This window comes from Sciurus carolinensis, chromosome 12 (assembly GCF_902686445.1).
Source record: "Sciurus carolinensis chromosome 12, mSciCar1.2, whole genome shotgun sequence".
NCBI classification, from domain to species: Eukaryota; Metazoa; Chordata; class Mammalia; order Rodentia; family Sciuridae; genus Sciurus; species Sciurus carolinensis.
The window spans coordinates 63,122,975-63,195,063 of NC_062224.1; the positions used below are offsets into that span (position 1 = coordinate 63,122,975).

Sequence of the window (72,089 nt, forward strand, 5' to 3'; positions counted from 1 at the left end):
CAAGTTCATGTAACAGAAAATTCAAATCAGGGTTAAATTCCAAAATAAAGCTTGATTCAGTTCAAACCTTTCTCCTGAAAGAATTTTCCTGACTTCTCTTTCCCTCACATCTAAGCAATTTTAATCAAATTTAAAACTTTAAGGTTTTACCCAGGTTACCTTTATGTACCTATCTCAAGGGAACCACATTTCTGCCTATTCTATATCTCCTAATGGAAATACTTATCATCAGGCTAGGCAACATATCTCATGACTAGAATACACAGCTTACAATCTGGTGTTTAATTACCAAATGTATACAATATTTGCATATAACTGGCATTTAAAAAAATTCAGTAATGCCCATTACAAATAACTTATCTAGACTGACTCAAAAATAACTGGTTAACTTTAAAACAACCACCTGTTTAATAACATAAATATCTTGATAAGAATGAACCAGTGTGACCTGGGGGAATATAGAAATTCTTGGGTTAATTATAACAACATGGTGATAGGTTTCTTAAGGTACTTTTGAAACTCAGCAAGCCACTGGGCTCCAACTGCTCCATCCACAACTCAGTGATCACAACTGAGTGTAACAGACCTCATACTAGCCACATCAAATCCTTTTTCATTATCTGCTGGAACCAGCTTATCCTCTGAAGCACCAATTGCCAAAATACATGCCTGAGGTGGGTTAATAATAGCAGAGAAATTCTTAATTTCAAACATTCCTAAATTGGAGATTGTAAAAGTGCCACCCTGGAATTCTTGTGGTTGTAGTTTACCCTCTCTTGCTTTAGCTGCTAAAGAAACAACATCGTTAGCAATGGTTTCCAGTCCTTTTATATGTGCATTAAACACAATAGGTGTGATGAGTCCTGCAGGAGTGCTGACAGCAACACTGACATCTACAACATGGTTTTGTCTTATAACTGTGTCCATCCAAGAAGAATTTGCTTCAGGAACTTTTAAACAAGCCAGAGCAGATGCTTTTATGATGAAGTCATTAACAGAAATTTTGTTTCTTCCTTCTAACATCTTATTCAGTTCTTTCCGTACCAACAAAACTTCTCCCATATTTACATCAATAGATAGGTAATAGTGAGGTATGATTTGCTTTGATTGCATTAACCACTGTGCAATAACTCGACGAATGGTGCTGACTGGGATATCTGTGAAGACACCTGTAGGAATGGGTACCACTCCTGGACTCAGGGGAGGCACAGCAGCTGCTGGGGCAGGAGCAGCTTTAGTAGGCACAAAAGAGTCAATGTCCTTGATAATTCTGCCATCTGGTCCCATCCCTTTTACATGTGTAAGATCAATCCCTTTCTCTGTTGCCAACTTCTTTGCAAGAGGGCTAACACCCTTCCCTTTGGTCCAGCAGGAGCATCTGGAGAGGTGGCTGAGGGTGTAGGAGCTAAAGGTGGAAGAGTTGGAGCAACAGTGGCCACCGGGGGTGGGGTAGGTGGTGGTGCTTGTGGTTTTAAATCAGCTACTTCAGTTGGTCTATAGTCAGCAAATGCTGCTATATCTGCCTCTTTTTCTACAATGATACAAAGTGGGGTTCCTAAAGGGACATCTCTTGTGTCTTCAGGAATTAGGATTTTTGCCAGATAACCTTCTTCCTGTACTTCAAAACCTATAGTAGTAGCCTTGGTCAGTTACTATTTCTGCCAATAAGTCTCCTTCACTTAGCTTCTCACCCACTTTTTTTTTTCCCACCTCTGAACTGTGCCCACTGTCATGGTGGGAGAAAGGGCAGGAAGAAGTACCTGCATATGAGTGGGATATGAGCTGCCTGAGCAGGTGTGGATGGAGATGCAGCAGCAGTAGCAGCAGCCGGAGTTAGTGCTGGGGCTGCTTGTGGGGAAGGAGCCGCTGAGGAATCCAACGTATAATTTTTAAAGGCCTCAATATCTTCAGGCTTTCCAATTGTGATATAGATAATGGCTCCAACAGGAACATTGCTAGTACCTTCAGCAACAAGGATCTTTGCCATGTAACACTCCTCCATGCTCTCAAATCCAACAGTGACTTTATCGGTTTCAACTTCTGCAATTAGATCACCCTCATTGATTTTTTTCTCCTTCTTTTTTCTATTGTGCCTGCTATTGTGCCTGCCTGCATTGTGGGGGAAAGAGAAGGTAATGGAACCTTCTGATGCGGGGGGAGACTTAACAGCGGCGGCTAGACTATCCCAAAAGTGGTAGCAGTAAGCTGTTCCGCGGAGTGGCGCCGGAGTTGGGGCTCCAGCCGCCCAGTGCCCGGACCCCGCCATAACTTCTGGTTGTGCTACTGCAACGAGCCAGAGCTGGGCCAGACCGCCGGCTCACATACAGAGGTGCGGGTCCCTCCCGCGAGGTCATCCATTGAGCCCCGAGTCCCGTCTTCTGGGATGCATTCCAGGCCCGTCGCGCACAGACGCGCCACATAGTGCCACTGAGTCCCCACGCTCCAAAGCCTACTTACAGTTCACTTTTTAAGAAGTGAATATATAGAAGATTGCCCATTTAGGTTTAAGTAATTAAACTGCAAAATCCTGGACTGTTACAGCCAATATAGACAATTGACAAAGCAACAAAAATCTTGACAATCAATGCTTTCGTCACCAAGGAGACGTTTTTATATAGTGCCTACTCTGGGAACTCTTCTCACTGAAAGAAAGCAAGGCCAACAACATCCACCCAAGGTATGCTTGGAAGATCACAAGCACTTCCTGGAGGAGAACAGGGCAAATAGAAAAGGAGAAAATATGTTCTTCAGGATAACAGTCTAACAGAACATACATTGAAGCAAAGCAAACACTCCTGAATATCCAGCATTTCAATTGATACATGCAATATAAAATTAGAAACAGGACCATAAACACTCTTATGAAAGAGGGGACACTGAACAAATGTACATGGGAAAGGTAAGTTCTCTGCAATTAGCATGAAAGCTCCTTCCTATCCAAAACCACATGAAATGTGAAATGGTGTGGAATATGCAAGAGGATCAGTGAATGACGTCAAACCCAAATGATGAAATAGAGAATCTAAACATGATCTTTCTCTTATTTCTCACCAATTCCTTGGAACCACCAATAGAAATGTAATACTAGCTACACATGTGAATTAAATTTTCTAGAACTCACTTTAAAAAGTAACATTTTAATAATGCTTTACTTTACTCAATACATCCAAAATGTTGTCATTTTAACTTGTAATCAAAATAAAAACATTACTGATATTTTACATTCTTCATGAGTCTTTGAAATCTGATATGTGTTTTACACTCACAGCACATCTCAGTTCAAACTAGGCACATTTAAAGACAGACACAGCACAAGAAGGTGGAGATTGAGGGCTGCGGTTATAGTTCAGTGGTAGAGCGCTTGCCTTGTGTGTGTGAGGCACTGGGTTCGATCCTTAGCACCACATGAAAATAAGCAAATCAATAAAGATATTGTGTCCATCTACAACTAAGAATATTAAAGAAAGTAGGGATTGAGGATTAACACTAGGCCATACCATATATTTGCATTTTACTTTAAAGAAAAGCCAAGCCTAAAAGTATGTTTTAGGTTTTAAGATATTTTTAAATAATCCAACCTCTTTTGGAACTTATGCAGAAGTGAGAAAGAATGATTGAGGGTATCTCAATCATTCCAGGCCCGTCGCGCCTAGAACACACCCCTCTTTTTTTTTCTGTTAGATACTATTTCTGTTGAAATATCTGAGGATTTCATTGTCATTTCAGATGAATCGAAAGTCTGTAATCAAAACATGTAAGCGGTAAATCATCATTAGGCGCCTACACTTTTCATTCTTTTATTATTTTCCATTGTTATCTTAAATATATTTACTTCTTGACAAACAAAAAGTGTAAGGAACAAGGCTGTAGCTATTTCTCCCCTGATTCTGCTCCCTCTCCACACAGATTGTTAGATTGTTCATTTTCTTGTCAGTCATTGGTTCTAATCAGCCCCAGGGCTTTCACTATTTAAGGGTAATTCCCCTGCTATTTGCTCTTTTTTCCCCCCTCTCTCACTTTCACTCACTCTCCCACACTCATTCTCTCTCCCACTCTCTCACCCTCAAGGGCAGACACTGTCTGCTAATTAAAGTCTCTTGTGTGAGTTGCTGTGACCAGAGTGGTTTCTGGGTGCTTTCAAAAAGAAGTCAAGAATTATATTTAAATGGATAATAAAACAATTCGACTGCATAAAATCCCTTTTCTTTTTAGGCAGACTTATTGGTGCAAACAAATAATCTGCTCTGGTCTCTTACTTAACTGCAACTGTGTTTTCCTTGCAGTTAAGAGACCATGTCAGGTCTTCTTTGCACCTTTTTCTTTTTTTTTTTAGTTGTAGATAGACACAATACCTTTATTTTATTCATTTATTTTTATGTGGTGGTGAGGATCAAACCCAGTGCCTCATAACTGTTCTTGATAGAACTCTATTGGTACTTTGGTTTGGACTGTTCCTACTAGCTGCAGGTTATATAATATCCCTGGCCCTGGCCAAAAAATGTTAGTAGTTTCCTTAGTGATGGTGAAACAACAACAAAATGCCCCCAGGTATTTCCAAACTTCTCTTGATAAGAATGGTACTGTTTGAGAGGCATTGCTTGAAACGTTTGTTAAAGTTTGATCACTTAACAAAGCACCTTTGGTTGTAAGCATTCTACATTTTGTAGTTAGTATTTTATATTTTGTAGTTTCTCTTATCAGCTAAAAAGAAAAGATAAAACCAATATTTAATGCTAGGTTCCATAGTGCACAGTATGTGGCTCTGGAGGCTGAGACAGGAGAATCATGAGTTCAAAGTCATCCTCAGTACTTTAGCAAGGCCCTAAGTAATAGCAAAACCCTGTCTTAAAATAAAAATACATAAAAGGGTTGGTGATGTGGTTCAGTGTTTAAGCACCCTAGGTTCAATCCCCAATATCACCAACCCCAAATCAACACTTAAAAAACCAGAAGCACTAAAACCTAAAAGAAATTCAAAGGCCCTTGTAAACATAAGTGACTTTGCTTCAAAGATTTTTTACTTTTATTTTTTTCCACTTTAAGCTAACACCACCTTACAGAATATATCACATTTTTAAATTTATTTTTTCTCATCTCCAAGAGGGTTCTTATATTTTCCTACTTCCTTTTTCCAAGACTTATTCTCTCTTTTGTACTGTAAAATCTTAAGTTTAAATCTGAATGAATTACATTGATTTTTCTTTGTGATAATAGTCAAACTGTGATACAATTTGAATTATTGAAATGGATGTGGAGGGGTTTTTTATTTTTAATAAAACCTCATGTTTTTAAAATTAGCACCTAGGAGAATATAGGTTGAGACTTAGAATGTAGAGTCATCAGGATGGTAATTGTAATTAAATAAACACATCAGTTCATGATAGCTGATTTCACTTATCCCATTAAAATCAGCTTTCTCCACTATAGAACAGCAGAATTAGTTCTAACATTGACATTCACTAATTGCGTATTAGAGTTTTCAAGAAAAACAATGCAGTTAGTGACTATCATGACTGAGACATGTTTTGACATCAGTAATAATTATTATTTTTAAGATGGGGGTCTTGCTATGTTGCCTAGCCTGATCTCTAGCCTGATCTTCTGAACTCAAGCAATCATCCTGGCTCAGTCTTCTGTGTAGTTAGGACTACAGGTCACCAAACTAGTCCAGTAATTATTTTTTAGTAGCTCTCATTTTGGACACAAAATTCACCACTTATATGATTGTGTATGATTACAAATTATTTTTTATGAGCAATATACAGATTTGAAGCAGTTCCTATCAAAATACCCATGTCATTTTTCCAGAAATAAAAAAAGTAGTCCTAAAATCCATTTGGAAGAATAAAATATTCAGAATAACCAAAGCAATTCCAAGTCAAAAAAGCAAACTGGAGGCATCATAACAACACCTGATTTCAATTTATACTACAAACCTATTGAAATAACCACTGCATGGTACAGGCATAAAAACAGACCAACGGTAAAGAATAGAAGACACAGAAAAAAACCCAACACAGTCGCGGTCATCTGATCCTTCACAAAAGTGCCAAAAACATATCGGAGAAAAGACAGACTTTTTAAAAAACAGTGCTGGAGAAACTGGTTATCCATATGTAGGCAAATAAGACTAGATCCTTATCTCTCACCCTGCACTAACTTGAAATGGATCAAAAGCCCAGGGATTAGATGAGAAACGATGCAAATCCTAGAAGAAAATGTAGGTTCAACACTCTAGCATATAGGCACAGGCAATGACTTTCTCAGTAGGGAGCTCAGAAAATAATACTAAAAGTTAACAAATGGTATGGCATCAAATTAAAAGCTTCTGCACACACAATAAAGGTAACAATAAGGAATGGGAAGAAAGAACCTACAGAATGCAAGAAAATACTTGATAGCTACTCTCTGACAGGATTAATAACCAGACTATATGAGAAACTCAAAAAAACTTAACATCAAAACCTCAAATAACCCAATTAATAAATGGGCGAATGAATTAAACAGACACTTCTGAAAAGAAGAAATACAAATAGCCAAAAAATATATGAAAACATGTTCCAGCATCATTAGCAATTAGGGAAATGCAAATAAAAACTACACTGAGATTTCATCTCACTGTAGTCAGAATGGCAGCCATCAATAATACATACAATAATAAATGCTAGAGAGAATGTGGAGAAGAGGGAACACTTCTTCAATCCTTCAACAATCCTGTTGATGGGATTGTAAATTAGTACAACCACTAAGGAAATCAGTATGGAGGTTCCTCAAAAGACTAGGCATGGAACCACCATATGACCTAGCTATACCACTCCTAGATATTTATCCTAAAGAATTAAAGTCATCATACTACAGCAAAACATGCATACCCATATTTATAGCAGCACAATTTACAATTGGAAAACTATGGAACCAGATTAGGTGTCATCAATGGATGAATGAATGAAGAAAATGTGGTATATATGTTTTATTCAGCCATAAAGAAAAATGAATTATGTCATTTACTGGAAAATGGATGGAATTTGAGAACATTATGCTATACAAAATAAGTTGAACTCAGGAAGTCAAGGGTCATATGTGTTCTCTCAGATGTGGACACTAGAGAGGAAAAAAGAAAGATGAAAAGCAAAAGAAGATCAATAGAGTACAGGAAAGGGACCAGGGAGAGGGTCCAGAGTGAAGGGAGAAGGGAAAATACTGGGGAATGATATTGGCCAAATTGTATTGTTATATTGTGTATGTGTGAATATGTAACAATCAAAACTGTCATTATGTACAACTATAATGTACCCACAAAAGAAAATGGGAAAAAATACAAGAAAACGAAAAAAGAAACTGGAAAAAAAATTTATGTATATATGTATGTACATATACAGCCTAGCCAAACCTCTATTGTGAGCATAAACATTAATTGATACTGTAGAACAGTGGTCAACAAATCATGGTCCACAGGACAAATATAGCCTGACACTTTTTTTTATTCTTCTCTCATTCCCTTTCTTCCTTCCTTCCTTCCTTCCTTCCTTCCTTTCTTTTCTTTTATTTTATTTTTTTTAAAGAGATGGGGGTCTCACTATATTGAGACCAGGAGACCCAGGCTGGAGACCCAGGCTGGCCTGAACTCCTGGGCTCAAGTGATCTTCCTACCTCAGCTTTCCGAGTAGTTGCAACTCTTGGTGCACACTACTGTGTCCAATACTTCCTTAGCTTTCTGAGTAGTTGCAACTATAGGTGCACACTGTCCAACGATAACACCTGCTTTTGTAAACAAGTTTTATTAGAACACAGGCATGCTTATTTGTTTACACACAGTCTAGGTTGCTTTTGTGCAACACTGGCACTTGAGTAACAACAAAGGCTGGCCTGCAAAGTCTAAAATGTTTATTATCGGTCTCTTTACAGGAAAAGTTTGTTGATCCCTGATTAGATCACAGATTAAAGCCAGCAGAATAAATGCATAAACATTTCTTACGGCTAGAATTGGATATATGAAATGAGATCAATGATCTGTTAGTTGCCAAGACAAATATCTCTTCCATATAGGAGATGTGACATGGCACTGTCCCATGTCAAATGTGAAAAAAAAAAAAAGTTCATTTTGATGAGGTTTAAGAAATTTCCTTTCCAGGGCATTTTGAGGTGGATCTAAATTTCGACTATAGATAATCACACAGGGAAAAATATTTTCATCTGCAAATAGATTATGTTCATTATTGGTTTATAATAATTTCATAACTATCATCTAACATTAAAGCATCATAAGAGACTGCCTATTGGATTGTAATAGAAACTTATGACTCTAGTCATTGACTTATGCTTTTCTAGTTATTGTAGACTCATGTTTTTAAGCTAATGCTAAAAATATATGACTATTTATGGGAAAATATATGACTATTTAAGTCTGATTGCCTTGCAAATTTTGACCAGTTTATTTTTCAGATATCCATTTTGGGATTTACTCTTTCAGTTAATTTTGGGTTCTGGGGGCAATGAAATTGTTGAATATGTGAGATGTTACAGTTTCTATGTAAATTCACCTGAGTGTCTCTACCTCTATTGACAGGCAAGGATATAAGGAAGTTAGTACTTTTACTTGGAACTATTATAGAGCAATCGTACTGGATTTGTTTTCATAACATGAAAGGGTGTAAAACTAGAAAAACTACTTAAAATTTTTCAGACTGCAGGCCTGGAGCACAAAACACACAGGTGAACTCCATAATCAGGGAGGTGAAGCTCAAGTAAGATGGTGGTCATGCTGAATTGAAGAGGAAATTATCAAAGTTCAAGATCATCAAAGTGGCTGGAATTTTGTGGACAAGAATGCCTGAGCTATGTATGGTGTGCAATGTGAGTATGTGTATATGTGTGTGTGTGTGTGTGTGTGTGTGTGTGAGAGAGAGAGAGAGAGAGAGAGAGAGAGAGAGAGAGAGGGAGAATACTAAAAACCTGGAAGGAATTCACTTTTGTTAGGAATGTACCAGATGAGACTCTTCAAGGCTTAGCAGAGTTTGCTTGCTGTAAAGGAGACTGAAGAATGATGCTAAATGTGCAATGCTGGAAGAAATTTGGTTTCCAACACAGTCAGATTGCAACTTGACTAATATATTAGATACTTAACTGAGAGTTCAGAAATAAGCCTTAGGAAAAAGAACCATACACAAAATCGTAAATGAAAAATGGTAGAACTAAGTTTGAAACCAAAATTGACTCATGCTAAAAACGTATATGAAAGCCAGAGAAGAAAAAGGAAAAAAAGGTGTGGGGTGTGGGGAATCTTATGTAAATCAAAGGAAGATCAGTAGAAAAGAGGAAAGGGACCAGGGAATGGAGGAAAGGAGGGAAGGAGAAATGCTGGGAGAATCATATTGGCTAAGTTATGTCATTGTATTGTGTGCATGTACAGAAATGTAATAACAAATCCCACCATTATGTACAACTATAAGGCATTGATGAAAATAGGGGAAAAAAAGAATCATACCAAAGTTGACATGACCAAAACAATTCACCAGTAATTAGACCACATGATACATGAAATAGAATATCCTTTAGAGAAAGACAACATAATCTAGACTTTCTATGATGTATCATCTATAAATGTTCAGAATACAATTAAATTTTATCAGGTTGCAAAGAGATTGAAAAATGAGAACCATAAGAGAAAACATCACATATAAAAAAAGGTCTGTGAGATGACTCAGATGTTAGGATTAGCTGAAAAAAATTTAAATAGCTTTTATAACTGTTTCAAGGACTTAAAAGAAAGCACAATCATAATGAATAAACATATGGGGTGTCACCATATAAATGAACGTTTTCTTTTAAAAGAAATAAAAAGTATAGTGTTTGAAATGAAAAAATCAAGAAAGAAGTTCATCATCACATAGTATACTGCAAAAAAATCCAAAAAAGTTAACTTGGAGATAGAACAATAGAAGTTATCTGGTCTAAAAATCAGACAGAAAAAAATGGAGACTTAGTTATTATCAATATAAAGTGATCTAGCATACATATTATTAGACTTCTAGAAGAATAGAGGTATAAATTATACAGAAAAAAGTATTTGAGGCAATGATTCCTGAAATTATCACAAATTAACAAAGAAGTTAAAAGATTTAGAAAACTCAGTAAATACTAAGATTAATTACAAAGAAAATCACACCTAGATGTATCATAGTCAAACTGTAAATAATCAATTGGGAGTAAAATGGTCTTGAAGGCAATTAGAAAAAAGTGGTGTCTTATGCATTGGTAAAAATGATTAAAATGACAGTTTCTTATCAGAAATGAGAGGATAAAAGTTAGTGGAAAGGCTTAAGATGCTGGAAGACAAAAAATGCTAATCCAGGATAAATATTCTTCAAAACTGAAAGTAGAACAGACATTTTCATATAAATAAAAAGTAAGAAAATTCAATATCAATAGATCTCTACTACAAACAATGCTAAAAGAAACTCTTCAAGATAAAAGGAGATAACACACCTCTTTAGGGTAAAAGGTAGAAACAGATGTATTATGTGTTTTAGTTTACTATGTAATAAACTTAATGGTTTAAAATAATAATCATTTGTTATTTCTCCCTATCCTATGATTTGGCTAGACATAACTTGATGGGCCTCTGCTCTAGGTTATTAATTACTGGCTGGAGTTGCTCATATAGTTTCCTTCAGCAAGGGGTTTAGCCAAAGCTAGAACTGGCAAAATAGCTTCATTTACATGTCTGCTAGCTTAGCTAGTTGGGACAGACTTATCTCTCCAAATGCTTTTAGTCATTCAGTCATTTTAAAATTATTATTTGTTGGCTGGGTTCTTAAAGGATAAAAGTGAAAGATGTATACCTTCTCAGGCCTAGGTCTAGGAATGGTGTGGCATCCCTTTCACCATCTTTTGTTCCTTAAAACAAGATAAAAGACCAGCCCAGATTCAGGGAGTGGGAAAATAGATTTTACTTCTTTTCCTAAAAAAGTTTTTTTAGTGGTGGATGGAACTTTATTTTATTTATTTATTTGTGGTGCTGAGGATCAAACCCAGTGACTCACACATGCTAGGCAAGCACTCTACCACTGAGCCACAACCCTAGTCCTAGATTTTACTTCTTAATGAAAGAAGCAACATGCATATTCAGGAATGTAAAGAATTTGGGGTAGGTAAAGAATTTGGGGTAGTTTTAAAGACAATCCACCACAAACAGGAAGGAATGAAAAGTACTGGAAATAGCAAAATGTAGGTAGATATAAAAGGCAATATATATATGTATATGTATATATAATATGTATATGTATATTTATTCTTTTAATTTCTCAGAAACATGACTAAGGTAAAAAACATAAAGTACGTAGCTGTAATATATATGACAACAAAGCAGAAAGAACTTGGGGAGGTGTGGGGAAGTATCACAATTTAAAATATGAAGACTGCAATGTTTCTAGGAATTATGTATTTCATAATGCATTTCATAATTCCTAGAAACACTGCTAAAACAATAATGCAAAAAGATACAGCTAAAAGCTAACAGAGGAATTAAAACAGAATACTGAAACATTAACTCAAAAGCAGGAATAAGAAAATGTAGGAATAAACAAAACTGGAAACAAAACACTAAAACCAAATTCAACAATATCAATTACTACAATTAATATAAAGGAATTAAACATATCAGTTAAACAGATTGGGTTAAAAATAGAAAGCCCCAATATTTGTTGTCTATAAGGAAATTACATTAAATAAAATATGGGTAGGATGAAAGTAGAAAATAGGTAAAAATAAATCATGAATAGTAAGCCAAGAAGACTACTGTGGCTATACTAACATCAAATGAATTTAACTTCAAGAAAAGTAGTTTTATAAGAGATAAAGACATTTCCTAATACTCTGGTTAGTTTTTAAGTAACACATCAGAACCATGACACCATACAACCAAACGTTTTTATGCCCAAAATATGCGAAAGCTGACAAAACTAAAGAGGCAAATCCATAGTTTGAATTTTTAACAACCCTTGTTAATAACTGATAGTAACACTATACAAAAAAATCACTCATGGTACACAAGATCTGAACCAACCACCTTAACCTCATTGACATTGACAATGCCCAACAACTCCAGAATGTACTTTTTTCTAGTACTCCTGGAAATTTGCAAGATAGACTATATTCTTGGCAAAACAATCAGTCTCAAAAAATTTTAAAATATTGAATTTCACAGTTTTTTTTCTATTCACAGTAGAAATAAGTGGGTATTCTCTAACAAGACTGGTCATTTAAAAAAAAAAAACCTAGAAGATGCAAATCATCAGTATGAGTGTTTTAGTTATCTATTGCTATATAAAAAACCAGCAGTGGTGCACAACTGTAATCCCAGACTTGGGAGGCTGAGGCAGGAGGATCATCAGTTCAAAGTCAGCTTCAGCAAAAACAAGTTGCTAAGCAACTTGCTGAGACCCTGTATCTAAATAAAATACAAAATAGGGTTGGGGATGTGACTCAGTGGTTGAGTGCCCCTGAGTTCAATCCCCAGTACCAAAAAACAAAGCAAAAACAAAAACAAAAAGTGAAAACTAAACAAACCACCCATTCCAAAACTTAGTGACTTAAAAAGAAACAACCACTTTATTGCTCACAATTTTGAATAGGTCAAGAATCTGTGCAGGGTTCTGCTTACTTATGCTCTTTTGTCACCTAAACTCACTCATGCAGTTGCTTTCAGCAAATGCATGGTTTAGGCTACAAGGTCTGAGATAGCTTTGTATGTCTGGAACTAGGATGCTGACTGTTGGTTCCATGTGGCCTCCCTTTCCTTGTGGTCTTTTATACTTTAGGGGTTCTTTTATTAAAAATATTTTTTAGATGTTGATAGACCTTTATTTTATTCATTTATTTATATGTGGTGCTGAGTATCAAACCCAGTGCCTCACACATGCTAGGCAAGTGCTCTACCACTGAGCCACAACCCCAGCCCTAGGGGCTCTTTATTCATATGGACTCTCTCTGCAGCAAGATAGCCTGGGCTTCTTTACAGTGTGGCACAGGGTACCAAAGAGGGGAAAAACAAATTTATGCCTTTAAGGATACAGTCTTTCTTCAAGTCTGAGTCTTGGGTAGGATCTTGATCCATATATTTTGCGGAAATTTATAGTTGGATGATATTTTTATGTACATTACTATATGAAATGTCTGTTTTTATGCTTTCACTCTTGCTACATTGTTTTTTCCATAAAATTAACTATGATATAATCGATTAATGATAATGTCTCTTCAATTGGTTGTGTGTAGCTTGTTCTGTAATAACTTATATAGAAAAGACTCATGGGAATAATATTCTATAAATGACAATTTGCTGATTTAAAAAAATATAATTTGTAGTAAGGCACAGTAGTATATTCCTAGCTTCTCAGAAGGTTGAGGCAGGAGAACAGCCTGGGCAACTTGGTGACACTGTCTCAAAAAAAAAAAAAGAAAAAAAATAAAGGACTGGGGATGTAGCTCAATGGTAGAGCACTCCTCAGTTCAATGCCCAAGAGTGGGGGAGGGGAAGTTCATTCACCACCATGCTAAGAGGCTCCTTAGTGCAAAGTAAATGCAAGGACATTTTTCTCTCTTGGGCTATGTTTTCTTTTAGATTGGAGTCTAGAAAGCCTTCTGTGTGCATTGTGCTCATTATGGTCATGTGGTTTTTAAAAATCTTGTTCAAGCTATTGGATGTAATATCCATTTTTTTGGCTCTCTTCTCAACTCATTTTGTACCAGGATTTTACTATGGAAAAGTGGTATGTAGGGCATAAAACGATATTAGTTCCTAACTTCCCATTTTTATCTACTATTTAGGGGTGTTTGAGAACTTTAAAAAAACTAGAAACTCTCCCCTATTTTCAAGAGAGCATTAATTTTTAGCCATATAAAATCAGTTCTGATGGGTTACAGTTATACTTACACCCCATGAAAAGGGAAGAAAGGTTAGCCAGACCAAGCCTCAAGATTAGAAGTTAATGACCATGTGATCTTGTGTGATCTCTTCCATCACATCTTTATTTAGGTTTGAGTGAGGCCAAGAACTAATGACACAAAGAATAGCAGAAGGAACTTATTTTGTGATTGATGTATATTGTTTAAAGACAACATAGAATCAACTATTTGTAGCATTTTAAGAAATACACATACACACTTTACTAGACTTTCTAAATTTCTTCTGTGATACTCCGATTCTACTCAAATGGACCACTCTGAGGGGAAATTCAGAGTCCTGGGAGAGTTACTACTTGCGAAGCCTTAGTTATGAACAAAATTCTTTCTTGCAATGACTTTAAAACTATCCCTTTAGCTTTCACTCATTAGTGTTGGTTCTGTTACCTGAAGCTATTAAAAAAGAAGAAGAAGAAGAAGAGGAAGCAGATCCTTATTTCACAGATCATCTCACAAACGTTGTAGAAGCATATCGTGTTCCTAAGAATCTCTGATCAGTGTCCAGGGCCATCTTCCCTAGAATTTCTCAATTGTCCCTCATTTCACATGGTTTAATTATCCTCCTTTCAACCTATTTCACATTCGGTTATTAATACTCCTTATAAAAGCTGAGAGCACTTGGATCCCCAGAACAATACTTGTTAAGTACAAAAAAGAAATTCATGCCCAAATAGTAGAGAAGGCACTGAGTCAATTAAATCAAAAGCTAAAATTGTAATAAAGAGAAATGAAGGCTCAAGGGAGCAATTAAAATGCTATGCATGGATTTTTCTTGTAAGAACCATCAGTCATTCTTCCGTTTGCTCACTGCGTCGGAAAGAGGAGTAAAATCCTAGGGACTATCGGGTAAAGTGACATCTTACTCCCCTAGTCCAGCCGCCGTCCCCTCTCCACAATCTCTATTTGCAACGCGAATCTTCCATCTTCTGGCCGGGACAGACTGATGTAAATCTCAATCCAAAAAATTGGGAAGGCGGCAACCTACCGTCAATTCCCGGTTCACTTCCGGTAGTCACTTCCGGGTCGAAGGGAGGGCCACAACACTTCCACAACCGAAGGCGGAGTTGAGGCGGGGCTAAACGTGGGTACCGACTCCAAGGCAGGTTTTGCGCAGCTCACAGGAAGCGCACGCTAACGACTTCCGGTGAGCGTGTTCTTCAAGTTGTATTGGAAGTGGGAGGCGGTTTACCGCATTGTCCCGGCTGTAGATGGGTAAGTGTTGCGGGTATGATTCAGAGCTTTTGTTGTGCTTGAATTTACCTGTGTTTTCCTTCATAAAATTTCTCCTAATATTCTGAAACCCTGGGTTCTGGGAATGTGAGGAAGGTGGAGAAGCTTTGGTTACCGTGGCAACTACGTGACACCGATTCCGATTTTTGAGTATTCGAAAAGGGGATTTGTGTTCCGACTCCTCAAAATACATGTTGGACCTCATTCAGAGTCACATTATTTCAAACTCATGTGCTTAGCCACGGAATCTGACTTTAAAAGGTTTATTCTGGCAGTAATGTGGAGAAGCAGTATTTTAGGCAGGGCAACTACTTAGAAACCTAATGCAGTGATCTAACAGTTTGAAGGTGGCGTAGAATTCTAGAGAGGAGGGAAAATTGGAGAATTTCTAGGAGGTAGGATCAGAAGCTTTAATAGTTGGATTGATGTGGGAAATGAGGGAGCGGGGACCCTGAGTATCTTGAGGATTAAGTGCAAACTCAATTCGGCATTTGACTACCTTTCTAGTTTCTTTTGCCACGGTGAGTTATCACTGCCTCCTATTCCTTGTCCCAGTTGTAGTGTCTAGTAGTTTGGTGTTCTTTGAATTTCCTGGTCCTTATTTTGTGTATGTGTGAGACCCTGTACAAGTTACATAATTTCACTCCGTCAGTTTTTTCAACATTAATACGGAAGAAAATAATAGTACCCACTTTGGGGTTGTTATGGGGATTAGTAGTGCGTGTGTGTATGTGGTGTTGTGTGGGAGGGGTGAAATCCTGAGCCTCATGCACACTTTACCATTGAGTTGTATCCCTAGCCCCCAATTAGATAATAGACCAGGTATTTAAAGTTCCAGTAAATAGTAGCTACTGCTATATGTACTGTATTTGTTTTGTTGTTTGCATTTTGCTGTTTCTTTCTCTAGACTTGCTTTTTTAAAATTAAGAGGAAGTATCTTTGTGTGTTTGGAACATAGTAATAGTTGAGTAATGGATCATTCATTTTGACTGTTACTGACATAATTAAATTTATTCTTTTTTTTTTTTGGTACAAAGTGTTGAACCCAGGGGCACTTAACCACTGAGCCACGTTGTCAGCCCAGAGATAGGGTCTCACTGAGTTGCTTAGGGCCTCGCTAAGTTGCTGAGGCTACTTTGAACTTGAAATCCTCCTGGCTCAGCTGCTGGGAATACAGGCACATGCCACTGGGGCTGGCAAATTTCATTCTTTAAAAGAACTGCTAGGTGCATTGGGTCTTGCTGGTCAAATGTTATTTATTAGATGAAAAGATGGCTGTTTTTCTGTACAATGTAGAAACCTGTGGATTAAGATATACCAAAAATAACTGATATTCTCAGTTTGGAATAGATATGAGTGATTTCAGTGAAGAAGTGACCAAGCCCGTTTCAGAGGATGACCAGGTGGAAACATCTGTGCTCACTGGTACAGGAATGTATTTTCCTTGGCTTCAAAAGCATTTAGAAACTGTAGGTAAGTGGAATAACAACCATTTTAACTTGAGTATGCATACAAGATGAACCAAGCTGGTTCCGTTTTTAAGATAAGAATATGTAAGTTGTTTTCTTTTTTTGACTGTAAGCAGAAATGGAATCATCAAAAATAGATTCTTTTTTCTTTTGAATTAATATACAGTCTATATTATGTTGGAGCTACATTTTCAGCAATGCTTACTGAGCCCTAATATCTAGTGTTGGCTGAATTCTGTGAACTTATACATGAAGAAGATATAGTGTCTTCCTTTGAGAAGCACATAGCTTTCAAAAAAAGAATATTTTCCCTCATTTTTATTTAATGTAAATATAAGCAAAATTTTCTGTAGGATACGTTCCTTATAAGATATATAAAAGAAGCAGTTCTTTGTATGCTGGCATGTTGGGTACTATAACCCCAGGAATACATTTGAATCAATACTTTCCTTATTGCCTCCAAATGTATTTCTTAGTCCTGCCTTCTTTCCACTTTGGCTCCTAGAATTTAGCTCCCATTTTAAAAAATTTTACTATTTTTTCATTTGATGATCTCAGTTAATCCTCAATAAATTTGTGTGCAAGGCATTGTAATAGGTAGAAACTGAATTTCACAAATTTATACTCCTAAGTATTGCTATCAGGAGTCAGGTCTATCTGATTTTTAGAGCATACACTTTTTAAAAATATTGTTTTAACTCTAGAGGGACACCATGCCTTTATTTATTTATTTTTATGGGGTGCTGAGGATTGAACCCAGTGCCTCACATGTGCTAGAGGAGTTCATTACCACTGAGCCACAACCCCAGCTCCTAGAGCATATACTTTTAACCACTGAGATGAAGGGAACTTAGCCTAAGCATAGTATTCCTTTAGATGAATAAAGGATATTTCAAGGAAGAAGTGTTTTGTTCATTTTCTGGACTATTTGCCAGGGATTGTTGCTGATCTACACAGCTTGAGTGTAGATCTTGTTAAATGCAACCTCTGATTTCGAGAACTGGTTAGCATCTAGGTGATTCTAATGTTGCTAATTTCAGAACCACGCTGAGTATCAAAGTTAAGGATCCCAAGGTGATTTATATGTACCTTATTAATCACCTAATCTAGATCAGTAGTCTTTGAACTTTTTCACTATTGTATTTTTTAAAATTGTGTACTACTATGCAAGTTTTAAGGTACTAAGAATTTTCTTCTAAAAAGTTTGTTGCAAGAGATAAATTTCCAGCACATGGTATGATGTTTTAAATGAAATAATATTACTTTAAAAAGTAGATCTGGTAGAACCTAAATAGCAACTTTAAAATGTTTAATGAAAAAACTTTTTATAGATGGAAATTTTGTATTTGTTCTCTTTTTGTTGTACATTTTGCAATAAAAGTTTGTGTCTGTATTTATACTTATTTTTAATGTCCTTTTTTTATTTTTTAACTTATTGTAAACAAATGGGGTACAACTTGTTTCTCTGGTTGTACATGAAGTAGAGGCATATCATTTGTGTAATCATACATTTACATAGGGTAATGGTGTTCAATTCATTGGAGATTGGCTTATCTCACTTAGCATGATATTCTCCAATTTCATCCACTTGCCTGCAAATGCCATAATTTTATTATTCTTTATGGCTGAGTAATATTCCATTGTGTATATATATATATATATATATATATATATATATATATATATACACACACACACCACAGTTTCTTTATCTAATCATCAGTTGAAGGGCATCTAGGTTGGTTCCACAATCTGGCTATTGTGAATTGAGCAGCTATGAACATTGATGTGGTTGCATCACTGTAGTATGCTGATTTTAAGTCCTTTGGATATAGGCCTAGGAGTGAGATAACTGGGTCAAATGATGGTTCCATTCCAAGTTTTCTAAGGAATCTCCACACTGCTTTCCATAGTGGCTGCACTAATTTGCAACCCCACCAACAATGTATGAGTGTACCTTTTCCCCCACATCCTCTCCAGCACCTATTGTTGCTTGTATTCTTGATAATTGCCATTCTAATTGGGGTAAGATGGAATCTTAGGGTAGTTTCAATTTGCATTTCTCTTATTACTAGAGATGTTGAACATTTTTTCATATATCTGTTGATTGCTTGTAGATCTTCTGTGAAGTGTCTATTTATTTCCTTGTCCTGTAAGTTTTTAAGTTTTAAAATTTCTTGTGGGTTGAGATATACTTGTAAGTAAGATTTGTACACAGTTGATCAAAATAGCAGAAGTTTTGTTAAATTTTAAGTATTCAAAGTAAATTTTAATATTTTAATCTCAATAAAATAGTTATCACTTTCCTCCAATTATTTCATGTGTCTTTATGTCAGATATTTTTAGAATGAGAAAACTTCTCACATTAATTCCATATTATGTTAATGGATATAAACTGAGAAAATTTAGTTATATAAGGAAGTAGATGGCTTTGAGTGGAATTTAGTTAAATTATATGGTGTATTTAAAATTAGAACATTCTATAATTTTGATAAAAGAATTGGGAATCACTTGACTTGAAAAAGTAAATGTTAGAATCATTCAGTTTTCAGCTTGTGTTGAAATTTCCTTCATGTAATGTGTAATAATTTTGATCGTGAAGTCTTGATTATAGGCACAGTGCTCTAGGAGATAAATTTTAGAAAAGAATATACAAGTAAGTAGAAGATCTGCAAATTAATTGTTTTAAGAGATTCTTTGCAGGGTCCCTGTTGATCTGTGTGTACTTGCAGGGTTAAGGGTACCAGCTAGAAGACTGCTGGCCTAGAGGGGTCTGGTAGGAAGGAAAGCATAGCTAGCAGTGTAACCAGACACTCATATAATGAGGTTGTTAACTAAGTCCAGATATCCTTAAAGGAATTTCTAATACTTTAAGGATATAAATGGTAATGTCTGCAGATGTTTTAATTTCATTTGCACTTAATATCATTGTATTACTAGGAACTTGGCCCTAAAAAATAAAAGCCCAGGGGCTGGGGAGATAGCTCAGCTGGTAGAGTGCTTGCCTTGCAAGCACAAGGCCCTGAGTTCGATCCCCAGTACTGCAAAAAATAAAATAAAATAAAAAAATAAAAGCCCAGCCAGATAAGGTGGCACATGCCTGTATTCCCAGATACTTTGGAAGCTGAGGCAGGAGGATGGCAAGTTTGAGATTCAGCCTGGGCAACTAAATTAGCAAGACCTTGTCTTTAAAAAAAAAAAAAAAATACTGAGCAGGTAGCTCAGCAGTGGTACCCCCTGGATTCAATCCCCTAGTACTGTAAAAATAAACAAGTCTATTTGGAATTTTCAGAACATTGGTAGATAATAAAGACAATGCTTGCATAGGGTGTCTCAGGTGATTTCTACCCATTCTACCCATACCAGTGCCTGTACTTTTGGGATCTTGAGAGATTCTCCCAAAGTGCCTAATGCCAAGATGAAAGGATGAGTGAATGAGATTCAAAGGATCTGGTGATTCTAGTAGCCCAAGAATGTAATTTAGATTTTTAGTAATACTCTAAAAAACAGTATAGTGCGGAAGAGTTTGTTTCAAGTGAAGTTGGCTTTGATACTTGGGGATGGGCTGAGTCAAGTAATACCTACTGTTCCTACTTGTTAAAATTTGCTTATCAGAAATTAAGTTTTTGGAATAGTTGAATCAGAGTCGCTGGGTAAAGACCCTTGTCCTTTACCTTTATAGTGACTGGAGGGAAAAAGAAGAAGGATTTTGCTCAGACAACAAGTGCTTGTTTAAATTTTATCCAAGAAGCTCTGCTGAAGCACCAGTGGCAGCAAGCTGCAGAATACATGCACAGCTATTTGCAGATCTTGGAAGATTCAGACAGCTACAAAAGGCAGGCTGCACCTGAGGTAAACAGAGCGTGAGTCTGCTGAAATAAATAGCAAATTCCTGAAAGATTTTGCCTCCAGCTCCACTTACACACTGCTTTTGCCTATTACTATATTAAAGGAGACTAAAATAGTCTCAGCTGTGCATTCTCAAATTTTACAGGTTTCTCATTCATTCCCATAATGATTCCTTCTTTCTCTTGTTTTTTCCCCTTCTGTATCGGATGTTTTTCATCATAATACAAAGATGTTAATTCTTTTTTCTTAAAGTCATTTTAATCCCCACTTCCTCCACAGGTTGTGTACCTGTTTTCTACTCTTCCATTCAGTAAAACTTAAAAGTTTTTTTTTGTCCAACCAGAGCAATCTTTTTGTCGGTTTTTTAAATTTCAACAGCTTTATGAAGATATTAGCACACCATACAATTCACTGACTTATACAATTTAATATTTTAAATATTTTCAGAGTTGTGCAAACATTAATCACAATCTAAATTTAGGACATTTTCATCCTTCACAAAAAGAAACCCTGTACTCATTTGCAGTCTTTCCTTATTGCTTCTCCACTGACTCCTAGCACCTGGAAGCTGCTAATCAGCTCTTTTCTATCCTGGACATTTCATATAAATGGAATCCTATAATGTATAATCTTTTGTGAATGGTTTCTTTTACTTAGTATAATTTTTTCAGAGTTTATTTATGTTGTAGCAAAAGTATTAGTGCTTTTTCCTTTTTATTGGCAAATATCCTTTTATATGTATACACCACATTTTATATATCCTTTTATCAGTTCATTACATGTTTGGGTTGTTTATACCTTTTGGTTATTGTGAAAAATGCTTCTATAAACATTCACGTGCAAGTTTATGTGTGGATGTTTCTTTTGATTTTTTTTTTTTTTTTTTTTTTTTTTTTTTTTTTTGGTCATATACCTAGTATTAGAATTTTAGATCATGTACTACTTACTGTACTTCACTTCTCAAAAGTCTGGCAGACTGTTTTCTAAAGTGACTACACCATTATATATTTCCACCAGTAATATTTGAGGGTTCGAGTTTCTCTGTATCCTTGCCTTGTTATTGTTTCTTTTTGATTTTAGCCATCTAAGGGTTTTAAAGTGGTATCTTATCATGGTTATGTTTTCATTTTCCTAATGACTAATGGTGCAGAGTGAACTTTTTAAAACATTAAATCCTCATTCACTGCTCTGCTGAAAATGCTGTAATCAGGGTGATGTGCTCACCGATTCCCATTTGATCTTTTCTGTTTTTAATCTCATCTCCTGTAATTCTCTCACTTGTTCTTTCTTTTCCAGCCTCACTGGCCTTGCTCTTGTTAGAATGAGCCTCATTGTCTTTGACTTACTATTATTTTTTTTTTGGAAAGATCTTTCTTCAGCTATCACTGTTTGCCCTTCCATCAGACCCCTTTTCTGTGAGGTCTGTGAGGTCTACCTTGATTATTTAAAATTACAATAGCATTTCTCACTTCCTTATCCCTACATTTGTACTGGCACTCCTGATCTTCATGCCCTTCTCCATTCTTATAACATTTTCCAATATAATTATTATGTTTCTTGTTTATTGTGTGTCTCTCCACATCAAATGTACATTTCTGAGGGCAGGATAAAATAGTGCCTGGCATGTAATGCTAAATTTGTTGGGTAAAAGGCAGTTTATTCACAACTAATTTCCCTTGACTCTCAGGTGCTTTTACTAATACAGTAACCAGTGCATCAATTAGTTGTCTAATGGAGCCAAAACAAAAAGTATCAAATATATATGTGCTGCTTGGGGTGTGTGTGTGTGTGTGTGTGTGTGTGTGTGTAAATAAAATATAACTGTTGACAAGTTTTAATTTTGGTACTAAAGTTACATCAATCTGTGAATCATTAGTAATGATTTACATTACAGAGGGGCATTATAACCTCTCTTTTGTCCAGATTTTGTTTTGTAAAATGAAGAAATTAAATGGGTGGCTTCCAGATACTTGTTTTGCTCTGTTTGAACCACCTAGGGCTTGTCTTGAAAATATAGATTCTGTCAGGCACCATGGTGCACACCTGTAATCCCAGCAACTCAAGGCTGAGACAGGAGGATTGCTAGTTCAAGACCAACCTCAGCAATTTAGTGAAACCCTGTCTCAAAATAAAAAGGTCTGGGGACTTAACTCAGTGGTTAAGTGCCTCTGGGTTAGATCCCCAGTACTCCCTCAAAAAAATTCCAAATAATACAGAGTCTTCCACTTGAATACTTATAAAATATATGTATTTATATTTATTTATTTATTTTTGGTACCCCCCCATCCCACCCTTGGGGGGCACTTAGTCACTGAGCCATATCCCCAGCCATCTTTTCTTTTTATTTATTTATTTATTTTTTTTATGAGGTGCTAAGGATTGAACCCAGTGACTCACGTGCTAGGCAGGCGCTCTATCACTTGAGCTACAATCCAGCCCCATTTTTTTGTTTTATTTTGAGACAAGATCTTGCTAAGTCACTTAGGGCCTTGCTAAATTGCTGAGGCTGGGTTTGAATTCACAATTCTCCTGCCTCAGCCTCCTGAGCTTGGCTTAGAGTATTTATTTTTAGTAGGTGCCCCAAGTAATTCTTATGACTGGGTTTAAGAACAACTACAGATAATGGATAATCTTGAAGTTTTGTGTTTTTGTTTTGGTGCTGCTAGGGATGGAACCTACTGCCTTCCTTGCTAGGCAACACTTTAATACTTCATTACACCCCAGCCCTGTGCAAGTTTTTTAAAGCTCCCCAATGCTGTTTTTGGTATTCTATACATGAAGTCTTTATATTTTTTTTGAATTGGGAAAATGAAGTTATTATACCAAACAATCAGTGTGTGTTGTCTAGAAACAATTGACTTTGAGGTTCACTTTAAAGTTAATATTATTGAAGTACTTTAAATTGGGGTAATAGAAATAGACATCTGCTCCCAAGAAAAAAGAACACCAAGTTCTTTCACCAAGCTTGGTGATCTGAGGAGAAAATATTTTTAATTAAAATTTGTTCATATTTGATATGAACAAATTCTTAAATTTGTGTTGTAAATAGTAGAATAAATATACTCAGTATTGATAGAATCTTAGGAAACATGGCTATTGCCCTCACTTTGCTGAGAATAAAAATGAGGTTGAGACCAGTTAAGGAGCCAGTATTACCACAATCCTGTTTTCTGACTTATTCTTCCTATACTAATTAAAAGCTTTATATTTAGTGTGTATCTTAACTGCCTCTTCCTCTTTTAGACTACTAAAAATGACACTATTATACTTACCTAGAATTTAAAAATTAATATAAACAATTGAGATGATTTTATCACATAAGATCTAACATTAGTTTTACTGAGTAAAGTATAACATTGACAATTGTGATATCTAGGGAAAGTAATTTTAGATTTTTTTACATGTAATCAGAAAAACAAAACTTATAGGGGAAAAATAGGATAAAGGCAGGGTTGAATTTTACATTTTGGTAGTAATTTTTGCTTTGACAGGTTATTTGGAGGCTTGGAAGTGAAATTCTCTTTTATCACCCCAAAAGCAATGTGGAGACTTTCAGTGCCTTTGCTGATCGGATGAAAAATATTGGCGTCCTGAATTATTTGAAGGTAAGAATGTAGGCTTTGTGGAGTTACATTTTCAGTGTTCATTTTGCTTTCTGAATTGTTTGTGTTAGTGTAAACAATAATGAAGGAAGGGTAAGATACTGGGATAAATAAGAGAAATGAAAGAAAGCAGTGTTGTGCCAGTCATTCCTTAGTTTCTGGTCACCTTCCATGTTGTCTGATGGAAAACACCTCCTCTTTATTCATCTCTGGCTGCCAAAACCAATCCTTCAGGTGTTGAGTTGTGCTTCATAGTTATGACGGGCCAAATTCTAATGTTTGCCTAAGTTATTTGTGCTGAGTTGGTGTTTTTGGAAAAAGCAAAACAAGTGGGGAATTTGAATATGTAAAAATGTTTTAATACCTATGTGGGTGAACCTTCTCCAAATTTTTATATCTTTTACTAAAAGTATTATCAAAAGAACTGAGACATTTCCAAGATTATCCTTTTTTTTTTTATTTTTTAACTAAAAGCACTTTTTCAAAATTTTATAATTTTTAATTGTTTTTTCAAGACCATAAGGTATTTATATTGGAACACAGCCATACATGTTCATTTCCATATTGTCAATAACTGTTTTTTAATGAAAATGAGTAATTGCGAAGAGACCATGTGGCCTGCAAAACCTAAAATATTTACTTTCTAGCCAGTTTTAAATTTTGTTTTGTTTTTAATTTTTCCAAAATTTTAAATTGTGATTTTATATAATGAAACATGCTATCTTAACCAATTTAAGTATATAGTTCAGTAGTATTAACTATATTCACAGTGTTGTACACTATCACCACTATTTCTGAAATGTTTCCATTACTCCAAACAGAAGCTTTATATTTATTAAGCAATAACTCCCATTTTCTCCTCCTCCCATGCCACTGATAGACTCTAAGTCTGTCTTCTTTTTTTATAGATGTTTTATGTAAGTGAAATCATACACTTCTCTTTCCATTGAAATTGATGTTATTCTTCAACACTACTTGTTAAGATGTTTTCTTTGAGCTGATTCACATGTTTAAAATAGTTATATTATTGTCTACTGTAGCCCAAACTAGGAATTAATAGTATGCAAAAATTATGTTCCATTTAATCCTTAACCACACCCTTCTGAAGGGTTAAGGATTGTTTTTTGGCTCTAATTTATGTAGTGTTGTTTCATGTGTCTTTTTAATTTGTTAGGTTGAAGGTATTGGTGACAGGGACAGTATTATATCTTTTGTATTCTATTAAGGACTGAGTCCATCATGTTTTTACCATACTTTTTGACTAATGATTATCTTAATGACTTCAATGACAGTGATCTTTTTCTTATTTCTGGTACAGATCTCCTTACAACATGCATTGTACCTTCTGCATCATGGATTGCTTGAGGATGCAAACAGAAATCTAAGTCAGGCAGAGACATGGAGATATGGTGAAAAATCATCTTCCCAGGAAATATTAATCAATCTTGTTCAGGCCTACAAAGGACTTTTGCAGTATTATACATGGTGTAAAAAGAAAACGGAATTGTCAAAGCTTGGTGAGTGAATATGAATAAACTTTTTTCTTATGGTGAAGAGACTCAAGGACAGAAGGGATCTTAAGGAGTAATCTAGTAATCTACCTATTTACTTCATTCAGATAAATTCTTGATCATCCTTTATGATATTTCTGATATATCAAAAACTTTTCAATCATAAATTAGGTGATTCATTGTTAAATTCATGACCATTTTAGTGATTTTTTTTTTTTTTTGTCAAAGGTAAATAACTGGGTATCATTAGTGAAAACATATTTTATGCAGTAGGTTAAAGAGCTAAGCTCCATTGCAATTTGTATAGAGGTAATTCAGTATCTTAAATAGAAAAGAGGGGGATGACAGTGTCTTGAGTAAGAGAAGTGAAAAATTATAAAGCAGGGGAGGTAGGCCATGTGAAACCCATTTGTTTTCCTAACTATGGAAGTGAAGTATCTACTCTCCCACAGAGTTTGGGAGTCAGGGACCCTGTCTTCAAGAGTGTTGGCTAGTCTGGGGTTGTAGCTCAATGGTAGAGCGCTTGCCTAACATGTGTGAGGCACTGGGATCTATCCTCGGCACCACACAAAAAAATAAACAAAATGAAGGTATTGTGTCCATTTACAACTTTAAAAAAATAAATAAAAAAAGAGTGTTGGCTAGAACAAACTAAATTCTTTTGACAGCCTTGAGTTTTCTCAGGCATTCCTTTTAAGATCCCTAAAGTCATCCTAGGGATATAGTCTTGAGTTAGAAATTAAGTGTTAGTTCAAGTGTTTATAGGTAGGCCATGATTGGGGATAATCCTGAAGAGGGCTTAGGCTCAGAGGAGCCATTTGGAGTTTGCTCTAGGAAAGAGTTTTTGAATTTGTAAGAAAGGTTATAAATTTTCTTTGTCAACCATTACCGCATGTAATAAACCCTCTTCTTGTGTGTTTAGAGTGGAGTTTAGTTTGTTCCTTGTTATCGATCCCCAGAATAATGTTTAAAGAATAGAGCAAGATAAAAAGTCATTCCTGTACAAAGGTTATAATGAAGTTTTCTTGATTTACAGACCATACCAAAATTGAGCACTCAGAACTCAAACTGAGTTCCCTTTCTCTTAGCCTTTGGTGATATTATCCTCTCCTACTCCCAGATTTATATTCTTTGGAGCTCTATGATTATCTGCACTTTTCTGTCCCTTGTGTAGTTTTCCTCCTTAGCTTCTCAAGAATTAAGGCTTTTCTGTTTTCACATCCTTCATCCCAATTGTAGTCCTGGTATTTATCACCTTTTATGTGATAAACACTATTTCCTTATTATTCTTATGTAGTAAGTAATATTTCCTTTGTCCCTAGGCACATAGATCTCAATTCTCTTTTTTTCTTATGTTACCTCCTTTTGTCTCCCAAGGTGCTTCTGAAAGGCTGTTGTGTTAATCTTGTGAGCTCTTTGCAGTTTCCTCATCTATATTACCCTCTGCCCTTCAAGACTCATTGAACCTGCCCCAGCACCTGAGTTATAATACCTTAAACCTTCTGTATCAACTGCCTGTTCAACCTGTATCATTTGGCTTTTCATCTCTTGCTTTTTAATTTAAGTTTTTCCAGGTATACTTTATGCTGTGTCTTCTCATTTAGACTAAGCCACCTTTTGGTGTCACATATTTGTCCTTTCTTTCAACTTTGCTATCATTTCTGATATAATTTTCTTTTTTCCTTTATTTCTTTTAACTTTGCTTTTATTTCTGGTATAATTTTCTTTTTAAAAAGGCTTATTGATATTAATTGATTAGGTGAGTTTTAAAGGCACTATTTACTTTTCTTGTTACACATGATAGGAAGAACTTAAGCAAATATTTGACTAAAGCAATTGGAATATGACATTTAGACTCACTCCCACGGATAGATTCAGTACTTTTGGGTAGCTGATATTTTGTTCTCTAGCAACAAGAGGTAAAGATGAGATACTATATGGAGCTTTTAATATGATCTTTAAACTCAAATGTCTGTTTAATGAGACAAAAAGATGGGACTAGTTCTTCATAACCAAACTCATAAGAACTTAACATGTGAACTTGTGCCTAGAATTTTTCCTTGCTGCTCTGACTGTTGTTGTGTTTGATGTATTTGGTGAATGAAATCTCTTCATACCCAGTTTATATTTAGGGATCTGACTTTATTTTTTTCCTTAAAATTTTTTTTCAGCATCATTTCTTACCTACTTTCTTTGTCATCTCATTTCTAAGTGCATATTGGCCACTTGGAAAAGAATATCAATGCCTATTTTTGTTTTGTGGTGTTATGTTGTGCTTCTACTACTTGTTGCTGTTTGAACCTTAAGATTACAAAGTATAATATAGGCAGGAAAAGTATATGAAATAAATGATTGATGTAATGCATAAGTTTAAAGTTGCCATCCCTCTAACTACTACCCAGATTAAGGAGCATAGCATTGCTGTCACCATAATCTAAAAGTTTCCCATGTGTGCTTTCCTGATCATACTTCATCCTGCTCTGTATCAAGAAAATCACTGTAAGGACTTGTATGTTTCTCATTCTCTTGCTTTTCTTTATATTCTATCCACTTGGGTATGCATCTGTAAACAGTGTAATTTAGTTTTGCTTATATATGTATTTCTTGCCTATATATAACTTTTTACTGTGTTTATGTTTTGGGCCTTGCATATTTTATTCAGCATTGATTTTTAAGACACTTTTATATTGTTGAATGTAACTCTAGTTTATTTTTACTGCTATAAAACGTTATTCACACTAATTATTTCTTCTGTTGTTGATGGCCCTTAGAGTATTATAGTTTTGGGGTATCACAAATGTTACTTTGAAATTAACCCCTTTTGATTTCTGCATCACAGGTACACATAAGCATGCTTTAATAGAAGTAGAGTTGTCATAGAGTATATGCATCTTCAGCTTCAGAATTACTCAGCATTTTGTTACTATAATGAAATACCTGAGGAAGCTAACTTTACAAAGAGAAAAGGTTTATTTAGCTCACAGTTTTGGAGACTTGGTATCCAAGATTGGGTGACCCTGCTGCAGGTAGGAGCAAGTAGTCACTTCTTGAATATGAATGCCAAGGAAAGAGGGTAGATCCAGGCTTGTTTCTGTTCTAACAGTCCTCTTACTGGAACACAAAAGGGTACGTGAGAATTAGCTCATGCCTCCTATGACATGAGTACCTCTCTCTAGGCCCCATCTCCCACTGTTTCCATCTCCCAACAGTACCACACCATAGCCCAAACTAGTAATCATAGTGTATCTTTGGGGAACAAAAACCATAGCAATATATAATATACTAAACTCTTTCCAAAGTAGTACTAATTTATACTCCACTGGTAGTCTGATTAGGGTTTTCTTTTGCCAGTATTTTCCTCAACGTTTGTTAATTTTAGAATTTTTATATCTGCCTGTTTATTGGGTACAATGGTCTCATTTAAAAAAAAAATAATAGCTTTATTGAAAATTGAGGTATAGTTCACATACCACATAAATATACCCTCTTAAAGCATATAGTTTTTAGTAGTTTCACAGAGTTGCACCATCATGACCACAATCAATCTTGGAACATTTTCATCACCCCTAAAAGAAACCCCAAACCCTTCATTTCTTTGCAAGCCCCTAGCCAACCACAAATCTACTTTCTGTCTTTATAGATATTTGTGTATTCTGGAAATTTCATGCAAGTGGAACTATGTATACAATATGTGGTCTCTGTCACTTAGCACAATGATTTTAAGGTTGCAAGTAACCGTACTTCATTCCTTTTTGTTGTTGATTAGCATACCTTTGTATGAGATACCACATTTATTCCATATTTGTCAATTGATAGACATTTGGGTGGTTTCCACTTTTTGGTTTTGATTGTTTTGAATAATGTTACTGTGAATATTCATGTACAAATTTTATTTTTCTTGAATATGTTCCTAAGAGTGAAATTACTGGGTTATATAACTATGTTTAACCTTTTGAAGGAGCACTGGATTTTTTCCAAAGTAGCTGCACCATTTTAAATTCCCACCATTAGGTATGTAAGGGTAGTAACCCATATAACCTCACCAGCACTTGTCATTATCTTTTTCATTGTAGCCATTCTTGTGGGTGTGAATTGGTATCTCATGGTTTTGATTTGCATTTCTATAGGAAATAATTATGCTGAGCTTTTTTTGTATGCCCATGGGCCATTTGTATGTTTTGGAGAAATTTATGTTTATGTCTTTTGCATATACTTTGATTGGATCACTTTTTTTTTTTTTTTTTTTTTTTTTTTTTTTTTTAAGTTTTTGGGTCATGAGTTCTTTATATATCCTAGACAGAAGTCTCCCTTTTTTGGCAGGGGTGGGTACTAGGTATTGAACTCAGGGGCACTTGACCACTGAGCCACATCCCCAGCCCTATATTTTGCATTTTATTTCAAGATAGGTTATCACTGAGTTCCTTAGCACCTCCATTTTGCTGAGGCTGGCTTTGAACTTGTGATCCTCCTGCTTCTACCTCCTGAGCTGCTGTGATTACAGCTGTGGGCCACCACACCTGGCTAGATAGAAGTCTCTTAATGGATGTACCAGATGCACACAGATACAGGATTAGCAAATACTTTCTTCTATTCTGTGGGTTGTCTTTTTACTCTTTTGATGATGTCCTTTGAAACACAAAAGTTTTTTTACTCTGATGAAGTTCAAATTATGTGTTTTGCTTTTGTTGCTTGTGTTGTTGTCATCATATCCAAGAAACCATTGCCCACTTCAAGGTCACAAAGATTTCCACTTAGAAGAGTTTTGTAATTTTAACTTTAGCATTTAGGTCTTTAATCTATTTCAAGTTAATTCTTGTGTGTGATATGAGGTAAGCAATAATTCAACTTCATTATTATACATGTGAGTATCAGGTGTTCCAACATAGTTATTGAAAACAATTATTTCTCATTGACTTGTCTTGGTATCCTTCTTGAAAATCAGAAGCCATAAACGTGAAAGTGTTATTTCTGTACTCTAAATTTTCTCTTATTGATCTATGTATGTCTATCCTTACACCTGTATCATACTGTTTTGATGATTGTAGCTTTGTAATAAATTTGAGATTATGGTATAAATCTCCCAATTTTGTTCTTTTTAAAAATTGTTTTTACTATTCTCAGTCCCTGAGTTTTTCATATAAATTATAGTATACCTTGTCCATTTGTGCAAAAAGATTACCTGGGGTTTTGATAGGAATTATATGAATCTATAGACTAACAATAGTAATCTTCCAACCTAGGTGCCTGAGGTATCTTTATTTAGATCTTTTAAAATTTCTTTCAACAGTATCACTTTTCAGAATGTAATTTATCTCTTTTGTAAAATTTATTCCTTTTATAAAACAGTGCTTTTACAAATGGCATTATTTTCCTAATTTAATTTTCTGCTTGTTCATTGCAAGTTTATAGATACAAGATTCAATTTTATGTATTTATCTTGTACCCTGCAACCTTGATGAACTCATTTATTAATTCTAATAAGTTTTTGATGGAGTCTTAGGATTTTCTACATAGAAAATATAGTTTTACATCTTCCTTTTCAATCTAGATGTGTTTTCTATTATTTGCTTTAAGCCCTAGCTAAAACCTTCAGTATAATGAATAAAAGTAGTGAGAGAGGACACTTTGTCTTGTTCCATATTTTAGGAAAAAGCATGCAATCTTTCATTATTAAATTTCATCTTTACTATGGGTTTTTCATAGGTCCTGTTTATCATATTGAGGAAATTCCTAGATTGTTGATGATCACAAGATGATCATGTAGTTTTTGTCCTTTATCCCATTGATTGGTTTATATCAATAGATCTTTATTTATTTTAATAGATTTTCAGTTGTTAAGCCAACCTTGCATTCCTAGAATAGATCCCACTTGAGCATGATGTATTATTATTTTTATATGTGACTCAGTTTACTGTCGTCTTGTTGAGGAGCTTTGCATCTATGTTCATAAAAGATCTCTAGTTTTCTTGTGTTATCTTTGTCTGCTTTTGGTATTAAGATGACAACTGGTCTCATAGAATAAGTTTGGGGTGTTTCCTTTTTTTTGAAGAATTAGTTTATTTCTTAAAATGTTTGTTAGAGTTTGGTAAGCCATCAGGACCTGAAATTTTCTTGAGGATTTTCTGAGTATTAATTTAATAGAAGTTCTTAATACCAAATGTCTATCTGTGCATCTGTCTGTCTGTCTGTCTCTCTCTCTCTTTTTTGTGATGTTGGGGATTGAACCTGGGGCCTTCCCCAAATGATTTTTAAAAACCTTTTATCTTTGCACAGATGAGGATGATTATGCATACAGCACAGCAACCCAAAATATGCTCAGTGAGAGCTGGAAGACATCTGTAAATATTTGTGCATTGATTAAAACTCCTGGAGTTTGGGACCCTTTTGTGAAAAGTTATGTAGAGGTAAGTAGACTTTCATAAAATTTATTAATTTCATTTTTGTCCTAAGCGTATGCAAAGATTGCATGCCTAATTATTTTTATTGATCAGAAGGATATTTAATAGAGAAAATTGGAAACCTAACTAAATAAATAGAAAAAGCAAAAATAATATGGTATATTTCTGTTTTGGTCTAAATAATTTACTTATTAATATGCTGTTAATGTTACTCTTTTTTATTTTCATCACTAGAAAAGTTGTCATAGTCAAATATCTGTACAATAAATAGCAATATAATTTTAAGTGTCCATTTTGTATTATTCTTGTTGAGCTTAAAAGGAAAACTGAAAGATCTTTTATGATTTGGTAGGATATAGAAAGTAAGTGAACAAAAATCTGAAACTAGGTCACAATATATGGGATGAAGAATAATGACTTAGAAAGTTTATGAAGATACTCCATTATCTCAGAGTCATTGTAAAAAGGCCATCTGTGGGCAGTGGTTGTAGCTCAATGCTAGAGTGCTTGCCTAGCACATGTGAGGCACTTAGTTTGATCCTTAGCACCACATTGTTTAAAAAAGTAAATAAAAAAAGGTAGTGTGTGTACAACTAAAAATAATTTAAAAAACATTTGCCAGAGAGCTTTGGTACTAAACACTAGAAGTTAAATCTTCAAAATAAATTGCTCTGTGAATTTTTGAGTAAGAAAGTGGTAATTATTATAATCGCCAGAACCATATCCTAGTTAATCTATGAAATACTGTGTAAAGATAGAAACAAAATGGAAGGAGCTATAATTGTCATGCTCTCTTTTGTAATTGAAGTTATATATGGGGCACCGAGGTTAGTTGGCATCATATTTTACATTAATATTCTCACTCTGAGGACATTAATTTCTTATAAGAACAGTTTTTATGTTGAAATTACTGTATTTTTTCAGTAGCAATAGCATAAGGAAAAGTGAGAACCCATGTAGGCCTCTGTTTTTGTTTTAATTGTTGATGAACATTTATTTATTAGTATGCAGTGCTGAGAATCGAACCCAGTTCTCACACACGCTAGGCAAATGCTCTACCCCTGAGCCAGAATCCCAGCCCATAGGCCTCTGTTTTAAAGTGTTTTTTTTCATAGATGATGTAACATATGCTAGTGGAAGCAAAAATTATTATTGTTCCTTATATAGTACTATTTGTCAGTTTTGTTCTCCTTAGTAAAGATGTGTGATTCAACTATGATATTATGACTTATTTTATATAGATGCTGGAATTCTGTGGTGATCAAGATGAGGCCCGAAAGATACTCACTAATTATGCTTATGATGAAAAGTTCCCATCAAATCCGAATGCCCATATATACTTATACAATTTTCTAAAGAGAGAAAAGGCACCTAGAGCGAAACTGTTAAACGTGCTTAAGGTATAGACTTTTTTATTTCAGTATTTGAACAGTATTGGAGATTTACATTCAGACATTTCTTAGGTTATTGTTTTCCAACTTTTTGTACTATAGCACTCATAGAAAATGACATTGTATGAATGATATGCTGAGGTAAACAGAGAAAACTGCTCCATCTGCAGGCTTCTAGGAAGATACCCTACTTCTACTGAGAAGAGAGGATCAGTGCTTTAGAAACCCTTTGCCACTCTGGTTGGAGAATTCTGTATTTTTTTTTTAATCAGTGATTGAAATTTAACTTACATATAGTAAATGCACTTATTTCAGGTGTATGCTTGGATATGTTTTAACATATATCCATGTCACTTTCATGATATAAAGCATTACTGTCACTTCCAAAAGTTCTTCAATTCAAAGCCCATCTACCCACATATTCCTGCCTCCAGTCAGTCACTGCTCTGCTTTTTGAAACCATGGATTAATTTTACCTTTTGTGGATTTTCATTTTTTTTTTGGTCTGGCTTCTCTTGCTCAGAGTTTTCGTCATGTTAGTACTTCATTTTTGGGGGGGTGGTGTGGGTGAGAAGGTACCAGGGATTGAACTCAGAGGCACTCAAACACTGAGCCACATCCCCAGCCCTATTTTATATTTTATTTAGAGACAGGGTCTTACTGAGTTGTTTAACTTCTCGCTGTTGCTGAGACTGACTTTGAACTCAAAATCATCTTGTCTCAGCCTCCTGAGCTGCTGGGATTATAGTACCTGATAGTACTTCATTTGTGTATGATAGCTTTTTGAACATTTGGCTTTTTTTTTTTTCCTAAGTTCTGTTTTTGGGGATGTTCTAATTAGTTATACATGACAGTAGAATGCATTTTGACACATCATACATAAATGGAGTATAGCTTCTCATTTGTCTGGTTATACTTGATGTAGAGTTATACAGGTCATGGAATCATACATACATATAAGGTAATGGTGTCTGATTCATTCTGTTATTCCTACTCCCATGCCCCCTCCCTTCCCTTCACTCCCCTCTGTCTAGTCCAAAATACCTCTATTCTCCCCCAACCCTTATTGTGAATTAGTATCCACATATCACAGAAAACTTTTAGTCTTTGGTTGTTTCAGTTTGGTTTATTTCACTTAGCATAATATTCTCCAGTTCTATCCATTTACCGGCAAATGCTATAATTTCATTCTTCTTTAAGGTTGAGTAATGTTCCATTGTGTACACATACCACAGTTTCTTTATCCATTCATCTGTAGAAGGGCACCTAGGTTGGTTTCATAGTTTATTTATTGTGAATTGAGCTGCTATAAATATTTATGTGACTGTGTCACTGTAGTATACTGATTTTAAGTCCTTTGACTGGGTCAAATGGTGGTTCCATTCCAAGATTTCTGAGGAATCTCTGTACTACTTTCCATAATGGTTGCACCATTATGCAGTCCCACCAGCAATGTATTTGAGTGTACCTTTTTCCACACATCCTTGCCAACATTTATTGTTGCTTGTATTCTTGATGATTGCCATTCTGTCTGGAGTGAGATGGAATCTCAGTATAGTTTTGATTTGCATTTCTATAATTGCTAGAGATGTAAAACATTTTTTCATATATTTGTTGATTGATTGTATTTCTTCTTTTGTGAATTATCAAACATGTGGCTTTTTGACTGTTACGAATAATGTTGCTAAGAACATTCATGTATGTCTCTGTGTGCACATATATTTTCATTTTTCTTGGGTAGCTACATCATTGCTGAGTAAGGAAAGGTATATCTTTAACTTCCTAAGAAACCACCCAACTGTTTTCTGAAGTGATTGTACCATTAACATTCCCACCATCTATGTGTGAAAGTTCAGTTTCTCTACATCCTCTCCAACATTTGATATTGTAAATTTTGGGGGGTTATAGCCATTTTAGCTATGTCTGCTTTACATTTATACCAGCAAAGCATGCAGTTTCGGTTTTTCCACATTATTGCCAACTCTTACTTTTTTTCATTTTGATAGTAGCTATTCTAGTAATATTATATCCCAGTAGTAGTGAGGTATCTCGGTTTTGATTTATGTTTCCATAATGGCTCCTGATGCTAGAGCATCTTTTTGTGACCATTTATCGTCTTTGCAGAAATGTCTGTTCCAAGAATTCAACTCCTTTGCCCTTTTAAAATTGGATTGTTTGGTTTTGGAATATTGAATTGTAGAAATTTGTGTGTTGGATTAAACCTTGGGCCTCAGGTATCCTACACCCCCACCTGGTATAGCAGTCCTTTATATATTTAGTGGTTAGTTTTTAATCTATTTTAGCGGAGAAAGAAGAAAGGTTATTTTTTCAACCTAAATAGATGACTAACAGAAATTCTTACTAGTCTTCTTTTCAAAGTCAGTCAGTTTCAATTTTGTACTTTAGTTGTTCACCAAAATTGACATTAAATCTTAATATGTGGAAGTTACATTTGATAAAATTTTCAGTAGGCTTTGTTTTACTAAACATAGTACTTTTAAAATTACTTTTTAAATTTTATTCTCCTAGATTTCCTTTTACCCATTTTACAACAAAATATTAAGGATAGTTAAAAGCAAGGCACTCAGGTTTGCCAATCACTGAATGGTATTTTTGAGAGAGTTTTTTTGAAATGTTACAGGTAATCACTATGGTAAACATTTATTCTTAAGACATTATAGACTTAGGGAGAAATGCTTTTTTTCCTTTTGAGAAGTCAAGAGCTTAATAGTTGTGTTTAATAGCAGATTGGGTACAGTAAAAGAGAGGATTAATGTCATGCATAGAAAAAGCAGCCTAAAGCACAGAGAGTAAAAAGGGTGGAAGGTGCAGAAAAGATTGTATTTGGGTACTTGGTGAAAAGATCTGATACCTGTAATTGGAGTCTTGGAGAAGACAGAAAGTGGGACAAAAATAAATGATAATGGTAATAAAAACAATATTTGAAGAGCTAATGACTAAGAATAAACTGAAGAAATTTTATAGGTCTGGTGGTCTTTTATTTGATCTGGGTACTGGTCACCTGAGTGTGTTAAACTTCATGAAAGTTTATTGAATGTCACAGGACTTATAACTTTCTAGTATATATATTTCAATAAAAAGTTAAAACTAAGTGAATTAAACCATATAAAAAATTCCATGAATGACAAAAATGTGATTTTGGTAGGAACCAAGTTTTAATAATATTCTCTGTATGTTGATCTTTATTATTGCACTTGGTTGATTGACCTTTTACAAACTATTAAGAGAAGTTTAACAAACTTTTTATATTTTTGGAAATTATTTCATTGTAAGTTCAGAGTACCCCCTGGAAAGTAGTTAGTGAATTTATGTTCAGTATTATGTGTGTTGAAATGAGAAATACTATAAAATTTTGTTTTTTGCATATTCATAAAAATAGTCCTTTTTTTTTTTAAAGAGAAATTTCTCCCTATTGTGTAAAGGAATTGTTAAATTGTTTACCCATCTAATCTTGGTGTACTGTGTTCCTGAGTATAATCTTCAAAATTGATACCCCTGTCTTTTTGAATTTTTGTTTTATATAATATGGTATATAAAGATATTATATTTAATCTGTATATAACACTTTATAATCTGTGATCTGGCCTGATCAGTATTTTCTGTGATTTTTTTTCCCCTCAGCCCTGGCTTCTGAAAATAAATTATTTTAAGTGTGGTAAAAATCATATATGTGTGTAAGATGCAAATAAGAATTCTCCTCATCTGTTTCCTTCAATAATCTTGTCTATCATGTTAATAGGATTTTTTTTTTAATTCTTTACAGAGAATACTTTCTATACCCAAATTAAAATTGGGTAAAAGCAAAGTATCTTTTAAATCCTTGATTAACTTACCAAGAGCATATTTAACCAATGAGAACTTTATTTGAAATTAAGTTAAAATTTGAGAAATATCTTTGTATAAATTACAAGATTTTCTTTTTTTTTTCAGATTTTGTATCAGATTGTACCCTCTCATAAACTGATGCTAGAATTCCATTTGTTACTTAGAAAATCAGGTAAACAAGTTTTTGTTTTATGCCTCTTTGGATAGATAAGCTATAGTCAAAGGAATCAACCACCTATGACCCAGTGGCCAAATCTTCCTCTTGCCTGTATTTATAAATCAAGTTCCATTAGAGCTTATTCATTTATGTATTTTCTGTGACTGCTTTTGCACTACAATGGCAGAACTGTGGTTGTAAGAGAGACTTGTATAGCTAAAATATTTATTATCTGGCCCTTAACAGAAGTAGTTTGCCTACACCTGCTATAGAACATCAGTTACATATTGTAAAAAGAGAAATGGTTCAATTTATGTAATTTCACTTTGTTTTAATGCCTCCTGAACTGTAGGATAGAAAAGAACATGCTTCTTAGAAGAAAATCAGTCCACTAATCCAAATCGGTGCAAGACTGCATCAGTCCTCTAGCTAAGGGGAATGTACCAAAGATGCCAAAATAGGGCAGGTACTTTAACCCATGTTCTCAGTAGTATATAAATCAATGCATATAACCAATATGGGGATCATACTCAACACTTTGACCTCATTAGCTTGTTTGATATTATTAAGAGTTCTTCTAATTGGGGAATATGAGCATAATGAAATGTTTTAAACCATTAACCAAACTAGATGGCCTATCATTCAGTTTTATCTGCTGTACATATCTTTTTAGCTTTATGCAGTTCTTTACTACCTTATGTAAACTTTAACTGTTATAATGTTTCAGAAAAAGAAGAGCACCGTAAATTGGGGTTGGAAGTATTATTTGGAGTCTTGGATTTTGCTGGATGCACGAAGAACATAACTGCATGGAAATACTTGGCTAAATATTTGAGACAGCTCTTAATGGAGTAAGAAACCGATTTATTATGGATCATCATAGATATTTCCCCCATGTTGCAGCTAATATCTATTGATTTTGAAAGTGTTATGCTTATATATTTGGATTTCTTCGGCTTTTTTCTTATGAGTGTGTCAGAAGCTAGAAAATACAAAATTGCAAACTTAATATACAACCCTTCTCTCCAGATACTTTGTACTATCAAAATAAGTACTATATTTTGTAAGTCCATTGTGAGCTGGGTATGTAAAACTGTACTTATTTGTACTTTGTGTCAGAATAAAGGATACTACAAAATTGTTTTATTTATATATTATACCCGTTTTAATTGTATAGGGTATCTAGGGTAAGTGGAAAGTTGTTTCAGATCTCAAAACTGACTTGACCCTGGAAAAAAGAGTACTGATTATAAGTTGTTGGTGTGTATGTGTCTTAGTTTATTTGGGTTTCTGTAACAGAATATCATAATTTGGCTATTATATAAGAGAAATTTATTTTTACAAGTTCTGGAAGGTAGGAAGTCCAAAATGAAGGCACCAGCAGATTCATTATCTGATGAGGAACAAATCTCAGTTGATAAAGGGTGCCTTCTGCCTCTTCCTTTAGCTAAATTCAAATTATGATGTACATATTTGTCCCCATGAATTTTGTGGGAATGGGGTTGGGGAAAAGCATTTGGATCATAGCAGTGAGTGTGATTTATTGGCACACTCACTGTAAACTACTTTTATAAAGTACTCTTTAAACCCCTGCTAGACCATAGGACTTTTGAAAGTCAAGAAATGTAATGTTTGCTTTATAAAATTCTAGACATATAGGTGCTAAGTATTTACTCAAATTATTGATGAACATTTATCATCGCCTTGATTCAGCTGTCAGATCCATGTATTCATGCTTTACAATAATGACATTTTAATTAAATTTTGGTAGCATATAATTTAACATAAGGCTTAAATTAACTTTTAAATAATTATAGTAGTATTCTGTGTACCAGATACTGTGCAAGGAGCTTTATGTGAAACCTGCTCTATTACTGGACTAATTTAGTCCTAATAACAATTCCATGAAATAAGTATCATTTTTATCCTCAAGGAAATTGAGGCTCAGAGAGCTTAAGCAACTTGCTCAAGATCATATAGTAAATGGAAGATCTGAAATTTAAATCCAGGATTTTTACTTCAGAGTCTATGCTGTTAATCACTTTGCTGTAATGAACTGGCTCTTTAGTTAAGTGGAAATTAGAATGTGGAGATCAAAGAGAAACAGAAAATATTTGCTTTTATGCTATTGATGATGTTAAGTCTGGAAACATCTTCCTTTAGCTAAATTCAAATTATGATGTACAGATTTGTCCCCATCACTGACTTTCCCTTTTGACATTTTTGTTTTTTAGGAATCATCTTGTGTGGGTTCAAGAAGAGTGGAACTCCAGGAAAAACTGGTGGCCAACTTTTCACTTCAGCTACTTTTGGGCAAAAAGTGATTGGAAGGAAGATACAGATTTGGCTTGTGAGAAAGCTTTTGTAGCTGGAATACTGTTAGGAAAAGGTATATTTTTGTTTTCTTTCAATTTTATCTTTTGGATGGTTTTGAAATTACAAAATATGATCATTTATTCACTGTAGAGCTTATCCAGTGTGATCCCAAAGGATTCTGAATACTTGAGAAATAACTGTTGAATGAAAGAGTGGATCCTGAGTTGGGACCTGGTGATGTGCTTATAAGAATCCCCTTGGGTTAGAAACTGATTTCATGTTGTTGATTGTGATTATTTTTCATGCCCTGACTTGGGAGTTGTTGGGGGCATTAAGATACACCATGCAGATTGTTTCACAATCACTGTTTGGCTTTGCTGTATAGATTTACTGAGACCTTCCACTAACCAAGAATGTTCTTTCATGACCTCATTGTTCTTTATTAGGTCTATATTATATTTAGTTAAATGTTCCCATTAGGAGAAAACGTTTTTGTCCCCTTAAGAGAAAGAATACTGACTGGGTGTGGTGGTGCATGCCTGTAATTGCAGTGACTTGGGAGAGTGAGACAGGTGGATCTTGAGTTCAAAGCCAGCCTTAGCAACAGTGAGCTACTAAGTAAGACCCTCCTGTCTCTAAATAAAATATAAAATAGGGTTGGGGATGTTACTCAGTGGTCGAGTGCCCTGAGTTCAATGTTCAGTACTCAAAAAACAACAAACAAACAAACAAAAACCTCTCCTATTAACTTATCAACTATTTCTCTTAAAAGGAAAGATAAATTGATCTTTTCTTTATGGAATATTTTGACCAATAAAACTCCTACATGCTTTGTATCACTGAAATATTAAAGGTGTCCAGTGCTGAAATGAAACTGCCACAGAATGTCCAGAAATGAAGAAAGTAAATCTTGACAATGACCACTAGTAAGATATATTTTGCTAGGGAGTTTAAAGTGTCCTAAAGAGATTCTTCAGTTCATTTTGTATTATGGTTTGTATTATTTTCAAATTCGTATCAGTATATGTTTCAAATGGTTACTAAAATTAATAAAATACTAGTTTTGTGGGAAGAAAGGGTTTAAGAAAGTAATTTTAAAGTGGCTTTTTAATACATTGATGACAAGGAACATCAGTGTTATTTGGATTGTTATTTTCTTCTACTTTATGAATATGGAGTCCAAAGATCAGGACGAACTTTCTCATTCTCACACTTGTCATTTGACTTAGGTCAAGCAATTAACCTTTGGAATTTTCCTCTGTGAAACAGACTTTGTAACATCAGACCATATTTGTGTACAGGATTGTTGTAAATACCATGTGGATATCACATCAAAGTGCTTTATTGTAGGAATATCAGGCATTGTTAAAATGGGCACATCTCCTCTATTTGGCTGTTAGTGTGCAGTGAGTGAATCTCTTCAAAAACTGAGCTATATTTTCTTCTTGTTCTGTTTATCATCATTATACCATCATACTCAAAGTCTGCTTTTGCTTTGTGCTTAGAGTGGGGTGTAGTAGCTTTCCTTCTTCCCATGCTGTATGAGAAGCAAAACAGGCCCCTTTCTCTGGAGGGACCTTTTCTTGTTGGAATTCAGTTATTTGTTTGCCTTGCTACTTCAGCTCTCAAATGTGTTTACAAAGAGGTAATATTTTGTAGTTTATTTACCTTTTTCTGTTCTTGCTGGGAAAGGAGAGAAGCTCTTTCAGTTTTCTATGTAGGTGGGACCAGAAATCTGGACCTAAAATAGTTTGTGTTTACTAAAGTGGTATGATATATTTTTTTTTAATTTGTAATTTTTTTGTATTTTTGAAAGATTATTTGGAAACAATTTTATATTTATGGAAAAGTTACAAAGAACTTATACAGAGTTCCCACAAACCCTTCACTCACATTCCCTAATGTTAATATCTTACATATGCACAGTACTTTTTTCAAAACTAAGAAATTAACATTGGTACAATGTGATATGTTTTGAAACACATATTAGCATGAAAGTCTTAGCTACCTAGGAGACTAAGGCAGGAGGATCACTTGAGTCCAGGAATTTCTAACTGTGATAGATCCACTTATGCTGATTTAGAAGCTAACTTTGAGAGGGAAGCAGTGCTAATTTGCTCTTGGAGAAGGTTCCTTTAATGTATGAATATACATAATATATAATGTGTATATCACTGTAGGATTTGGGGGAAGAGAAGGGAAAAAGCTAAAATATGTCTTATAATGGATCAAAGATTTTTATGACGTAATACATTTCATTGGTGGCAGCTTTTAGAATATGTGTAGGCTATACTGATATAGATAATACAAATAAGTCTATTTTCATAATCATTAGTATGCCAGAGTTGAATCAAAAATTTAAAAATACAGATGTTTACTTTAAAAATTTTGATGATAAATATTGAAACCTTTTGCTCTTTTTTTTTTTTAAAGGTTGTAGGTATTTTCGATATATTTTAAAACAAGATCATCAAGTGTTACGGAAGAAAATTAAGCGAATGAAGAAATCAGTGAAAAAATACAGTATTGTAAATCCAAGAGTCTGATATTAAATTTTAGTTATTTCACAGTTGTAGCTACACAGTATAGCAGTAGATTGTTATTAAATGTATTTATTTGATAGTTTAAGAAGGTAGTTTATATGACTATAAAAAGTATTTTTGTATTTTTTTGTATTTCCTTTTACTGTAAGTTATAACTAGAAAAATAATGCCACTGCCTTTGTTCCTTGTAAATATATATATATACACATACATATTTTCTTTTTTGGAATGTTAAATGGAACTTTTTTTATATTTTATGGAATATTTTTTTCATTTCTTCTATAAATGAAAAAACATGTTTAATTAGAGAATGTAACTCTGTAGCAATTATTACTTGAAGATAACTTGCCTCTGACTGTTATGTAATAAAATACAACTAGTGGTACAAAATAAATTTCTGTTCTTTCAGACTGTAAATTTACCCATGTTAGATTTACCACCATGAGAAAATAGTGATGAGTTCTGTTGAGAAATTTTGGAAAGAGAGATGAATTTAGGAAATGACTTTTTTCTTTTTTTTTAAGACATGGAAATTTAGGGTTGAGACTTTTTTTCTACCAGATAGAAAAAGACCTTCGACTACAGAGGAGTATCTGGATCAGAGAGGTAGTGGGAACTGGCTGTTTCAGCTGGCACTGGCCTAATTTAAAAAGGCTGTTAGGTTTGTAATTGCCTGGCACAGCAATCTTAAGATGCTTTAGAACACACATGTCTTCTTGGCTTTCTTGGAAACTAGAATGCAGCAGTAAGCAGTTGCCTGAAGGAGGAAACCTTACCAGTGAAATAGTAATCCAGCATCACACAGTAAGCCCAGTGGGACGGTTTTTTGAGAACACAAGCTGGGCTTGATAGCTTGTTGTGATTACTGAGTGTTAAAGTAAGTGCTTCAAAAATGCCTGCCTTTTATTCATTTCATGTTCAGATAACTAGTAATTGAGTTCTATGAAGGCTCACTAACTTTACAGTAAGCCTAACTTTAAAGCAGCTGCAAGAAAATTGGGGGATAAATTATGCTTTGTCAATTTATATTTCAGTGTTATTTTGTACTTGCTAAAACCAGTTCTATCAATAAATATCTAACCTTACAATGTACACATAAAACAAGTAGGTATTCCAACAGAGCCAGAGGGAACCAAGCTAAAGCCACTGCATAAATAGGTCTAACTTTATTGCTGGGAGTGGAAGATTGGGTTGTGTAGGAGTTCTGTATAAGATAGACCACCACTCAAGGAATGAAATTCCCAGATAATGTGGACAAAATCTCAAAGTGTAGGCCAAGTAAACCAGGGCATCTATTCCCTGAAACCTTTGTCAAAAAGCTATAAAATAGCTAGAGAATGGAGGTAAGAATGAGAGTAGATATGGTTCTTGGTTTCTATACAAAACTTACTTTCCTAGAATTTTTATAACATGTTCATATCTGACTTTCAATAAAAGCAGTGTGAGTCAACATTTGTGGACATTATTTCAGATCCACTGAAGTTAAAGTCAGTTCCATGAATAATAACAGGGGCCAAAATTTATGAAGCACTATGGACTTTATATTTCATCATATCGCCACCACATTTCTGTGAATTATTCCTGTCTTACCAAGTTATTGCTCCTTGGAGATGCCAGTAACTTGCTAAGGTCACAGCTAGTAGGTGTTGGCACAAGGTTCCTAACCCAACAAGTATGATTCTGAAGCTCGCACACTTGGGTGCTAACCGATTGCCTCCCAGTCAAGTCACTTTTTGCTACCTGCACAGCACCGAGCTAGGTAGCCAGAAAAAGAATAGAAGGGATTCATAACCCAGAGGCCATTGGCTCAAGCAAAAACTGTTCTCACTCTCCCAAGCTATTGGTAGGCTTCCCACTTTGTGTCCCCACATGCCCCTATATCAAATAGCCTCGTACCTCAGAATGTGACCTTATTTGGAGATAGTCTTTACAGGAATAATGAAGTTATGGCAGGCCCTAATCCAATATGACTGGTATCCTTATCAAAAGGGAAAAATTGGGGCTAGGGTTGTAGCTCAGTGGTAGAACACTTTGCCTAGCACCTGTGAGGCAATGGGTTAGATCCTCAGTACCACATTAAAATAAAGGTATTGTGTCCATCTCTAACTAAAAAAAAAAAAAAAAAAAACAAAGGAAAAATTGACATTGATATGCACACAGGGAGAATACTGTCCCAACATGAAGCCAAAGATTGGGTATCTCCAAGTCATGAGATGCAACGCAGACCATCCAAAGCTTGGAGAGAGGCCTAGAACCAACCCTGCTGACACCTTCATTTCAAGACAGAGTCTCCAGAACTGAGAGAGACAATATCTATTCTTTAAGTCATCCAGTTTGAGATTCTTTGTTAAGGCAGCCCTAGCAAACTAAAAAAAAAAAAAAAAAAAAAGTTGGTTTCAAAGTGAGATCTAAGGTGATTTCAGTTTGGTTCTAGTTTTTAGTTCTAGACTGACTGACTAAGGTCACCTAACTCTCAAGTTAAAAACGTGTTTTCTGTTCTACCTGTCTCCATCTAAAAACTCTTCAATCTTCATTAAGATTTCTTGGTCCCTTCCAGCCTGATGCCATCTCTCTTTTCTTGATCAGTTGTTCCTTACTGTTACCTTAATATAGTATGCTTTTATTTTGGGGCCACTTTTATCCTTTCTTAGCATAAACTCCTTGAGAAAGTTATCAGTTTTCCATTAAACATTCCTCTTCTAGTATAATACTTTGCACACAATAATATATTTATTAAGTTGACAGCATCTACTGCAAAATTATTGTATAATTATGATACACTCATATATGCATTATGTAATTCTGAAATGTAGCTCCATCTGAAACATGACGTTTTAGTCAGAAGCTCATGCCATCACTACGTCTCATGAGCTCCTGCCAGCTGATCTTCCCCTACTATCTTGCAAGGACTTTTTGCCCCAATGTGATATCCATATTTTCATGTTAGAAGAAAACTGACATAAATGTCAATAAAAGATCAACAATCTCAGGTCATACATGGAACAAGAGAATGCATTCATTCTTACTTTATTCAGGGTCAGGTGGTTGCCTTCTTAGAAGGCCATGGTGGCTGTGAACTCACTTGTCTTAGTCCAAGTTACTCTTCATGCCCAAGGTTTACAGAGCAATGAATTATCTGACCTTTGGGCAAACAACCCAATGGGAACTGCACAGTCACACAGTGAATCATGGATACCTTATTATATTTTAAAAAGTGGGGACTTGGGAGTGCTTAGAGTTAAAACACTTGCCTAGCATGTGTGAGACCCTGAGTTTTGTCCTTAGCACCACAAATTAAATAAAAAGGAATGCTCAATAAGGTATACTGAACATTACATTACTTTTTTTTTTTTTTTTGACAGTGCTGGGGATTGAACCCAGGGCCTTGTACTTGCAAGGCAGGCACTCTACCAACTGAGCTATATACCCAGCCCCTGAACATTACAAATAGGAGAACAGAGTTGTATTGACAATCATTCTGACCACGCCCTTCTGACTTTTTCCTTGGTTATAAAGATTTGGATTTTGAATGCTGTTTAGGCCTTCCTAATTGAGAGCATTGTTAGTACAGACTTGGATAGTTTGAGGCTCATGCTTTCCTCTTGACATCCTTGTGAATGGGAGCGAAACATTGGAACCAAGAAAACACTTGCCTTTCACTTGGATTTCAAAGGGAAACTTTTGCCAGTAAGGAAATTGCAGGGTGAACAGAAACCATGGAAAATAAGAGTAAGCTCAGGGACCAGATGTCCCCATGGACCTGTGTCCTGTTTGTGCCTGTTTGGTTTTGTGGCTGTTCTTCATCTACTCATTCAAGATGTATTTATCAAAGGCCTGTTACGTGTAAGGGACATGTATAGAGCAAAACACATTCTTAACTAGCGTTGGAACTTCCACTAAATGAGTGGGAGTGCCACTAAAGCAGGTATAGACTTGGTAAAAGTAACCCAAACATCCTATGCTTCCTGGTAAAGTTATCCCAAACAGTTTTTTTTTTTTTTTTTTTTTTTTTGGGTGCTGGGGATCGAACCCAGGGCCTTGTGCTTGCAAGCACTCTACCGACTGAGCTATCTCCCCAGCCCCCCAAACAGTTCTTGTTGACTTCTTGTTTTCCGTGGGTCACACTCATTATGTCTTAATGTGTCTCTCAAAATTAATATACTGAAACTAATTTACCAATATATTGGTATTCAGAGGTGGGGCCTTGGGCTGGTTTGTTATTCAGCTGTTACTGTAACAAACACTTGAGGTAATCAGTTGAATAAGAGGAAAGGTTTATTTTGGTTCATAGATACAGAAGTTTCAATCCATGGTTGGTTGGAGAGCCTGGGTCCCACTATCCCTTTCACGAGCACATTCTTAGTGTCCTAACTTCCTCGTTTCCACCAACTTTTGGAGGTAGAACCTAGTAGAACCATGAGCTAAGGACCAAGACTTTAACAATGGGCCTTATGGGGACATTCAGGGTCTAAACTAAGGTGGACTTGGTAATCCACACCTATAATCCCAGCAGTATTTGGGAGGCTGAAGCAGGAGAATGGAAATTTTGAGGTCAGCCTTGGCAACAAAGGTTGACCGTCTCAAAAGATGGGGAGGGCAGAGGTATTGGGGATGTAGCTCTGATAGAGCACCCCTGGGTTTTATCTCTGGTACCTGGGAGGAAAAATAACAAACTACAGCTGCCGAGGGTGTAACTCAGTGTTAGAGTGAGTGCTTAGCATGCATGAGGCCTTGGACTCAATCTCCAACCCCCCCCCCCCAAAAAAAAGGGTGATCTGTTAGGATTCAATTAGGGCTTTTGTAAAGGGACTTGAAAGAGTGGGTTTGTTTCACCCTGACCCTTCATGTCATGTGAGGATGCAGCAACGAGGCGCCATCAATGAGGAACAGGCCCCTCACCAAACACTAAACCTGTACTCCATCTTGAACTTCCTAGTCTCTTGAACCATGAAATAAAAATTTCAATTATTTATAAATTATCCCATCTGTGATATTTATTACAGCAGCTTGATTGACTAAGACACCTTCCTCTTTCTTTACTGTCTCCTCTTTCCTCGCTCCTTGCTATGGATGTAAGACTGATGACATGTCCTTCCTTCTTCCCATCCACATACACACCTTGTCATATCACAGGGACCCTAAGGCACCCTGGCTTCCACCAAGCTCCCCTCCATCTTCCCAGACCCACACTGAGTCTCCACAGTGCCCTTCAGCACTGCAGGAGCCCTGGAAGCTTGCCCTCCAGAATCTGCTGTCTGGGACTCAGTAATGTGGTGTTCTCACAGCGACTCTGGGCCACTCGGCCTGTGAAGAAACAGTAAACAAGTGTGAATTTCCTGGCCTGCTCCGCAGAATTCTGTGCAGTTTTCAGGAATCAGGCACCTCTGCTGTTGACACTGTTGCACCTTTTGGCTAAGAAATCATGTGCTCCAACAATTCAGCACTGGCATTGAGAGTAGCACCAGTTTCACATTTAGATGAGACCGAGGAGGTAGGGACACTTTCTTTTCCTTCCACAAGGGACACTTGGCCACCAGCCTACAGGAGGGACACTGCTCAGAAACCACTTCTGTGAATTAGGGGCGGGGATGGGGGAAGAAGCAAGAAGAGAAAGAGGGTTGAGGAGCGGGGAGAGGAGAGGGAGGGAACGTGGGCAGAGCAGGGAAGCCAACCTGAGCAAACAGCAGCCTGAGTGTTCCCAAGGCCAAAATGCGGAGAAAATCCACGCCTGGTCTGTGTGGTGGTCGGCGTTACTGGGTTCCCAGGCTCTCTCCCAGCGCTGTCTGCCTCTGTCTCACATTCTTGGACCAGATGGGCTTGCTGCAGGGACACCCCCAGTGCCTGGATTATGGGCCTCCCTTTCGACCTCCCTTGCACCTTGAGTTCTGCTCTGACTATGAGTCCTTTGGCTGTTGTGACCAGGGCAAGGACAACCGCATTGCCGCTCGGTACTGGGACATCATGAACTATTTCGATCTGAGGGGCCACGAGCTGTGTGGAGGTTACATTAAGGACATCCTTTGCCAGGTAGGCTTGAGTGTAACCCCGAGGGGAAGAGATGGAGCCAGCATGGCAAAGTGTCTTCCATCCCCAGTGGTAGAGGGTGCTGAACTGCTGGTGAGTCCTGCGGGGAGGGTGCTTTGGACACTCAGCCTTTTAGAACTTGCCTGCCAGGTGCCTCACCCGAGAGCTATACGCTCTGCACACTGAAGCAAGGGTGGGCTGAGTTTGGTTTGCACAGGTTCCCCAGAGCTCTCCCTCTGGGGCTCTTCCCCAGGAGCCAGAAGAATAAGAGGTATTTTTCATGGAGCTCTCAGAGCAGGTTCTGTCCATGTCCTCTGCAGGGATCAGAGAGCTGGGCACAGCACACCTGTGGTACTCCGGGAGTGTGTGAGGGAGGGAAGCAATGATATCTGCTGGGGTCCAGTCATTGATCAGTTGAGTACTTTGTGCCAGGGGGTCTCTGGTGTGATGGTGATGGTGGCAGGGACTGTGGGGCTCTCCCTGGGGTACTGTCTGCCTAACACTCCAGAGCTGGTCTGACAGAGCTTCAAGTGGCTGAGAAGCGATGACTCAGAGTTTCTGCTTCTCCAGACTCAGCAATGGCCAAAATCCACATTTCTGGGAGGCATTGCCTTAGTTGAGCCTGAGCCTGGAAACCTGATGTGCACAGGCTGCACACAGACTTTATGGGAAGAGGGTGTTTAGGGGTGCAGGAACAGAGTCGATGGAAGATAACAATGTGACAGAAGTCCAGGCAGGCCTTTGATCTGAAATGCTGCTGGGCATTCATGACCCCTGCTGATGCCACTCTGCTACCACTATTCAGAAGTGCACTGGCCACCCCAACTCCTTGCATGCTGCAAAGAGAGATTATCTGAGCCCCTCAGAGTCCAGGCAGGAATTACCATGGAGCCTGGCACAGAACTCAGCCACTTGGGTGGCACTGCCCCAGGGCTGTACTCTTTCACCTAGAGCACCATCTGTCATTGTTTCCTGGAGAATTAACTTGAATTAACTCTGGGATAGCCATGTAGTCAGAAGCTGGGCTTTTTAAATGTTTGTACCAGGGATTGAACCCAGAGGTTCTTAACCCCTGAGCCACGTCCCCAGCCCTTTTTATTTTTTATTTTGAGACAGGGTCTCACCTAGTTCTTAGAGCCTTGCCAAATTGCTAAGGCTGGCTTTGAACTTGCAATCCTCTTGCCTCAGCCTCCCAGCTGCTGGGATTATAGGTGTGTGCCGTGGTACCCTACAGAAGTTGGGCTTTTATGAGCAGTACTCAGGCTGTTTCTGAGTTCTCCCCTGGTGGAAATGTCTCTTCCTTCCAACTTCCTTCTTTGGTGAGGTTTTAGAAAGTCATATGTAACATCTCTTTTGTTTTAGAGATTTGAGGAATAAGAGTAATTTTAGCCAAACAACCCTACTTGTGTCTATTAAAATTTACAAGGCACTCTTTCTTCTCCCGCACATGTAGTGTGTTCTCAGCAATGATTCTGTAGTTATTATGAGCTCCATTTTACCAGAATCATTTGTCTAAGGTCAAACAGTCCTGAGGCACAAATCTAGATGTTCAGACTGCAGATCTTGTGACCTTTTGATCACATCACACCAAAGTACAGCACTGGCCAACTTAATTGCTTTTCTGAGCTCCAGGAAGCGTGAGCTTCCTTAGAACAGAGAATTTGTGCACTTCACTTACTGCTGCTGCCTAGTGCAGAAAGCAGGGCCTGGCATGCAGAGGAGACTCAGTTAAGGCATGTAGTAGAGACGCTGGGCCTGAGTTTTCTTACCCATAAATGAGAGAAATGTTTGTTTAGTTATTAAACAGCTGCATAAGAGTGTGCCATGTGGGTGGTTATATTTCTATCATCCCTTCTGTTCCTTTGTATTTTGTTCTTATTTTTGTGTCCCTTGTTCCTTTTTCCCACCTCCCAGAGTTGGAAGAAGTCAGGGAGATGACATTCAGGAGCAGGTCATTTTGCTTTTTGTGACTCTGACAATTATTCTTAGCTGACCCAGACAGCCCAAGGAGAGACACTGTGAGTCTCTGGTCTCTTTCCCTTTGCCCAATAAGTAAGAACTTGTTCTGTGATCTATAGTCAAGGGGAAAAAAAGAAGATGGGGAATCAAACATGCATGAAAAATGTTGCTGCTTCTTTTGTGAAGTAACGACATAGTGTAGGCAACTGAGTCAGGGCTGTATAGGTGGGCTTGGGAGAGAGGTTAGTGGGGTTTGGCTGATGGATTGTCCTCTGCTCTGCCACTCTAAACTGTGTGGTTAATCTGCTTTTCTTACATTCCAAATTTCAGTTGCTTCTCTGTTTTTCATCACCATTGGGAGCTGATTGTCCACAAAATTGTGTTTTCACCCAAAAATTTCTGTAAGTCTAGGGAGGTACAAGTAGCAGATACTTTTGTAGACACACTGTCCAAATGTAGTTTTGTAAAGAATAGTCATATTGCCCAAACATCAAAGTTCAATTATGTATAGCTCCCAGCTCAGGGCTTTGCACACATCAGATGCAAATATTTTTAACAAATACATGAAGAAATTACTAGACACCTGATCTCTGGGAATGATATAGCAAGTCCATTTTGATCATTTACCTTTTAATTATAAAATATTTCAAACATGGAGAACCAGAAAATGAAATAACAACCAACATCCAACATCCAGATTTAATAAATGTGAAACTTTTGCCAAATTGCTTAAGAATTGATAAATAAGATCTTGCAGATATAACACTTATAAGAAAGGGAAAAACTGAAAAATTTGATACCATCTTCTGTTTTAAATATTCATCATCTAATAATCTCAAGTGTTAAGAACTAAACTGAAGTGCTAAAGATAGTGAGTACAGAGTCCCTCCCTCCCTCCCTTCCTCCCCCCTCTCTTTCTCTCTCTCCTTCCTTCCTTCCTCCCTCCCTCCCTCCCTCCCTCCCTCCCTCCCTTCCTCCTTTTTCTTTCTTTCTTTCTTTCTTTCTTTCTTTCTTTCTTTCTTTCTTTCTTTCTTTCTTTCTTTCTTTCTTTTTCTTTTCAGTCTTTTTTCCTCCTCTCCTCTCCTCTCCTTTTCTTTTTTTTCTTTCACCAGGGTTTAAACCCAGGGGCACTTAACCATTGGGCCACATCCCCAGCCCTTTTTTATATTTTATTTACAGACAGGGTCTCAGTGAGTTGCTGAGGCTGGCTTTGAAGTGGAGGTCCTCCTACCTCAGCTTCCCGAACCACTGGGATTACTGACGTTCACCACCACATCAGGCTTCCCTTTCCTTTCTGCCTTCCAGGATCATTAACAGATAGAAAATATAGGTCCAAGAGGTGATTTACTAGTTGTTGGCAATAAAAACTCTAGAATCCAGCCAGGGTGGTGCACATCTATAATTCTAGTGGGAAGTTTGAAGCCAGCCTGGGCAGTTTAGTGAAAGCTTGTCTCAAAAACAAAAAACAAACAACAACAACAACAACAACAAAATGGCTTGGGATGTAGCTCAGTGGTAGTCCACCCCTGGATTAAATCCCCAGTACCACAAAACAAAACAAAATAAATAAATCCCCTCCAGAATATTTTTTTAAAAAATTTTAAACCCAGGGGCACGTAACCACTGAGCCACATTACCAGGCCTTTTATTTTTTATTTTGAAACAGGGTCTCTTTAAATTGGTTAGGGCTTCACTAAAATGCTGAGGCTGGCTTTGAACTTGCAATCACCCTGCCTCAGTCTCCTTAGTCGCTGGGATTACAGGCATGCACCACTGTGCCCGACCAGAATTCTATTTTTTTCCCTGGCCATTTCTCCTTTCTTCTTGCTCAAACTGTGACTCACTCAAACTGTGGCTATCTTCCAGGAGTGCTCGCCCTATGCAGCCCACCTCTACGATGCCGAGAACCCTCACACGCCCCTCAGGAACCTTCCTGGGCTCTGCTCTGATTACTGCTCCGCATTCCATTCTAATTGTCACTCTGCCATCTCCCTGCTAACCAATGACCGCGGTCTCCGAGAGTCCCACGAAAAGGACAGTGCCCACTTCTGCCACCTCCTCAATCTTCCGGACAAGGACTACTGCTTCCCCAACGTCCTGAGGAATGACCACCTCAACCGCAACCTGGGTGTGGTGGCCGAGGATCATCAGGGCTGCTTGCAGCTCTGCCTGGCTGAGGTGGCCAATGGACTCAGGAACCCAGTCTCCATGGTGCATGCTGGGGATGGCACCCATCGCTTCTTTGTAGCTGAGCAGGTGGGAGTGGTATGGGTGTACCTGCCTGACGGGAGTCGCCTGGAGCAACCTTTCCTGGACCTCAAGAGCATCGTGTTGACCACTCCATGGATTGGGGATGAGAGGGGCTTCTTGGGGTTGGCTTTCCACCCCAAATTCCGTCGCAATCGCAAGTTCTATATTTATTATTCATGCCTGGGCAAAAAGAAGGTAGAAAAGATCCGAATTAGTGAGATGAAGGTTTCTCAGGCGGATCCCAATAAAGCTGACCCCAAATCAGAGAGGTGAGATGAACTCACGCAAATGCACCTCTATTGTTTTCTGAAATAACGCGGATCAGTCGTTTGAGATGATAGCTGGTTTTACAGCACTAGCTTAAAATGTTGCCAAAGGAATCCTTGATTAGGGAGGACAATTCAAGTTAGACTCTTTAGTCAAGGGTCTTCATGGGATGTGACCACCCTAATTAAAGCCAGACTTGCTTGTCTTTACAGAGGATAAGCAAGGACTAGCAGCTAGAGGGATTGAGAAGTGATTATAAATAATATCAATACAGCTGGCAAGGTGTGTTGTATGCCTGTAATTCCAGCGTCTCAGGAGGCTGAGGCCCAAGGATCATGAGTTCAAAACCAGCCTCAGCAATTTAGTGAAACCCTGTCTCTAAATGAAAAATGAAAAGGGCTGGGAATGTGGTTCAGTGGTTGAGCACTCCTGTGCTCAATTCTTGGCACACACACAAAAAAATCAATACATTAAATATAATTACAACCTCTAATTGTTGTGTGACCCTTAGATTCCAGACCCTTTACCTTGTCTGTGCACTTTCAGATGATGACAGTTCTAGCTGACCCCAAGTTCATGTTCTTTTCACTCTTATCACCCTGCGCATTCCTTCTCTTCTCCTTTACCTTGCTTCCTTTTCCATCATAGACACGTGGAAAGATTGGAGAAAGCATGAGGAATTGATACATTGATCCCTACTAACTTGCTCAAAGAAAGGAATTGAAAGTTCGCATAGAGCACTAACAGTGAAAGAAAGGGATGGTTGTTCCCTTGGCTGTGCCTCACTTGTGAAGTCATGGTCTGAAATAAAAATGACCCACAGAGGAGTTACATCAGAAAACAAGGATTTTCCCAGAATCCAAGTTACCTGCTTTGTGATATCTGGAAACTCTGAAGCAGATCTTGGTTGACTTTGCAGATCTTGGTGGTTTGGACCAGTCTATTTTGGGTATCTCTAGAGGATGCAGCTTTAGCTGTGTCAAAGCCTAGTGCAGTTTCTTTTCTTTTCCAGGGTCATCTTGGAGATAGAAGAACCAGCCTCAAATCATAATGGTGGACAACTTCTTTTTGGTCTGGATGGCTACATGTATATATTCACTGGGGATGGAGGCCAGGCTGGGGATCCCTTTGGCAAATTTGGAAATGCCCAGAACAAGTAAGCTGAATGGAGGCTGGGTCCCTGCCCCTTTAGAGTGAACCCCTGGTCTAGCATTTTTGCCAAAATAGAGTCAAACCCAGAATGCTTTCTGCAATATATAGTCCCATTTAGGCAAATAAGAGGAACATTTAGTTTCCTGTCCTATAAATAATGTACATCGTATACTTTGGTAATTAATATTGAAGATGCCTAATGTAACTTTCAGATACTACGTAAAGAAGAATTCAGTTTTTAAAATATATGTTAATAGGACACTATCCATGACGTCAATCATTCAATTAAATTTAGTCCAACTATGTAACCAAGCTCAGTGTTTCAGGAGTGGTAGGCCCTGGGGACACGTAAAAAGTTAAATGAAGGGCCGGGCATAGTGGCTCACACCTGGAATCCCAGCAGCTTGGGAGGCTGAGGCAGGAGGATCACAGGTTCAGAAGTTAGCCTCAGCAACTTAGAGAGACCCCGTCTCTAAATAAAATATAAAAAAGGCCTGGGGATGTGGATCTCAGAGGTTAAGCACCCCTGGGTTCAATTCCTAGTACCAAAAAAAAGGTCAGTTAATGAGAGCTAGTGCATATAGGGTGTTTACTTGTGTGTCAGAGACAGTCCTAAATACCTTACACGTATTTGAGAATTGTAATTCTAATAACCTTCAAGTTTAAAAAATTTTATCTATTTTGTTAATTGGTCTATCTTCAGCATGCTGGTCACACTGTAAATACGTGTGGAGTGAGTGAATCCTATGATGTGTAGGTATTATGATATCCATTTTACAGACAAGAAAATGGAGGCACAGAAGTCACACAGTAAGTAAGTGGCAGAACCAGAATTACAGCTTGAATGATCTAGTGCCAGAGTTCGCTGATGCTCTGCTGCCTGTAAAGGTCATGTGGTTCTTCTCTCTTTACACCCAGTAAGCACTTGGCTCCCATTATTCCTAGTAATATAAATATTAAAATTAATTATAATACAAAGCTAACATTGAATGCTATGATTCAGGAATTGCATTATAACTCATTTAACCCAATCACACTGTAATGTAATGTTACTCTCCTCAGTTTTATAGTTGAGGACACCAAAGCCCAGAAATCAAAGTCATTGGCAAAAACTCTTCAAAGTCTCTGTTCTATTTACTGACAGCTTTGCTATCTGAAAAATAATAAAACAGATTTAAAAAAAACTCATGGTATTAGACCAAACAGTTCTCATCATTAACACAAACATTAGAGCTGCAACTTTTTCAGGGTTACATGGACCAGAAGCACATCAAACTTTTGCTTAGTAGTTGTCCTTCGGTCAAAAACAGGAAAGTCTTAACATCCTGTATATATTTAATTTTTTTTTTTTTTTTTTTTTTTTTTTTTTGCGGTACTGGGGATCGAACTCAGGGCCTGGTGCTTGCGAGGCAAGCACTCTACCAGCTGAGCTATCTCCCCAGCCCCCTCCTGTATATATTTAAAAGAAAAAAAAAAAAGGCACTTCTCCTCATGTGATACCCAGTCATCTCCTGTCATCATTGTACCCTGGGTGGTCTCTGGTCCTGTGTCCACGCTCACCTGAGCCTGATTCTTGGCCTTCTGTCTTTCAGAAGTTCCCTGCTTGGAAAAGTGTTAAGGATCGATGTGAATGGGGCAGGCTCTGATGGCAAGCGCTACCGAGTCCCCTTGGACAATCCCTTTGTTTCTGAGCCAGGGGCCCACCCTGCCATCTATGCCTATGGGGTCCGAAATATGTGGCGCTGTGCTGTGGATCGAGGGGACCCCATCACTCGCCAGGGCCGAGGCCGGATGTTCTGTGGGGACGTGGGCCAGAACAGGTTTGAAGAAGTTGACCTCATTGTTAAAGGCGGGAACTATGGCTGGAGGGCAAAGGAAGGGTTTGAGTGTTACGACAAAAATCTTTGTCATAATGCCTCTTTGGGTAAGTAAGAAGCTGTCTGGGTGCTTTCTTGAATGAGTGGAGTGGGTTGGAGGAGGAGTGGAGGGATGAAATCCCAGTATCCTGCAGGTCCTTTCAATAGTCCTTGCTTGTGTGCTGTGGGATGGTGCTTCTCTGGGTGGTCCTCCAGTTACTAGCACCAGACACCTTAATGATGCTTGTTAAGAAGTGCAATTCTGAGGTTAACTCAACAGTTATTTTCCTATTGTTCTGTCTCCCTGTCCCAGCCTTAGAAAGAAAGTACCTTTGAAATGACCACTTTTTGTTTTTCTGATTTCTTCAGGCTATTCTCTTTCTGCTCTTTTGTTCAGACCATAGACACTTGCTCTATTATGAAATGGAATGTTGCCCAATTCTGGGATAAAAAAAAAAAAATTACAAGTTTTTTTTTTGAAAAGTAGATTTCTATGCCCTAGGCCAGGCCTGATAAATTTGCATTTTGGGTAGATGTGGGGGTGGGATCGACTAGGAATCTGTATTTTAAATAAGTTACCCATGTGATGTTTGGGCAAACTATATTGAGATCTACTGGCAAAACAGAATTGGTGGCTGCATGTTTTTATTTATTTCCCAATTTGGTGACAGCCCAATGAAATGATATTCTACCTATATTCAAGGGAGAATATAATCCCTGAGCATCAATAATCAAGAAGTGTTTTAGAAATCGCATCTGGACCAAAATTCCAGTGTGCTGACTTAGTCTTTTTTGTTCTTTAAGTCTTACAAACCCTCACAATACTTTCCATATCCTTAAACCTGAGTTCTAGGTCAACCTTGGAGAGAAACCTATGTGTTTTAATCTTCATGACACTGCTTTATAGATGGGGGGAGTTGGACTTAGATAACAGTCAAATGGGAAGCTCACAAATACTGTGGCTGGTCTGTTGAAAAAAAAAAATAAGCACAATGCACTTGCCTACTGGTCCTACTGATGACCAAGAGCTAAAATGTTCTGCATGGAATCAGGTAACTGCATCAAGAATCCCCCTTTTTCCTTTCAATTTTTGGAGACAAAACTCACTGTCTTTCCTTGTTTCTGGATAGATGACATTCTGCCAATCTATGCTTATGGCCACAAAGTGGGGAAGTCAGTCACTGGGGGCTACGTCTACCGTGGATGTGAATCCCCAAATCTCAATGGCCTCTACATCTTTGGGGACTTCATGAGTGGGTAAGAAGCGTTGATGTCACCTTTGCTTTTTTTATTTAAACACTCTTAATGGGTATCACTTACATGATGAAATACAATCTCTGAAGAGCACAGTTAAACACAGTTTTACAAATGTATGCCCTCGTATTGTCACCAACAATGTCAAAATGCAGAACATTTTCATCATCTTAGAAGGTTCCTTCTTCCTTGTCACCTGTAAACATACACACACGCACACACCACATGCCCACACACACATTAGTCAGAGGTAACAGTCTGACCACAAATTAGATTTTTTTCCGATACTTCATAGATGAATGGAATCATATGTCATGTACTTTTTGGGGGCCACTCTTCTTTCATTCAGTGATGCCTGTGACATTCATCAATGTTGTTGCATACGTCAGTAGTGTCTCTGTATTTTATTGCTTTCTAATATTCAGTTGTATAAATACACCTCAATTTATTCACTTCTTCTTCCACTGATGAACAATTGGGCCATTTCCTGTTTGGGGATATTAGGAATAAAACTGCTCTACTGTTTTGTGGTTTTCTGCATCTCCATATACTCTCTAGCAACAATCAGAAATTGAAGTTTAACAAAATGGCATTTCCACTGTGGGGCCTAGTCATTCCTTATGTTTCTTCTTTCCAAGTGAAGGTATCTCGGCCTGAAATTTTCTTTGTGGAAAGACTTTTAACCTAAATTCAATTTCTTTAATGGAGAGAAGCTGTCTCTTTCTGAATGGGCCTTGGTCATCTGTGCTTTTCAAGGAATTTGTCTAGTTTACCAATTTGCCAAATTTGTTGGCATCACTTTATTTATAATATTACTTTATTGTCCTTTCAATATCTATAGTGTGGTTATTTAGTTACATATTGGTGATTTCTTTCTATCTTGATTTGATTCGATGTTTACTATTTTTTTAAAAATTTTTTCTAAGAAACATCTATTGAGTTTACTGATATTTTTGTTTCCTGTTTCACTGAGTTATACTTTTTCCTGCTTTGTGTTTAATATGCCTTTCTATTTTTAGTTTTTTAGGATGAGAGATGAACTCATTAACCTGAACTCTTTTACATAAGACATATGTTTAGTGATATAAATTTCATCCTAAGTACCAGCTTAGCAGCATCCTATGAATTTTGATGTATCGTGTTTGCATTTTCATTCAGTTAAAATATCTTCTTTTATAATATCTAAACAGTCTTTTATTCCATCCAGTCTGTCTTCCTTCCTTCCTTTCTTTCTTTTTTATCTCAGTGTTGTGTTTTTCTCCATTAGAAACTTTACTTAGATCTTTTTAAATATCTCTCATGTCTTTACTTAACTTTTTGAACTTATGGAATATGTTCAAATGAATTTTTTTTTTGTACTGGGGGTTGGAACCAGGGATGCTTACCACTAAGCTACATCCCCAGCCCTTGATATTATTTATTTTGAGGCAGGGTCTTGCTAAGTTGCTGAGTTACTGGGATTATAGACATGTACCACACCCAGATATTTTAATGTTTTTGTCTGCTAATATTAATACCTGTGTCAGTTGTGTGTCAATTTTGATTGATCTTTCTTTATTATGGGTCATATTTTCTTCCTCCTTTACTTGTCTGGTAATTTTCAATTTAATGCCAGAAAGTATTAATATAAGTTTGTAGGTACTGGATCTTTTTGTGTTCCTATAAATATTTTTGAGTTTTGTTCTGGGACACAGTCAAGTTCCTCAACAATAATTTGATCCTTTCTTGCTATTAATATTTGTTAAGGAGGACCAAAGTGGTGCTTTTTCTAGAGCTCTTAATTCCTTACTATTAAGGCGAAGCTTCCTGAGACTCTGCCTATGAATGATGTAAGCACCATTCCTGACCCCAAGCAAGTGCCAGGCACTTTCCCTTCCAGTTCTCTCCTTGCTTTCCGTAGTCCCCTTGCATGCCTGCTGTTGAGCACACTGAGGAGAATTTGAAAATCTCTGGAGACCATTCTCTGTGTAGTTTTCTTCTCTCCATTTTCTGTCCTTCAAGCTTTTACTGCTTTGATCTTCTGAACTCTTATCTCTATCTTTTCAACTCAAGCAATCTACTGGGCTCTGCCTGTGTATTCTCTCCCTGTGCTGGGAACTCTCTCAAGGAGGAGTCTGGAATAATTACAAGGCTCATCTCATCTGCTTTCTGTCTCTCAGGGAATACACTCTTACACTGCCTGATTGCCAATGTCTTTTTTTTTTAAACACATTTTTTAGTTGTAGATGTACCTTTATTTTATTTATTTTTTGTATGTAGTACTGAGGATCAAACCCAATACCTCACATGTGCTAGGCAAGCCCTCTACTACTGAGCTACAGCCCCAGCCCTTGTCAATGTCTTTTAAATTACTCTTGTTCTATTTTGTGCAGGTTTTGACTAATTGAGGTGGGATGGTAAATCTAGTCCTCATTACTTCATCTTATTTAGTAAAAATGTAGTTATTTTCATGCTTCAATTCTTGGTTGTAGAGATGGCATTGTTAATCCTGGGTTAGGTCCTTCACAATTACCTATTAGATTTTGGGACTTCATTTTTCTTAACTTTATTTTCCCCCCACAAAACACATTACCCCTCCACATATCACTTGTTTGATATGCAGTGATTTTTTTTTTTTTTTGGTACCAAGGATTGAACCCGGGAGACTTAACCACTGAAACACATCCCCAGTCCTTTTTAAATATTTTATTTAGAGACACAGGGTCTTGCTAAGTTGCTGAGGTGACCTAAAACTTGAAAGCCATCTGCCTCAGCCTCCCCATCCACTGGGATAACAGATGTGTACCACCATGCCTGGTTCATTTTATAAAATCTCTTTCTCTCTCTCTCTTTTGGTATCAGGGGTTGAACTCAGGTGCACTCAACCACCGAGCCACATGCCCATCCCCATTTTGTATTTTACTTAGGGTCTCACTGACTTGCTTAGTGCCTTGCTTTTGCTGAGACTGACTTTGAACTGGAGGTCCTCCTGCCTCAGTTTCTTGAGCCACCACACGCAGTTTTTTTCTCATCTTATAGATGAGGAAACTGAGGTTTAGAGATGTTGGACAACTAGCCAAAGTTCATAAACCAATAAAAATGATGAGTCTTTTTGCAGTGGTGCAGTCTTCTCAGGACCCTAAACTTATAATAGAAAATATGCTTCCCCATCTAAGACAAGTGGGTCTAAAGTATCACTGAAGCAGCTTTTTGGTTCTTTGGGGAGGCTGGTTATTGCTCTCTTTTGTGGGAGACATAGTCCTGGAACTCAAGGATTCCTGGATCTAGGTGGAAAAATATCCTGCAGAATGGAAATATGGATTCCTAAAACATAAGGTTTTATTTTTCATCTAGTCGACTTATGGCTTTGCAGGAAGATAGAAAAACCAAGAAATGGAAGAAGCGAGACATTTGCCTGGGCAGCACCTCATCCTGTGCTTTCCCAGGGTTGATCAGCACCTATAGCAAGTTCATCATCTCCTTTGCTGAAGATGAAGCAGGTAACCAATGCGCAGAGCTGTTTGATGTCTGCTTACTTTACTTAGATAACCACAAGCCTCAACTGAACATTTATTATCATTGTCACTTTTTAAATAGTAAATACTACTTCTACTATTATCACTATCATTTAATCATCTCTTATAACATACTGGGTACTCTTCAAAGCCCGTCTTGTTTTCCACCTTTACTAGTAACCACAACACCTCTGTGATGTTAATTATTAGGTTCATTTCACCAACAAAGAAACAGGCTCAGGCTGGGGGTGTCGCTCAGTGATAAAGTGCTTGCCTAGCATGTGCAAGGCCCTGGTTTCAATTCCCAATAGTGCAAACAAACAAACAAATAGGCTGCTATGCCAGCTTACTTGTCTTGTTTGACCTGCACGCCTCATTGTGAGTGGCATATCAAGTATGCATTTTGGTCTTTTCAACCCTTTGACTACGAAGAGATTCACAAACTGTTCCCTCCTTATTCTTCATCACAGTTATAGGACCATCTCAATCACAGTTATATGGCCATGTGCAGAGCCAATAGTGGGCCAGACTAAATGGATAGTGAACACTTATCCTGGGATGGCCTAGTGGAAGGAAGCTTATGATCGGCTGACTAGTTGGCCTGACTCTGCCAAGAGTTTATGAGTAAGGAAGAATTTATTTCTTGAAAAATCCGAAGAAAGGGTAGACAACTAGGTAGATAGGAGGTTGCTAGGTACATGTGAATGGTATCACTGAAGCTAGGCATGTGCTCATATTTGAGAGGCGAGAGACACTCAGCTCTAAAAAATTTCCAAAATTTTTATAATCAGAAACGATTTTTAATTTCAGTTTGACATGTTATGTTTCATTTTGAGATGTTACAATTTCAATTTTTAAATAAACTCTATTTTGTTTTGTACAGGTGTGTATAGTGATCTTTTTACTATTTGGTACTGGATCTAGCCATGCTTAGGGTCAAAGAAGATAATGAAGTTCTCTCTCAAAGTCCCTTCCAGACCTGGGGTTCTCTGTAGATGTACATCAGAGCCTTGAAGAGTTCCTAAGTGTTTGGTTTCTTTCCACTCTGAGCCACAGGGTGGCTGTACAGGATCTTTACTTAAGTAGGATATAAAGAGATCTGTCAGCTCCTGAATCCTTTCCTCTCAGCTAGCTATGAATAGATAGTTTGAGATGAAGGTTTTACAGGAGTAGAGGGCATTTTGGAAAACTCAAGTCTTTTTAATAGAAAATCATCGGTGTGAGTTCCAAATTGGAAGTCCAAACATATAAAAAAAGTAGAGGACCATAACCTGGCAGGACGATGCAGAGTGGGCAATGTTTAGATGAGCCCCCTGGAGAGTGGACCCCCAGAGGCAGGCCTGCCCAGGGATGCTGGGCAGCCGTTTTCTGTGGCTGTCTCCTCTGCAGGAGGCCACAGGACCCTCAGCTTTGGTGGTTTGGTTTGTTGTGCCTGCAGGCGACTCAGGAGAAAACAGGCAGTTTTGGAAAACCAGTCAGTACATCTGGCAAACAAAACTAAGTGTCCTTGGCTGAATTCTGGGAAGTGGACTTGCCAGGTATTCTCAGACCAGACTTTGCCCAAGGGCAGCCCTGAAATCAGTGAGACTTTTCCCTAGGCAAATAAATTTCTCCCAGAGTTGGTGGTTTCTTTTGTTGCTACATAAATGAATTTGTATTTTTCTGCTCTTAGCATACTCTTTTCACTTAGAGACATTGTTTGGATTTGAGCATTATTTCATTATTTTATGTTATCAGTCACCAGTTAGTAATTCACCAGTTAGGTGAATTACGTTTTAGTGGAACCAGAACTTTCCCTCAGCTAATGCCACTGTTTACTTACTGAACTCAGAGTTGACAGTTGGTATAAACAAAGAATTGCTGAGTGAATGGCTGTTGTGGAACTACCCATTGCTGTTTTGATTGATTGGGTTTCTGAATGTCACTCACCTAAGCCCATTTCCAAGAGGACTGGCCAAAGTAATGAGGCTTGCAGTAAATTCATATTGCAGGTATTTTGTTCCAAATGGCACATGATAGATTTTTTTTTCTCCTTAAAATAGATTCTAAAAATATCGGTTGGAAACTTCAGTTAAAATTCACCTGTAGTGGGCTGAGGATTCATCTCTAGAGTGCTTGCCTAGCATGTGCAAGGCCCTGGGTTTGATCCCTAGTATCAAAAGAAAGAAAAAGAAGAAAAAAAGAAAAGATGAAGAAAATTTCCTCTAGTTGTATTTCCCCATAACTATACAGGGGAAGTCTATGGCAAGTTGAAGATGTATAATTTACATAAGACTGTAGTTATGTAAAGTGGCAGGACAGGGTTTTCAATTCTCCTTTGAGACCAGGAAGCCTTTGTATGGTTTGGAGGAGTTCCTGCTGGAGAGCAAGCAACCAGGTATTAGCGGACTTAAGGAGTAGAGAAGTAGGAAACTAATACTATCTTCTGATTATCAGATTATTGAACACTTTCCAATTGAATGTCTAACAATTGTGATCCTCATTTCTTGAATGAATAACTATCTGGAGGTTTATGCAGGTTAGGAGGTCACAAGCTGGGTAACTGGTGTCATGAGAATTCACAGAGTTCACACCCAGATCTTTCTAACTCTGGGGCTCATCTGTACTATCCCTCACAGATAACTGCAAAGTCAGGTGCAATGAGTCAGGTACTGTGGAATTGGTGATGCTTTCTGAAATTCAAACAGAGAGAAATAGGGAGAAGACGGGCTCTTTCTAAGTGATATCTGAGAGGGTGGATAGAGGTGATTTTTGGAGGGCATTGAGAAGACTGAGAGGAGGGGCTGAAGAGGGGGGAAGGAAATAAACAGCCCAAGGAGCGAAGAAAGTGGGGAAATGAGAGACTGAGGATGAGGGGAAACGAACTAAAGAGGAAGAACCAAGTGACTGATAATGGCCCTCGGTCTGTAGTCTGTGGATTTCCAAGGTCTCAGAGAATCTGAGAGAGCTGGTAGATGGAGATTGACTCGGTGAAGTTTTACAGAGAGAAGAGACGGTAAGGGAGAAGGTTGTTTGGTGGTTCTGATGGACCACCCTCTGAGCTGGTCTTTGTGTGTGGGAGTGTTTGCACGCATGTGTGCTTGTAGATTTAACCCAAGGTCTAAATCACTTAGTTTCACTGAGCTATATCCTCAGTTCTTTCTATTTTTTATTTTGAGACAGGGTCATACTAGGTTGCTGAGATTGACCTTGAACTTGTCATCTTCTTGCCTCAGCTTCCTTAATCACTGGGATTACAGGTGTGTGCTGCCGAGTTGGACTCTGAGCTGGTCTTGGAGTTCAAAGATGGACTTATTCCTCAAGGAGCTCACAGTCCAGTGAAGGCCGGCTGAATCTGAATTACAGAGTATGGTTCATGGGGCTCACTGCATTTGAGGGCCGTTACCTCATTTCGTTTTCCGTGCATCCAGCTCTGTCTCAGCCCTGCTGATGTCCTGTTATTGCTTGTCTACTCAGGGGAGCTGTATTTCCTGGCCACCTCTTACCCAAGTGCCTACACACCACAAGGATCTATTTACAAATTTGTTGATCCTTCAAGGTAAGCATTGGTGTTATTTCTTCTCAGGTACATTTTTATTAATCCTTTTCTCCATGGCAGTGATTGAAAAACAGTGTTTACTTCCCAAGAATAACGAAAAATGATCACGAAGCACATCTATGCCCTATAAGAAAAGCAGTTTGGGCAAAACAAAATGTGTAGGACAATGTGTTCCTGGGAATTGTGGGCTTCTTGGGATGCAGTTGGAAACCAGATCTTGAGCTATTCCGTGGTGATTAGTCTATCTCCAATGCTCCTATTTTTTAAAAGATAGTCTTCTGGAAATTTCTGGGGGCAATATGACAACAGGAATACACCCCCAACCACCCGATCAAGTATTGCTGCCTAGTCTCCTGGGCTTAGTTGAGGTTTCATAGTCTTTGGCCAACACCTTCAGCAGTCAGGTTTCTTCCTATCTCCAGCTGATCTTTTGTGGAATCAGTGGCAGTATCTGATCACTTGGTGCATTCTTTTTTTTTTGTTTTTTTTTGTTTTTTTTTGCGGTGCTAGGGATCGAACCCAGCACTCTACCGACTGAGCTATCTCCCCAGCCCTTGGTGCATTCTTTTTTTGTTGATTGCTGCTGCTTTGCCCACCTCTCTCTCAAGTTAACCATCTTCCCACAGAGCAGGTCAAAGCTGCAAATCCAACTTCTCATTTGTGAGGTTGTTGAGTCTGGCCAGTGTTTCTGCCACTACAGGGAGATGCAGTATTTCCACAGTGAGCAGTTATAGGCAGTGCACTGCATTTATCTCAGGATACTCACTCAAAGCAGGAGGGTTCCCCAGAAATTACCTTACAGATAAACCTGCAGAGGAACACTATCCTTTTGAGGCTCAAGTCTCCCAGAACTGACATTAGGCCTACTGCACAGGGCTCAGGGGCCCCGCCCAGCTCAGCTTCCATTTAACTGAGCTCTGTGATTCTGTGTTCTCAGAAGTTCCCAGAAGAGGCTCAGTCCCCCAGGTTGTGCCTGTGGGGCTCTTGCTGAGAATGGAGAGCAAGTGTCCTGAGATGCACTTGGTACTGGGATGTCTCTACAACTGGGTCTGCTTCTTTGCACGCATCCCCTGCATTCAGGGGAGGGAGAGACCCTGGGTCTTTGAGGTGCTTGGGTGGGTTGATAACACCTGGATGGAGAGTTCTGCTCTTTCCACTCAAAGGTTTCCTGTGTGAATCAATTTTTCCTTCCTTTGATAGTTTACTAATTTGGTTTGGAGGTAACTCAACTCCCCTCTTTCAGAAGAGCAGCCATGAGAGGCTGGACAGAAAGTAGTTGTAAGGCCTTTTCCACCACGAAAGATGTCTCCTCACTCATTTGCCTTTTTCTATGTTGGCATTTATTGAGTTATTACTGTGTGGCAGGCACTGTGTTAAGTTCTGTGCATGCATGCTCTCCTGGAATGGGGACAGTATCCCAGTGAGGCAGGTTAACAGGTTACCTAGGCTTAAGGAAACCTAAGCCTAGACAAGTTAAATCACCCTCTTAAGGCAGCTAGGAAGACAGGGCTCAAGACAGGAACTCAGTTCTCCTTTGGGATAGTTATTCCAGCTCTGCTTACTGGGTTTAGTTATTGTTACATTGAATCATACAAACTCTCAAAGCTGTAGTGGACCAGACTCAGCCTGTCTTTGCACTATGTGCACCCGCTTCAGCATTCAGGGCGGCATGGATGGGTTTATGAATCCTTTTCCCCTTCCTGACTTTTCCTCCTGCCCCTCATTTAGAGGCAGCCAAATACAGTGCTTGAGAACAAGGACCTTGGAGGCTGGATTTGAATTTTGACTTTGCCACTAACTAATCTTGTGAACTTGAGCCTGATTCTTAGCCTTTATGTGCCTTTGTTTCCCTTATTTAAAACGGGGCTAGCTGGGCACGGTGGTGCCTGCCTGTAATCCCAAGAATTTGGAAGGCTGAGACAGAGGATTCCAAGTTCAAAGCTAGTCTCAGCAACTTGGTGAGACCCTAAGCAACTTGGCGAGACCCTGTCTCAAAGTGAAAAAATAAAGAAAGGCTGGGGATGTGATTCAGTGGTTAAGCACCCCAGGGTTCAATCCTTGGACCCCCCCCCCAAATTAAAATAAAATAAATAAAATAAAAGAGGGCTAATGATAGTACCTATCTCACATGGTTGTTATGAGCATCCAGTGAGTTAATATTTATTAAACATTTAGAACAGTGCCTAAGCACTACAGAAATACTCGTTAAATAATTCAAATTACTTTTCTTCCCCTCTACCTTGAGAAGAGATGGTGCCAGTGAGAGGGAGATTTGAAGTCAGATGGAGAAACATCTGGGACTGGCAGGCGGGGGCGGGTGGTCCCAGCTTTGCTCTGCATAATGGCAGTTCTCTCATTGCCCAAAGTCCCTTTTATTTTAGAAGAGGCACCCAAGGATGAGTAGTTTAAGAAGGAGTGTGCTGCTGGGCAGAGAGGCTCACTTTACTTAAGGACTCTGCCATGAGTTTTTTGGAGGGATTTTCCTTAAAGGGGAATCACCACCATCACTACTGCCACCATCATCTGGGCATTGTTCCAAGTGTTTCTTTCTTTCTTTCTTTTTTAAATCTCATTCTTTGTTAATCTCTTATAGTATGCCAGGCACACAGCTCTCATTTAATCTTTGCCATATCCATGTGAGATGGGTAGTATTATAGCTTGCATTTTATAGATGCAGAAATTGAGACTTAGCAAGGCTGGTCACCAGGATGTGAACCTGATTCTGTCTGTCGCCAGGTCCATGCTCCTAACCCCTTCACTGCACTGTCTCCCAGGTCCCAAGGGCCCTCGCCTTTCTCCTGTCCCTCTGAGCCTGTGGCATATTCCTCCTCCTTCTACCCATTCCCAGGGCTAAGAGAGGGATGACCCCAATTCTTGTCAACATATGCTTTCTGGTGACCTTGATTTCCTGGTTGCATCTTCACAATTCTGTGTCCTCATGCTTTCTGTTTGTGCTTTTAGGCGAGCACCCCCAGGCAAATGCAGATATAAGCCAGTGCCAGTAAAGATCACCAGCAAGCGAATCCAGTTCAGGCCACTGGCCGGTGAGTTTCTCTTTGAGTCTTAGGCATCACCTTCACCTTGAGCAGCAGGCAGTGCCTTCAGCAAATACACTATGACCACAGGGTGGACGGACTTAGTTTCTCTCCTAAGGGTTATCTTTTGGACTGGGATTGTCACTTGTGGCTCAGTCTGTACATCTTGAAATACCAGAGGGAGTGGGAGAGACACCTGTCTCTACTGTGACCAATTGTCCTCTAGCCATTCATTCCTTTTTTTTTCTTTCATTCGTTTATATGGTCATATATTCATTTATCTGGCATCAGTTATTTAGTGCTTGCTTTGTGATGGGCACTGTGGTAAGCTCTGGGGACATAGTAACGGAAAAAATCTTTGACCTACAGGATTTCAGAGTCAAGTGGGAGGAGGGAGGGCAAATAAACAAATATTGCCCTGAGGTTCCAGGGCACTGAGAAGGTACCCTAGTTAACATAAGGAATTCTTCCTCCTGACAGAAGGAAGAAAGGTGTCAGGAAGGACTTACAGAGGAGGGAAATATTCCAGAGCCATATATCTCTGGAGTGACCCTATCAATGGGGAGGATATGTGGATCAAGGCCATCGAAGGGAATTTTTGTAATCACAGAGGAAGGAGGATCATAAGTTGGAGGCCAGCCTCAGCAACTGAGTGAGACTTCATCTCAAAATAAAAATAAAAAAGGGCTGGGGATGCTCTTCAGTGGTAGACCAGCCCTGGATTAAATCCCCAATACCATAAAAAACATTAATAAAAAGAATTAGGATTAAAGAATCCTTATGCAAGCCAGGTATGGTGATACATACCTATAATCCTAGCTACTCAGGAGGTTGTGGCAGGAGGATTGCTTAGGCCTGAGAATTCAAGGCCAGCCTAGGCAACATAGTGATACCCTTTCTCTTAAAAATAAATTAATTAAAAAAGTTATGTAGTGCTGAGTGTGGTAGTCCACACCTGTAATCCCAGGGGCTCAGGAGGCTAAGGCAGGAGGATAGCAAGTTCAAAGCCAGCTTCAGCAACTTAGTGAGGATCTAAGCAACTCAGCAAGGCCCTGTCTTTAAATAAGGCTCAGTGGTTAAGTGCCCCTGGGTTCAACCTCTGGTACCAAAAAAAAAAAAAAAAAAAAAAAAAGTTCATGCAGTTATAAGTTTTGTGGGTGGTGCTTCTTTTATGGTTATTTTTAGGACTTAGACTTCTCACTAAATAAATTCTTATAATGCTTATCTCCCAGTAACAGTCTTGGACTTGCTAAAGGAGCAGTCAGAGAAAGCTGCTAGAAAATCATCCAATGCAACAGTATCTTCTAACCCTCACCAGGCTTCATCTCAGAAAGGCTTCTCCAAAAAGCCCACTTCTCCCACAAGCCGCAAGAAGATGTCACGAAGGCCTGGTATAAAGAAAAAAAACAGAGTGTCGTCCCCAGCCTCCCAGGGGAAGAGGAAGAAGAACCTGCAAACTCACAGTGGTGGGATGAGGCAGTCGGCACAGCAGAGGCCATCAGGCAGAAGTCTCCCTTGACCTTGTGGTCAAGTTAGCTGATGGAGATGCCAGAGAGGAGAACCACCCTATCAAGCCAAGTGGAAACCACTGCTGACCATGGGCCTTAGAAGTCTGAGAGGTCTGTGTAGATGTGGCAACTGGCAGAGAGAGCTTGACTCAGGGCCCATGTGATTTTTCTCTCTCTGGGAAATGTCACTGTCAACTGAATGAACTAATGTGCCTTCTAATGTAGACCATATCCCACCTCGCCTGGGCTATCCATACACTGGTCTGTCAACCTGCTTGCTATCCCATTGGATGTCCCAATCTTATCTTGTTAATGCCTACAACCTGAGATAATAAATCAATAGTTACTTAAACTGACACATATCCTTTGATCTCCTGGATATTTGTTTGGCATTAGGAAATCTAGCATGCCTCACCAACCTTGCCCAAGAACCATGCTGTGTTCTCCTGCCTCATCCAGGGATTAGGAGGAGGCCTGCGAGTGACAACTTCTAAAGAAAGCCCCTCTAAATGGTCTTCTCCTTTCCCCCAGTCAGAACTGGTTAAAAGTAGCCTCACTTCTAAACCTCTCGCCCCTCTTGTTTCACCTTCATGAAGGGCACAATAAATAGGAGTACATTCTACTTGAGTACCTCTTATGTGCCCGATTGATACACTTCATCTTGAAATCTCCACACCTTGCTTCTTATGTGTTGCCATGAACTCTGTTGAAGATGAGGAAAGAGAGGCTTCATGAGGATACCTGACCTGGCCACCGTGGGGAGGGAACAGGGAACAGATCACAGTTGGACTTGAACCAACCACTGTGTAAGTACCTCCCTGGAGGGCCTTCAATGAAGGGATTGTGGCCTTTGAATAAAGTACTGGAGAAACTAAGAACTAAGAGAGGTCCAGGGGGCTGGGAACTCAGCTCAGTAAGACCCTGGGTTAAAAAAAAAAAGAGAGAGAGAGAGAAAGGGGGTGGGGGCAGGCTCCCTTGAACAAGCCTGCAATCCTGGTGACTCAGGAGCCTGAGACAGGAGGATCATGAGTTGAGGCTTTATGCAACTTCTGACCTAGTGAGACTCTAAGCAACTTAGTGAGATCCTGTCTCAAAATAAAGGACTGGGAATGTCGCTAAGTGGTAGAATACCTCTGGGTTCAATTCCCAGTACCCAAAAAAAAAAAAAAAAAAAGGAAAATCTATGCGCAGCAATATCAAAATATATTCGGCTTTCATAGAGTCTAGCCTAGGGTGTTGAAAAGTTCAGAAAGTCAAAACATACATATATGCAGGTACTTGTTTTTAAAAAATTTTTTTTTTTAAGTTGTAGGTGGACACAATTCCTTTATTTTACTTATTTTTATGTGGTGCAGAGGATCGAATTCAGGGCCTCACACGTGCTAGGAGAGCACTCTGTCACTGCGCCGTAACTCCAAACCACGGTGCTTGCTCTTTTCAGAGACCAGGTGTGGGGAGGAACAAAAGGATAGGTCTTGGTTGCGGGCAGATGAAATTAGAATGCTTCAAAGATCTTCTTAATAATGCTGTTCCTTTGATGGCAGTTCTGGTATTAAGGTATCTGAGGATCTGAAATGACTTTGCAAAAAGGTATTTAGTGTTAGTGAAGTTTGGACACATTTGCCATAATGATGGATAATTTTTTTTTTTTTTGCACCAGTGTGTCCAATTTCCTTAAGGCACTCTGAACACATCACCTCCACAGCATTCCTACGAGCAGATTGCCCCATCACAGAAGAGCAAAATAACCAACAAAATATGAATGTGTTGAGGGTTTCTTCAGAGCTCAAATCTTGCCAGCCAAGATACAAAGTCTTACAGTTGCAGAACTCTCAGGTGACTCAATTTAAGGAGTAAGTTTCTTTGCTCTTTGCAGAGTTTTAAGATTATGTTGGGGAGATACTTGATTTCTTTTCAGTGAATTTGATGCTTGCTGCTTGCCAGGCACAGAACCCTGGGAGGCCCAGAGGTGAAAAGAGTTCACCTATAATTGTTTATCTGGTGTGAGCACAGGTTAAGAATTAACTTGAAGATAAGGTCATAGGACTCTGGCTAAATCTGTACCATTCAACAGAAAGATTACCCAAGCTCCAAATAGGAGCCACACAGATGTAAATGAAAATTTCTAATAGCCACATTTAAAAACTAGGTAAACTTATTCATTTCATTTCATCCAACATGTTCAAAAATATTAGTTTCCGTAATCAGTTAAAAAATGATCGAGGACATAGTTTATACTCTTTTTAACAGTTTGGTTATAAGTTTTCTGAATCCGATGTGTACTTCACTCTTTGGGCCCTTCTCAATTCGGGTTCGCCACATTTCAAATACTCCAGGGCCACAAGTGACACAGCCCTTCATCAAGCTCTGGCCCGAAGGTCTGGGAAACGAAATCTTGAGTCGGGAAAATTCATGTGTTCACAAAAAATTCTTGGCATTTTCCTCTGGTGACTCTGTAGTCACGGGGCTTTCTGGAATTCAGGAGAAAACGGAGAAAAGCGAGGCCGCGCACACTGGCTCCCCAGGCAGCCAGCGCTCTATTTTTGGGAGTCGCTCCCCGCCCTTCGGAAGGGCAGGACCTTGGGCCCAGGCTGGGCTCGCAGGCCCAGTTGCCACGTGTCAGCCACAGCGCCAGCGGGCGTCCAGGGCGAGCTGGCCACGCTCCAGCCTGGGAAGGGCGTGGGAGACGCACCCGCGGCCGTCGGGACAGGCGATGGGGAGCGGTGCCACAGCGCCGCCCGCCGACCGCGCGGCGCCACTGCAGCGCCTGGCTCGCTCCGCGCTCCGCTCCCTCGCGGCCAAGTTCACGGCGATGCCAGGCGAGGTCGGTCACCTTTGCTAATTTGGGGGATGGTCCCTGTATGCAGGGCGTTGAAAACAAGCCCGCCAAGCCTCAGCCTCCATTTCCGCTGTCGCCTACTCCAGGTCGGGCTGTAAAGCAAGTTTTTGTTGTTGTTTCTTTCCCTTCTTTTTCCTGCTTTTGGTTGCACTCAAGCTTTTTGTCTTCCGGGTAACTTGTAAGCAAGTTAAGGATACTTAACATCCATTTCAGTAGGCATAATCTTGTCAGAAGTAAATTGTCAGGAATCAGTTTTTACTCGTGTGTGTGTGTGTGTGTGTGTGTGTGTGTGTGTGTGTGTTTGTGGTTCCCCTCCCCCAGGTCTGACATTTGAAAAAACACAATTCACCCAAGGCCTCAAAGAGGGTCGAACTCACGACCCCTGATTTACAAGACCAGTGCTCTAACTACTGAGCAATGGAGTCCAGTGGCTCCAGTGACAGTCGTGGAATTAAAAATCATTGAAAATAACATTGCTTTAGCTAGCAGACAGTGAATGACTCCAGGCATCCATTATCCATTGTAAGGGCTAGGAAACGCTCAAGGCTAATTCTACAACATGATGGTAAATGGGGAAATATCACTCAAAATCCTATGTTTGTGATTACAATATATTAAATTGTACGTATGTTATGTACACAA

General features: G+C 38.0%; 2 protein-coding genes and 1 pseudogene across 2 annotated transcripts; 2 read left to right on the forward strand and 1 right to left on the reverse strand.

The window, feature by feature from the left end:
- Window positions 1–394: 394 nt before the first annotated feature.
- Window positions 395–2,300, reverse strand: LOC124962056 (dihydrolipoyllysine-residue acetyltransferase component of pyruvate dehydrogenase complex, mitochondrial-like; annotated as a pseudogene).
- Window positions 2,301–15,058: 12,758 nt separating this feature from the next.
- On the forward strand, window positions 15,059–43,663 carry Taf1a (TATA-box binding protein associated factor, RNA polymerase I subunit A). The gene is made up of 11 exons (XM_047521542.1): window positions 15,059–15,171; window positions 16,530–16,662; window positions 20,341–20,510; window positions 23,999–24,112; window positions 25,428–25,626; window positions 31,894–32,024; window positions 33,260–33,418; window positions 37,361–37,427; window positions 38,140–38,263; window positions 39,647–39,801; window positions 42,162–43,663. Exons 2-11 carry the CDS (start codon window positions 16,542–16,544, stop codon window positions 42,272–42,274), a joined length of 1,353 nt encoding a protein of 450 aa, XP_047377498.1. The 5' UTR covers window positions 15,059–15,171; window positions 16,530–16,541; the 3' UTR covers window positions 42,275–43,663.
- Window positions 43,664–47,980: 4,317 nt separating this feature from the next.
- On the forward strand, window positions 47,981–68,958 carry Hhipl2 (HHIP like 2). Its single transcript, XM_047521541.1, has 9 exons — window positions 47,981–48,298; window positions 52,121–52,773; window positions 53,784–53,927; window positions 55,516–55,847; window positions 56,910–57,036; window positions 60,367–60,512; window positions 63,984–64,065; window positions 67,027–67,109; window positions 68,333–68,958. The coding sequence occupies exons 1-9, from the start codon at window positions 47,981–47,983 to the stop codon at window positions 68,617–68,619; spliced, it is 2,172 nt and encodes a 723-aa protein (XP_047377497.1). The 3' UTR covers window positions 68,620–68,958.
- Window positions 68,959–72,089: the final 3,131 nt, after the last annotated feature.

Excerpts from the sequence above, each read along its gene's own strand:
- Hhipl2 (XM_047521541.1), top strand. The coding sequence starts at position 47,981 with ATGCGGAGAAAATCCACGCCTGGTCTGTGTGGTGGTCGGCGTTACTGG. Across the intron at positions 52,774-53,783 it reads GCTGACCCCAAATCAGAGAG|GGTCATCTTGGAGATAGAAG; the intron begins GTGAGATGAACT and ends TTTCTTTTCCAG. Across the intron at positions 53,928-55,515 it reads TTTGGAAATGCCCAGAACAA|AAGTTCCCTGCTTGGAAAAG; the intron begins GTAAGCTGAATG and ends TCTGTCTTTCAG.
- Taf1a (XM_047521542.1), top strand. The coding sequence starts at position 16,542 with ATGAGTGATTTCAGTGAAGAAGTGACCAAGCCCGTTTCAGAGGATGAC. Across the intron at positions 16,663-20,340 it reads AAAGCATTTAGAAACTGTAG|TGACTGGAGGGAAAAAGAAG; the intron begins GTAAGTGGAATA and ends TTACCTTTATAG. Across the intron at positions 38,264-39,646 it reads TTGAGACAGCTCTTAATGGA|GAATCATCTTGTGTGGGTTC; the intron begins GTAAGAAACCGA and ends TTTGTTTTTTAG.